The 72,089-nt window shown below is 26.4% G+C and overlaps 9 protein-coding genes across 9 annotated transcripts; 7 read left to right on the top strand and 2 right to left on the bottom strand.

Moving 5' to 3' along the window:
- Positions 1–15,161: 15,161 nt before the first annotated feature.
- LOC105368817 (ABC transporter G family member 20) lies at positions 15,162–35,333 on the top strand. The gene is made up of 13 exons (XM_011507948.1): positions 15,162–15,192; positions 26,667–26,892; positions 28,999–29,243; positions 29,475–29,500; positions 30,293–30,715; positions 31,297–31,386; positions 31,464–31,576; positions 31,881–32,266; positions 33,204–33,319; positions 33,408–33,478; positions 33,581–33,669; positions 33,764–33,940; positions 34,945–35,333. The coding sequence occupies exons 1-13, from the start codon at positions 15,183–15,185 to the stop codon at positions 35,244–35,246; spliced, it is 2,274 nt and encodes a 757-aa protein (XP_011506250.1). The 5' UTR covers positions 15,162–15,182; the 3' UTR covers positions 35,247–35,333.
- Positions 35,334–37,935: 2,602 nt separating this feature from the next.
- Positions 37,936–39,062, top strand: Csl4 (exosome component 1 Csl4). Its single transcript, XM_011507938.1, has 5 exons — positions 37,936–38,024; positions 38,119–38,234; positions 38,316–38,564; positions 38,720–38,801; positions 38,899–39,062. The coding sequence occupies exons 1-5, from the start codon at positions 37,997–37,999 to the stop codon at positions 39,015–39,017; spliced, it is 594 nt and encodes a 197-aa protein (XP_011506240.1). The 5' UTR covers positions 37,936–37,996; the 3' UTR covers positions 39,018–39,062.
- A 2,277-nt stretch (positions 39,063–41,339) lies between these two features.
- Positions 41,340–44,152, top strand: LOC105364602 (glutamate receptor U1-like). The gene is made up of 7 exons (XM_011502584.1): positions 41,340–41,775; positions 42,174–42,506; positions 42,621–42,786; positions 42,880–43,088; positions 43,170–43,259; positions 43,553–43,646; positions 44,145–44,152. Exons 1-7 carry the CDS (start codon positions 41,416–41,418, stop codon positions 44,150–44,152), a joined length of 1,260 nt encoding a protein of 419 aa, XP_011500886.1. The 5' UTR covers positions 41,340–41,415.
- A 1,646-nt stretch (positions 44,153–45,798) lies between these two features.
- On the bottom strand, positions 45,799–46,612 carry LOC105364590 (leucine-rich repeat flightless-interacting protein 2-like). Its single transcript, XM_011502573.1, has 2 exons — positions 46,571–46,612; positions 45,799–46,224 (listed from the first exon to the last, which is right to left on the bottom strand). The coding sequence occupies exons 1-2, from the start codon at positions 46,610–46,612 to the stop codon at positions 45,799–45,801; spliced, it is 468 nt and encodes a 155-aa protein (XP_011500875.1).
- Positions 46,613–51,818: 5,206 nt separating this feature from the next.
- LOC105364581 (uncharacterized) lies at positions 51,819–52,686 on the top strand. The gene is made up of 5 exons (XM_011502561.1): positions 51,819–51,833; positions 51,909–51,998; positions 52,089–52,249; positions 52,422–52,470; positions 52,507–52,686. The coding sequence occupies exons 1-5, from the start codon at positions 51,819–51,821 to the stop codon at positions 52,684–52,686; spliced, it is 495 nt and encodes a 164-aa protein (XP_011500863.1).
- A 1,362-nt stretch (positions 52,687–54,048) lies between these two features.
- Positions 54,049–58,739, top strand: LOC105364575 (uncharacterized). The gene is made up of 6 exons (XM_011502549.1): positions 54,049–54,139; positions 54,707–55,203; positions 55,868–56,194; positions 56,598–56,760; positions 57,476–57,684; positions 58,575–58,739. The coding sequence occupies exons 1-6, from the start codon at positions 54,049–54,051 to the stop codon at positions 58,737–58,739; spliced, it is 1,452 nt and encodes a 483-aa protein (XP_011500851.1).
- A 1,806-nt stretch (positions 58,740–60,545) lies between these two features.
- LOC105364566 (glutamate receptor 1-like) lies at positions 60,546–65,357 on the top strand. The gene is made up of 7 exons (XM_011502536.1): positions 60,546–60,914; positions 61,635–61,967; positions 62,268–62,412; positions 62,685–62,893; positions 63,544–63,794; positions 64,381–64,551; positions 65,333–65,357. The coding sequence occupies exons 1-7, from the start codon at positions 60,741–60,743 to the stop codon at positions 65,355–65,357; spliced, it is 1,308 nt and encodes a 435-aa protein (XP_011500838.1). The 5' UTR covers positions 60,546–60,740.
- On the top strand, positions 65,189–67,479 carry Spt3 (Transcription initiation protein Spt3). Its single transcript, XM_011507915.1, has 6 exons — positions 65,189–65,539; positions 65,623–65,841; positions 66,133–66,444; positions 66,519–66,706; positions 66,929–67,080; positions 67,218–67,479. The coding sequence occupies exons 1-5, from the start codon at positions 65,464–65,466 to the stop codon at positions 67,064–67,066; spliced, it is 933 nt and encodes a 310-aa protein (XP_011506217.1). The 5' UTR covers positions 65,189–65,463; the 3' UTR covers positions 67,067–67,080; positions 67,218–67,479.
- LOC105368797 (WD repeat-containing protein 91) lies at positions 67,299–71,389 on the bottom strand. The gene is made up of 8 exons (XM_011507927.1): positions 71,004–71,389; positions 70,044–70,308; positions 69,844–69,959; positions 69,576–69,763; positions 69,181–69,490; positions 68,716–68,837; positions 67,671–68,325; positions 67,299–67,456 (listed from the first exon to the last, which is right to left on the bottom strand). Exons 1-8 carry the CDS (start codon positions 71,121–71,123, stop codon positions 67,307–67,309), a joined length of 1,926 nt encoding a protein of 641 aa, XP_011506229.1. The 5' UTR covers positions 71,124–71,389; the 3' UTR covers positions 67,299–67,306.
- Positions 71,390–72,089: the final 700 nt, after the last annotated feature.

The following is a 72,089-nucleotide window of genomic DNA, read 5'->3' as shown; positions in this document are numbered from 1 at the left end:
TTAATGTGATTGTTAATAAATTAAATAATGCAAATATTATTTTCATTTCGAACAAAAAATAAAAAAAAAAAAAAAAAATAAAAAAAAATATAAAATTTACTTTCCATAGAAAATAGTGTAAATATTTAATCGAAATTTTATAATTTACTTATACAAATTACAATAATATAGAATGCAATAATATAGAATGACAAAAAACTTATAATAATTTATATCTTTATTATGATTTGTTAAACTAAATAACACGGTTTTGTTCGTTTTATATAATATTATTGAAAATTTAAAAAGTTAAAAAATTTTTCTATTATTTTTCTTAAATATATATACAATATTAGCGCATATGTAATTAGACTTTTAAAATTGTTTACACCTTTAAAAATATAAAAAAATTTATTTACAATATTCATTAAAAAAAAAAAAAAAAAAAAAAAAAAAAAAAAAAAAAAAAAATTAATAATTATTAATTATAAAAAGATTAAATCAGTTAAATTAAAAGATCAATCATAGATTTGAAATCCAATTAGCCGGATAATCAAAATGACTTTTTTTAAACAAAAACCTTTTCTTTTAATACGATTATTCATATTATATATTTTTGTTTCTTCCTAATTATTGAGAAATAAAAGTTAATTCATCGTTAAACTCTTTACTCGTAATATTGCCACGTGTTCATTAACATTTGATCTCCTTCAAACGAACGAAATATCGAATAAACAGAATTTACAATTTTTGCCACTAATTGATTAGTAAAAAAAATATTCAACTAAAACGTTAAAAACACTGGAAATTAAATCTGTCTTTTTATACGTTTTATTAACATTCAGAATAACAAATTATTAATATTATACATTTAAATTTACAATTATTGTTATATTTTACCGCGTTAAAAACAAAAATGAAAAACATCAATATTACTTGGAATTCGTATGCCTAAATAACACAAACCTGCCTATAAATAACTAACTTAAATAAATAATAAATAAATAAATAATCAAATATTAACCATACTATACTATTCGATTGTTTATGCTAAAATTTATATTGATAGGCATTTATTAATATATTATATATTATTTTCACATTTTTACATAAATTCTAACGTTTAAAGTTATAATTTCATCGCATTCATTTGAGATAGAAAATTAATTCTAATTTTTTTTTTTTTTTTTTTTTTTTAATTTCATAAGAAGTTACATCTACATGTATTTATTTAAATATCATGTACTGCAAAGTTGATCGGTGTTATTTTAATTCGAAATATAATAAATTTCTTTTTTGAAGTGCATATAATCAGACAATTATATGAGCAAATAATTTTCTTTTTGGAAATATACATAGATTTTAAAGATGATTTTTTCATATAGAAAAAGGCATACGTAGATAATTAACTATGCTCTTTCAATGTTGAATGATATGTATTTTATTAAAAAGTATGAAAGCGATTTAAAAAAAAAAAAAAAAAATAAATTATACTCACCTACGACGGGTGGTCAGATTAAAACAATCATAGTATAAGGAAATAATGCCGAGTAAGCAAGATACAAGATACAAGAAATGAGCGCCTAAGTGTGAAAAAAAGAAATTATTATATCTATTATGAGAACTTTCATATGTTAATAGTACAAATTTTTATAGTTCTCTGAGGTAGATTCTAGTTTCCATTTTTATCATTTCACCACAATCAAAATACTTACAATGCAATGTAAAAAAAAAAGGTAGAAATTCTTTGCCGATAAAAAATATTTATTACCGATTCGTTAAAACAAGTATTAGTTAAAATTATGAAAAATTATGTAAAATTATCTTAAACTGCCTAATTCGAGGCAAATATAATTTTTTTTTTTTTTTTTTTAGCAACTATTGTGTAAGCAGGCATTTTTTATTAAAAAAAACTATCAAGTTTACACATGAATCAAGCATGTTTGTTATATCGCAACTTTAGCAAACGTTTATGATGCTGCTTTTTTCTCATCCAAGGCAAAATAAACCATTGATGACTTAGATTAGCATATCGCTTTTTAAATTTGTTAGCTAATACTAAGTATGTCAACAAAAGGTAAAGGATGACTTAATAACTAGAAAATATACAATTGAATAAAATTAAATTGTAAATGTGAGAGAATAAAGAATTATTAAATTATAGTTATTTTATTCAAATTAATTCCATTCACATAATTATGCATATTTACATAATTATATTTCATTAGCCTAAAAAATATTGCCTTATTAATGTTTCAACTTAATTTTGTCTTTTAAATCAGTAGTTTACATACAATATAAAAATTAATTTACGTGGAAGATTTTTATTAAAAAGTCTTGATTATAAATATATCAAATTGATTATAAAGTAGCCTATTCGAGCTCCGTGTAATTCATAATACAAATTTCTACGGCATTTCGAATTTCTTTTAAAGGAATAAACGAAAAAAAAAAAAGAAAAAAAAAAAAAATTAAATTACGAAATCTAAAGTATTATTCTGAAAAATTCGAAATAGAAAAATATAATATCTTTTTAATCGTACAAAAATCTCTTATACGAAATGATAGGAAAGTAAAACTTTGTACAACTTTCTTTTTTCACGTGTGAAAAAATGAGGCATTTATTTAATTTTCATAGGCATGTGAATGCATAAGTACCCTCTAAAAAATTTATCCAACCGAGCATTATACTCCAAGAAATGCGATTATAAAATTAATTTATGCCTTAATTAGAAAAAATATTAGGTTCATTGAGCATATTATTTTGCTTCTTTTACTATCAGAAATCCAAGGAATTAATTAATGATCTTTTGTGTAAGAATGGAAAGCCATAAATTCGATTTACTATACAAATTTCCTTACAACAGTTTTCATTTTAATTTAATTTTTCTTTTCTTCCCTTTCATTAATTGAATTATTAAATTCCTATAATTAATTAAGTTATTAAAAGTATCATTATCAGGAATCAATGTATTAGATAAGTAAACTGTTATTGTAATTTATGTTATTTATGTTAGATGTCCGTTCTAATATTTTCATTAATTCTTTAACGATTAATGGTGTTTATAATCATTCGCTTGAGTATTCAATATTTATTATTATTTACTATAAATAATTAACGATTTTAAAGTAGGCTAAAACTACAAATAAATATTAGTTTTAATAGAAAATAAAGTTTTTATTTCATACAAGGAATTTCTAAATAATTCAAGCTTCTTTATCTTCATTTCGCACGAAGAAATATAACTAATAATACTATCTTATTAGATATATCCTTCGTAAGTTAAAAATTATAGAATAATTTTTCATATCAAACACGATATATGCGTATTATCGAGTCTTAAATTACTCTGCAGTTTCGTTAATTTTTATGATTAGTTTGAAAATCTTTTATTTTGGGAAAAATAAAATATCCGATCAACGTAATACGTTTTCATTTGTTACAGCCATAAAATATCAGCTTGAAAGTAATAATAATGTAAATATAAATATAATAAAAGATACAATTTAACATAATGCAATATCGATAATATTGTTAATAGGTTAATATAGTATTTTTAAACACTTGTAATGCATATAACCAACAGATTTATATATATATATATATTTTTTTTTTTTAATATATATTATAATAAATGTTTTATCATAAGTATTTGATATACATGGGAAAAATTTATAAAAATGAAAAACTTATTAATTCCTTGATTTTGTTTTATTACTACCGAGTGTTATTTATTATTATTTGCCTTTATCTAATTAAATTAAATCGCTAATTGAATTAATTATCAACAATGTAAAGAATTATCTTTAACGCTAATTACTAATATACGTAATGATTATTTATTTATTTATTTATTTATTTATTTATTCGTCAAATATGTGAAAAACTTGTTTGATATATCTTTCTAGTGATAATGTTATATATATATATATAAATATAAAATAAAACTATGTCTGATATAATATAATCGTAATTCAATTCTTTTTATATTGGATAAGAAGTCGTAATTGTTACTACGACTTTCATCAAATGATTATTTAAGCACATATTTCGCTACAAATTCCAAATTGAATATAAAATCATGGAATATATAATGTTTATAAATATAACGGTAAGAGTAAGATAAACATTGAATGTAAAATTACTTATTATTTAATTTAATATTTTTATTGGTAAAATAATCAATAAAACCATTTTTTAAAGATATTTTAAATCATAAAATAAAAATATTCGTTAAATTATTATGTTCGCCGTCGATCAGTCACCGTTTGCCTCGTGGTGCTACATAAGTCTAAATCCATCGGCAAAACCTTCAAAATAACTTTTTTTATTACACATCGCAAGAAAAACACTAAGTATAATAATACTACTCCACGCGACATAAGAATCAATGATTTGCGGTAATGCCATTACTGATACCTACACACTGTGCAATAACGTAATTTGTTATTTGTATTATTTTGCGACGTTTGGCCTGCTTTTCGCTCGCGGTCACTTTTTAGATTCGTTGTTATTATTAGTGTCATTCGAGAATAAGCGGCATTTAAATGTGGAAAAATAGGAATTTTTCTCACACTAAGTTAATTATGAGAAGGCGATTGCACTTAGAATTATTTACGACTACGAGCGAAATGTTTACGAATTTGCAAGTCAATGCTTGTGTGCGCGGTACAGTGTTACATGTGTTTTGAAGGCGATAATAAACATTTAAATATTAATTAAAAAAACTCTTATAATTGATGTGATTATCTTTTTTATGATTATATCATTATTAATATTGTTTTTATTATTATTGAATTAACTTTGATTTTTTTTTTTTTAAATAATCTTAATCGTAAGAAAAATATTTTTAATCTCTATATTTTAGATTTTATCTATTTCATTTTTTTTTCCTTCGTTTGTTTCGTTTTTTACAATGAAATATTTTATTCGAGTAATAAGGATGATTATTATTTTATAAAAAAATGTTAATTAACTATAAATCACGCGTTGTCTTGTTAACTTTTTCATATTCTTCGACAAAGCGTAAAAGAAATTAGTAGTAAAAAAGAAAATAAATCATTTATAGCTATTTCAGAAAATAATTTTTCGGCAAGACATAATAATTGTTATTTCAATATTGTCAATTAATTTTTTCTTATTTTTTTCGATCCATTTTTTTAATTTATTATTCCTATTAATATTTTAGTTTTCATTCGTTCATGATTTTTTTTAAAACCTCAAATGTCATATGCAACAATATTTTGCTTAATGCATGAAAAAAAAAAAATTAAAAATTTAATACATATGGTTATTAATATTATACAAAATAAACTACAATTTTCTTATTATATTATGTAATTATCAAACTATATCTTATCTTTAATTCCTAATTATAGTTTCATAAGATATCATAAGTAAAAATAAATCTACCCAACATATGAATGAATTGTTTTTAAATGTTTGTAAATTAATAAATGATAATGGTAAATTTTTAATAAAAATCAATGATTTAAAAAATGATTTAATAAAACAAAATAATAAAAGAAAAATTTACTTTACTAAGCTCGGCTTCGTCAATCGATTTCTTATAATTCCGTATTCTTTAGAATGAAATCATTTATATTGATATAATATTGTTTATTTAATTACGTTAAAACCACTGCTTTAATTAAACCGCATTGTATACAAGTTTCTAATTCGAAAATTTTAATATAAATTATTATTTGTAAACAGTCGATATGAACATTTTAAGTATATAAACTAATAAAATAATAACAATTAATTCATTTAAACGATATATTCCATTGTTTTTATTGATATAATCGAAATATAAAAATTCACTTTTAAATTTAATAAATCGCAGAAAATTATATAATAAAAATAAAAATATGGAAAATTTATGAAAGAAATCGACTGAGTTAATAGACACGCCATTAAAGTATAACAGCTATTAAAGTTTCATAAGATACAAAAAAAAAAAAAAAAAAAAAAAAAAAAAAAAAAAAAAAAAAAAAACTTGCATATTTTATATATCCCGATAATATATTTTATATTATATATAAGCAATATATTTTATTAGAAAGTTTTTTAATTATATACTTAATGAATAGCAAAGAGAGAAAAATGACGAGAATGTAGAATGGGGTTGAGTGAGCGATCTTTTAACAAAGTATAATATTTATCCTCTGATTTATGAATATTTTATAGAATATTTAAAAATTATTTTTAATAACAACAGACTTAAATTAGCATTTTAATTTTTCTATACTTGAAATTATAAATAATTACCTAATTTCTTGTTTTTGAAGTAATAAAAATATTCAATAAAAAAAAAAAGAAAAAAAGATTGATTATAATTTATAAATAATAAAATGGAAATATGAAAATATAAGTGCACGTAATGTGAATTTATGTATGTGTAATACGAACATTTAGGTGGAAATAGTTTTCCACCTATAGAAAGTACACTTACATGTTACACTTCATAGACTTAATTCACTAAGTATGCAAAAATACTAAAACATATATTATAGATTATTATTATGTATTATTGAGAAATAATTTATTTCCAAAGAGTTGCTTTTTATAAATAATTGTAAATGATAGAGATTTAATGTAAACTCACGCAGTCCCTCGCTGTCAAAATCAATTTTATGTAGTTTTTGTGGTTTATATTGCTTCCAGATAGACAGATTTTTTAAAGTCATGTTTACAATGAGAATAATTTCACACAATATATGCAGAATGTTTTTTGTTTTTTTTTTTTTTTTTTGTTTTTCTTTTCGTGCAACTTTATAAAATCTTCAATGATAATAACGAAATGTCCATGTATTATAATTAGATAATTTAAATAAATGCTTGTAGGTAAAATGAATTAGCAACTAAGTGTCGCTTTAGCCACATCATGCACAAACACGGGATGTCCAACTGCTCGTTCAAACGGCAATGAATTCTAGCCTGATTTGCGATTTTTTTATTTTTTGCCAATGTGGCTTGCCCAAAACGCTTTCTTTCACTGATGATTTTGCATTGCAATGGCTTTTGATTTATTTGAGTCGCGACAGAATTGAAGGCATAATTTCAATTCATTTCTGTCGCAATAATCTATTTTAACATTACAATATAATATTGTAAATATCTTTATATCTTCATAAATATAAATTTTTTTTTTTTTTTTTTTATCATTATATATTTACAATTTTTAGTTTTTAATTGCCCTACACATTTTAATAAAATAATCACTTCAACATTCAGTTCAATTATTTTCGTTATCATAAATGATATAGGAAAGTGTTTCAAGAACTTGTTGTAAATTTTTTATAATTTTATAAATCAGTTTAATCACGGTATACTATAATAGAATAAAATTTATCAACACTAAATATAGATTGTTTAAATACATTAAAATGATTTTGATCATTTTTAAATGTAAAAAATAGTTTTGAAGAAAATAGTTATAATTTAGAGAACATTGACCACGATTATAATTTCATTGTAAATGTAAATGTTTATAATTCATATGTAATTTTTTTTTTTTTTTTTTTTTTTCATGTTAAATGTGAAGATAAACTTGTCGTATACAGAGATGCTTGAGATTAGAAAGCAGCTTGTTGATTAATTAAGTTGATTATCCATTACATTTACTTAATTTACAGGCAATTATGATTGAAATAGAATTTAATATTATAACGTTTATTAAATTAGAATTTTTTACTTTAAAAAACATATAACATTTAATTTTAAGAACAATTATTTTGGAAGCTCGATTTTATGGTTAAACTAACTCGAAGAAATATTATCTCTTGAAAAAATGAAAAATCAATATTTATAAATTTAATTGATAGATTTTTCTTTAAAAAATATGTATTTGCATATTATGTTTTAATTAATATATTTAACTATAATATAAATCTTTTGAATTTCAAGTATAATGAATGATGTTTCATATATATATATATATATATATATATATATATATTCTTTTTCTTCGATATCTTCTCCTTTCTTTTTTCTGTCATTTCCTTTTTACAAATAACGTTTGACGGACAAATAATTTTACCCTATAATATTTGCATTAAGCGAGCCATTATGGCGAACGTATCAATATCACTTTGCTGTCGCCATTTACTTGACGCGATGCTATTCAATCTTTTTTATTTCACATTTTTACTATAAAATCCAATAATATTTTCAGATGTTTAGCCTATATATTCACACCAATAATAATTTTCTCTCTCGTTAAAGCACTGATATCACTACTGTAATATTTAAATGCAAATATTAAAGATATTTCGTTAAATATTTTTTTTTTTTTTTTTTTTTTTTTTTTTTTTTTTTTTATATACAGTAAATTATTTAGTGAAACACAAAGCTTACTGAAATCTTCCATACGCCGTTCATAATTTTATCACAATGTTGATAAATTAGCATTCATAGTATGTGTATTTCTATAAATTAATTTCATCTATATTTGTAAAGACAAAAGAAAACTTTATTCATTATAGTACTATTACTACATGATAATTAGCCTCGAATACGTTTTTAGGTATTTACCTAAATGGTGGTGTTTCCAACAGTGAACAATTAACTTCTCTTTTATGAAGAATTCAAGTTGCACATGCAACATGAGAATCTCGAATAATTAGTAAAATAAATCTAAATTTCTAAATAATAGTGAATTGAGTTTTCTAAAATAGCACATACAACAAATTGCACAATAAAAGATGCCACAAGTATTATAAATACTTAGATTATAATATAAAATTCGAATAAATTTGGAAAATTATTCGGATAAAGTAGGTACATTACCTAGTAGGAAAGTCTATACACATTGACAAATAATTGGCAGTAAATCAGATTTTGTCGATTAATTTAAGACTTATCTTTTACTTACGTACATAAACGGGTATAATGTATCATTTTCATAAAATATATTGTCTATATATATATATATATATATATATATATATTTAAAATACAATAATTTGCTCAATTTTTAACGATTAATAAAAATAAATTACGTAATTCATATACATTAATCAAAATGAAATTATTAATATATTATTGATATTGGAAATCAAATACCATTATTTAATTAAACATATACACCTGATTAGAAAAACAACGAAACAGTACTCCTATACATATAATGATGATAATACCATAAAAATAAAAATTAAATTGAATTACAAAAAAAATATAAAATATAAATGTCAATTTTTCTTAAATTATATATGTTCCAAATTGAAAAAGTATTCATAATATTATTTCAAAACATATTTATTATCTTTTTTACAATAGACAATAATTGTCAGTATATTTAAATTTGTTAGTGTTATGTTTGTATTGGGATATCATATCCATCTAATCATTACAATAGCCAACATTGATATATAATTACGCTAGTGAATAAAATCTTTCACATTTCATTAATATTTACAATCACAAAATTCATATTCTACATATATATATAATTTTTTTTTTATTACAAAGTAAGACGTATATTACACTTATTAATTACATTGAAATTTTACTATTAACATTATATTGAAAGCATGGGTGAAAAAATTGAAAAATTTTTTGTAAAATGATCTTATTTAAATATTAAAAATTAATATTTATCATTACTTATAACTCAAACGTAATTATTTTTTAACAATGGAATTCAGACGAAGCATTATTGCATCTTCGTGCATTCAAGTCATTGGCAAGAGAAGTACGTAGTTTACAGATCGGAGTTTGTTGAATACTTTAAATTAACCTATGAAAACCGGTCTTTTTATACTAGACATAAGAAAAAAAAAAATACAAAAAAAAGAGAGATACTTGAATAACAAGAGGCCCTTGGCACGATGGAGGAATTGCAAAAAATATAGGCCGAATTAAGGCTCTTGTTATTTTGATATTGAATACAGTTATTTTAGTAAACGTAGCGGTAAAATAAATTTTTCTCCTTCGTAACGAAAAAATGATTTTAAAATCAGAATGATAAAGCTTTAATTATTGAGCAATATACTTACATGTAAATTATAATATTATTAAGTAATATTTTATCTCGAAAGCTTGTATTATTAAAATTAAAATTTACTATAATAGATTTTATAGTGTTGTTAATCATCTATGGCGATTAAACTAATTAAAAAATGTAAGATCGCGTATGTTACTTTACGAATTTTTATATTATGAATCAACATCTTACTCTTTTATATATTATAAAAAATATCTTAATCATTTACAATGCAAAATACATTTTTCGGAATTTTTAATCTTATTCTGAAAATTAAAAATTAATATTTTACTTATCGTTAACCAATAAATTATCAAAGTTTTATCAAAGAATTATTATCTGTAAAATTACAAAAATAACTTTTTTTCTTTGTAAGAAAAAGCATATATTTTTATTCACGAGTGGATGAATTCTCTATTTTTTTTTTAAATATAAGATTGATAGATTATTTATGTAAGTTATACAAAAATAATAACAAAATTTTTTACATTTATCGAGCCACCTCTGTTTATGTAATAACTGAAAAAATTTTTATACGAAATTCTATAAAATGATTATATTATTACATACTAAGTATAAATATCAAAAACCTTTTAATAAATTTATTGTAATTTAAATATCTTGTACTTGCTGATACATGTTCAAATATAAAAACTAAAAGGTTTTCTATAATATATGATAAGTTCTGGCTCGTAATACATTATATTATCAATTCAATTAAATTAAAATGACTAAGTTTTATCAGAGATTTTGGATTTTCTAATAAACATAATATTCGACAATAAAATTTCTCCACATATAAAGTAATTGCTTCGTCAGAATTAAATATCAGATTAATATTTATGAAAAATCATTATATTATAACAAAAATCACTCATATATCCGTAGATTTTAAATATTAATATCGATTATAATTAACTCTGAGGCTTAAAATCAAACAAATTGTTTATAAATTTTCCCTTCTCATATACTTTCATCATACATATTATGGAATTATATTGCCAATATAACGCTATCCTGAATTTATTATTTCTACAGGTAATTATTATAGAGATCGGCTCTGGCTTTGCTAAACAAATATTGCGAATATAAATCATATTTTTACTATTTAATTTTGCATAAGTTGCGGGAATTTACAAGCCTATTAGATGTGAATTCATGCTATTTATCATGGAAAGTCAAGAGAAGATTTTAAAAGAAGAAAATCTTGAGCCATTAATTTTTTTCAACGTAAAAATTAAATAAATAAATTATAAAAGCTATTATAAACTGCTTCGAAAAGTTAAATTTTTTTTTTTATGGTTAATATTTGTTTGATTCCATGTTGGGTAAATTTTGAAAAATAAGAAAAATAAATATAATGATATAATAATTAACCTATCATTAGAAGCTTATTAAATATACTTTTATTTGTAAATTCAATAATAATAAATAATTTATATAATAATAAATATAAAACTAAGTGTGTAATAATTATTTATTTGATTTTTTTTCCTCTTATTATTATTTTACGTTATTTTTAAACCGTTTGTTCGCATTAAAATTGATATTTATTATAAAAATTATATGAAAATTATCCGCATTAGTTATATGCATTAAATTGTAGCATTAAAAAATTGAAGAAAAAATAGTTAGCAAAAAGTTAATAATTTGCAAATAATTTGTCAGAAATTGCATTAATAATTTTTTTTTCTTTTTCACCGATCGTTTAATAAATTAATTATTGTTATATACGCTTATCGCGTATGCGTTATTATAGTTCATTTGCTAGTTAATCGTTGAAAAAGGAAAGGAAGAAGGATTAATGTAAATACATAGATATTCTCAGAATATAAATAGAAATTCTTATATAAATGTGTATTTATGTGTATTCAAAAAATAGAATATAAATATTTTAGTTCAAGCTAATGAATAAAGTCGAAATATATAATAAATAATTGTCGGTTATTACTTGTAGTTTGTTTTTAGTTGTTTTAGACTAAAACGGCTAATTTTCTTCAACCAAATCATCAGTAATGCAAAGAAAATTTAGTAAAACAAACAAAAATGTATTTTATTTTTTCAGCACTTTGACTAATCGCATATTCTAATATAAATTAAATTGTGAAATCTACCTGGACGATTACAATCTATTGTAAATATAATTGTATGAATATTCTAATTCTTCTTCAAGTACTGCCGATGAATATATGAACGCGAAACAAGGAAAATAATAAAAAAGTAACATCATAAACATTATCGGTACGGTCAGGTTGCCTCTGGAATAATTATTATTTTACCAATTTTGCATAAAGTCATATATAAGTTGTTTGCGTGCTTTATTGATTAATATACGACGACCAGGTATCCTTGAATATCTTAGACCGTAAACTCTATGTGAGGATAACTGATGTCATGAAATGGTCATTAATACGCAGAATAATGAAAATTGCAACGCTGCCTCCCTGTGATTTTTTAGTTTCCCCTTTATTTTCGGATAGAAAATACTAGGAAACGCTCAATGTTTATAAATTCGAAAAATATATATGAAATATTTGGTCAAATAATTTAAATGACAACATTTTCATTTGATGACACGAAGTGAAGAAAAATGAAAGCAAGCATTTTAAGAATTTATTTCCAAGGTTTAAGTAAAAACGAGTTTATGAAAATCAACTTCATTGTTTCGGAAATACGTATTAATACTTAAATGCATAAAATAGAATAATTTTTGTAGAATAAAGAATTTTTAATACCTAATTTAATGTATTTTTTTTTTTTTTTTTTTTTTTTTTTTTTTTTTTTTGGTAACAATTAATTATAAGAATATAATTGTATTTTAATATTATCAAATAGCATTGTTTTTAATTGGAAATTACGTACGTTAGGCGAAATAAGAGCAACATAACTTTAACTTAAGGAACATTTAAGATCAAAATAAATTTTAATGAAAGCAGCAATAAGAATATAAGAAAGAAATCGAGTACTTGGTAATTTAAGAAATTTTACATTAAAAATCTTAATTCATTGATATTTAAATTTTCTTTTTCAATTTTCTTTAGAATCCTACTTTTCCTTATTATTCATCAATTACTTATTATTAATCTGTAATTTTACAGTTGCATTGAAGCTATGATTAATGAGTTAGTGATGCCATATATTGATATGTAATTATTGAGAAATCATTAATTAATCTTCTACATAATAATTATATACATCATTTAGTAAGTTTGGCTATTGTTTTAAGTTAATCTTTCATGTAACGTGAATTTTATAAATTATCCTCAACGGTCGATTTTTACACTAGAAAAGAGTTTTATTAATTATAAATAATTATAGTACTTATTTTAGGTACATTTATGAGCATATCGTGTATTATCATTTAGTAGGAAATTTGTTTTTTTTTTTCATAAAATATTCATGAATAAAAAATATTTATTTAAATTTACGCCCTATAATATGAATAAATTTTAAATAATCTTATCTCTATTGAATATTTATTATATTATTAGTATTATTTATCTAACTATTTTATTATTTATTCTTCAAGATATGATTTGATTGTTATTGCATCGATAGATTTATTTCTTGCATAAGCAATATATATATATATATATATATATATATATATATATATAAAAATATTAGAATATAAATAATCATCAAAGTAATTAAAATATTCAAAAACCTATGCACGAAACAAAAAAAGCAGAATGTTTTATATAAATATTTCTTTGATTTTTGTAGAAAATAAAAATTTATCTTTAATGTTTTTGACTATCACTAATCAGCTTATTTTACTTAAGAGTAACGATTGTTCAAATTAACAAAAAATGTAATCCAGAATTCGAAATTGTGCCTCAAACATGCTAATAGTAACATTGTGTTTTATAACCAGAGATTAGAGGTATAAAGAACTATAAAAAAAATTAGAAAAGGTTGTTCAACACCACGGATAAATTTCAAAACGTGTTACGCATGTAATGAAATTGGTCAATAAGCGAGCTAAAGAGCTGCAGAGATTGACGGTTCTCTCAGTTCCTCTTACTCGAGAATGAATTTAAGCGCTAAAAGAATGAACGAGTGGCGATTGCGGAAAAAGATATTGTGAAAAAAAGTCGGGGATCTTCTCGCATCCTTGAAAGAAGCTGACGGATCTTGAACTCCGAGGAAACTTTTATAATATCGCCAGATCCTCGGAATCCCGATGTTGAATCCCATTTTCACGTATGGACTGTCTTTTAAAAAATGCATTGCTTGACAGCTTGACAGAATAAATGAGAAACTTATCTTAGCGTACATTGTGAATAAAAGAGAGAAACAGAATTGATGGAGAAATGTTTATCGATTCATTATGCTTTTAAATTGATTTGTAGGAAATTAATAAATTGACTGAATTAATCGATCAAAAGCAAACCGAGACTCGCAAAATCTATAATCGAATTGCAAAAAACTCTTATAAACGTCGTCTCTTAACTGCATCTCAGATGTAAAAATGCAGTTAAAATTGCACACACGAGACAACGAAGTCGAATAAAAAATTGCATAATTACCGTAGCTTATTAGCGTAACGATAAATGAGAGATTCTTGTTTCCTTGATGGAAGCTGGCGGGAATCGAATCGAGCGGCCAGTCGAAAGGAGCCGCGGGCATATTTGCAAAAACATTCGATGGACCAAACTGGACTTCACAGGATTAAAAACGGGCGAGCCGAGCTGAGCCGAGGGGGCTTGATTCGTGGAAGCGAGGCCGAGGATACAGCAGGATGCCGAGCCCCAAGCCAAAGGGATAGCCAGGGCCCGGAAGTTCGGCCTCGTCTCCCCGTCACCGCGAATCGCCGCTCGACCGCGACGTCAGCGCTCTCTCGGCCCCCGCCAACGACCAACTCCTCCTCCTCCTCCTCGTAGGCTCGAGCCCGTCCGGCGACCCGTGCGGTTCTCCAGTTCTCGGTGGCTGCGCGCGCGAGCCACACGCACGCACGCACGCACGCACGCACGCACGAACGCACGCACGCACGCACGCACGCAGCCACGCAGATACGCAGACAGGCGGCCGGCCGGTCAAGCACTCGGCGAATGTGTCCTCGTGGTTCGGCCCTTCGGAGTTCGTGAGGTTTGGGAAGTGCGTCAAACAGCCCGCCGAGCTGTACGGGATAGTTCGCGCTCGAGTGGCTACTCAGATACGGAGAGAGAGAGAGAGAGAGAGACAGAGACAGAGAGTGAAGAAGAGAGAAGAATGATCGAAGGTATTTCGTCCGAGGGCATAATTGCGCCACTGGCTTTTTGGCTTAAGGTTTAAGGATAAGGATGACTCCCCGCTTCGACGTTTAAAAGGATCAGTGTACTCGACTGCTTTGTTTCCCTTTTGCCTTACGATTTCAGTATCAAGTGTCATTTTCCATCACACTCCGGCTCCCCATTTGGTCTTCTTACTCATTTTTTCACGCACAATTCATTCTTTGTACGTTGTCAGCCGTTTCTTTTGTTATCCGTTTATAAGTGCAGAATTGGAAAATTTTTTCAATGAAAATAAATTATTTTACCTGACTACGCGTCATACGCACTTCATCAAGTTTTTCATGCTGTAGTACGTGAAAATTATATTTCTTATGGAAATAAAGATTTTCGTGTGCTATGCGCTTTATTATAATGTCAAAACTTATCGATTCGAATTATTATTTTATATTATCATTTGCAAAATATACCGTGAAAAAATTAGGCACTCCGTGCATTCTAAAAGAAATAATTATGCAACTTGTCGATTGTATTATTTAACGTTAACTATTAATAATATCCGTTTCTTTTCCTTCGCTTTAAAGCAAGATTTTATTTTTCCTTACAGAAAATAAATCGCCTCTCCGAACACTTCGCATCTAATATGTGCATTTTCTAATTCTAGAGCTAAATTAAAATAAACAAATTTAAATATTTAGATTTGCAGTCACCAGTTTTCGAATTTAATTTTAAACAGGTATTAGCATTTGAAAGAATCGATTTTTATTTTTATTTTCACCTATTGGTTTTTTTCTTTTTTTCTTTCTTTTTTTTTCATAAAATTTCACAGTCGCCACATTGATAAAATATCTGACATGTTGTAAAATCAATGTGTAAGGAAAGATTTATCTTATGTTACATGTTAAACATTAAAAGTATCGTTTCGTGAGCAATTGGCGTTAAAGTGATGGTATTGATAAACGCTATCGCTATATTATTTATAATTCACCTTGACATTTTATATATTTATATAAATTTATATATTTCAATTTTGAGTAGTATTAAGTCATCGAAAGTTTAAATTCATTAATTCTATTAATTTAATTATACGCGTAACGTTAATTTTTAATAATAAACCACTCAAGTGGTAAATATTTATTTATTGGAAAAATTAAAGCGAATAGTTATTATTTTATTTATTGCAGCCAATGTCCTTCATTTAATGGAACGGGGAAGAACGATTTTTGTTTTTAATAACTCACAAATGACTACACCACCTTCTTCAAGTATAATTATAGTTATTTTCCTTTATCAGCTTTTCACTTTATCCAATTCTGAATGAATCATTAACATTTCATTGGATATTGGATAAAGGAAATGTTCCAAATAAATGCTTTGATCAAATTTCACAAGATATTATCACTCGTGTAAATATCTTACTTCATATGCTTAATTAACATCTATTCATTTTAAAAATGATTATATGGACAATAAACTAGTAAACTTTCGACTTCAAAATCTTCATCATTGTATATCTCAGGTAATATTGTTTTTTTTCATAAATAATTTTTAAATCAATTTATATAATATATATATATATATATATAATTATTGTATGAAAGTTGTATATAATTTTAAAAAATTAAAGATATAATGACAATAGACAATAAAAAATATATAACGTCAATTGGTTAATAAAATTGATCGAAATGATACACATTTTTAATTAATATATTACCTTTAGAGAAAGTAAATTCAAAATAAACTTTAAATAATTTATTTAGATAATTTACACAAATTTATTTATAATGGATTGTAAATTACTTTATTGTTAAAAACTTTCGTTGAAACGATTTTACCGCAGAGTAATTAATTGTACGTGGATAATTTAGATCATTCAAACATTTATAACATTAAAGCATCGTAACTCATCCATTTTTATAAATAATTAAATGTATAATAATGAGTTATATAAAATAATTAATACTAGAAAATTTTTGTGTACATATGACAAAACTTATTACAGTTTTGATCAAAATGGAAATACTCTGATTCAATTTATTTTTCACTCTCGCTTCACAATAATCAATAGGTATTTTTGTAATTTTTATTTTCGAAAACATACAATTGTACAAAAAAAGAAAAATTACGTTTTTTTTTTTTTAAAACTTCTTAAGTTTATTTAAAAATTAATTCACTGTGCGAAGTTTTTAAAATTAAATTTCAAGACAACGTTATTTATTATTTATGTTTCTAATTAAAAACTATTTTATAAATATTTCACAATTTAATAAGGAATTTTTTGTTAAATATAATAATTTTTTTCATACTTCTATTAATAAATAAAACATATATCTAAAAGTCAATATCATTCTGAAAATAAGAAGTCGGTAGTTGTAAATTTTCCACATATCAGTTGAAATTTCATGCTAATATTGAAGATTAAAAATTCATCGTCGTATTCCATCGTATTTCATTTATGGGAAAGAATTTTGTTCGAACAAGGAGAATTAAATGGAATTTATTGTACACATATATGATAAATCAACGAATCTAAGGAAAAGACTATTTTGAAATAAAAATTACAATTAAATTAACTCGTGTGACGCAGTCCTAATCGCACTCCACACAGGAGGCGTGGAGTTAAGGATTTTTCTTATTCATTCGAACATTATTTAGTTAAATATATTTGCTATGCCATTCACTCTTTGCAGAAATGATGAATTTAATACTCATTTCATAAATATCCTAATGGTAATTATTAAGTAATCCACTATATTAACAATAAGGAAAATAAATACCGATATATTAAATTTAAGACATTACAATACAGACGTTAAATGGTTTATTTTACATTAAATTAATTTACTATGGAATTTATGACTTTCCTAGATAGTATTGATATCTGAAATTTCTAAATTTAATAAAATATTGTAGTTAACTTGATCAATGCTTGAGTAACGATAGTTTTATTACGAATAATAATACGAATATTTCTATTACAGTAATAGCAGAGTTCGATTTTACCATACGTGAACTTCTTCCTCAATTAATATCTTCGTTATCCGTTATTTATGAAATTTGAAAATAGATTGAAATCTTTTATAGCCATTGCAAAATACAAATTTGAAAAAGCAAACTTTGTATAGCAATATAATTTGTAATTCCTAATTCGGTCAGTTAACTTAAGAACCTTGTTACTTTTCATTGCCTTATTACAAAATCGTAAACATCATATTTTCAAATGCCAGCATAACCTGACACACGAAGCGAAAGTAACAATATTAACATACATAAAAAAAATTGTGCACATAACGACAGGCTGTTGCAAATTGTCTGATTTCAATGTGCAAATTCGGCATTGCAATTCAGTAAACAATTTGACGGGTCAGAAAATCAGAGCCGAAACATGCGTATTTAACGAATTCACTCGCAGTGGAGAGTCGATTTCACAATCACAAGAGCGATCTTTTTAAAAAGATTAAACAGAAAAGGAATGAAAAATCTATAAGTCTTGGGAAATCAGTAGATTGTTGATAGCCTGTCGCACATCATTATACACATTTGCATGACGTTTTCGTATATTTATTTAACAAATATCAACAAACTTCAGTCGTTTCATTCATCCACGTATGGTTCAGCATTATTATAATGAATATCTCTGTATATGTTAAGTATTATTATATTACTACAATATAATACTAATTATACTGCATGGGTGATTAGAACACCCACTTGAAGGTTGGCTTAATAATTGCTTGGCTTAATAGCATTACAGATACAATTTTGGGGAAGGGAGGGATTTAATAAATAAATTTAAATAGTGCATTGTAATTCTAAGTATTAAGATGGTGATGTAATGGAATTAAGATAGTGAAATATATATATATATATATATATATATATATATATATATATTCATGGTATGCATGTCAGAATTGTAGAGATAGCTCGACTTATGTACATAGTTCGAACGAATATCAATGATTATAATGAGATTCGTGTCTACTTAAGTAAGCACTATTATTCAAATAAAAATTGCTCACAAATAACGTCATATATTGATGGAAATTGAATGTAACATTATACTATTAATGAAATACTATAGATACTGTAAGAAAAGCATATAAAATGTTCAAATTGAAGAATCATCGTTACCTTTAATAAAGAAACAGTAAAAGTGGTTAAAATTATTTTTAAAGCCATAAATAATTTATAATTAATAGTTTATAGATGTTACATCAATAATTTATGGGCATTTTTGCAGCTGTAAAAAAAAAAAAGTATTGTTTGCAAAAATTCTTTAATTTATTATGAAAATAAATAATAAAATGATTCGAACGACTTGCTTCGTTGTCCTGTAGAGAAGGAGGTTAATTCATTTTGAAACAGCAATTAAATTGTGCATTATGATTTTAATGCTCATTCATCAACGGGACAAAATGTCGAAAGAGTTGAAGAATTGATAATATTGAACTAGAATCCATTCAAACTGTATTATATTTGTCGTTCCTTTTTCTGAACACGCTAGCGCCTCAATTGTATTTATAAACAGATTCAATGAAAGTGAAAGTTTGAAATTATTATGAAAACATCATTGATAACACGATATCTTAACATTTTACAGTCATTGTTAATTCATGAAGATTTTAATTTAAAAATATCTACATACTATATTGAGTTAAAAAAATTTCATTTATGTATTATTGCATTTTACATATAAAACAAGTGATTCTTAAATGTCAATTGTAATACTGAGAAAATACTGAGAATTTAAGTCTATGGTATGAGTTTCTTAACAATTTGTATTCTCTAATATAAATTGCCTTCGTCAAATTAAATAAAATTACCAACTATGGATATTCCTGATAGTCGCCGATTAATGAAAGTCAGTCAATCATTATATAAGACTCGAAAGATTAACACCTAGCATAAACACTCGAATGAATTTGAAAATATTTCACTATTTCAATGTAAAATAAAGTCACTCTCGAGCTGCCATTGCACATATCGAATCGACATGTATGCGATTGGTAACGGACGAAGCTATTGGTGTGCTCGTGCGTGTGAGTCGAGTATAATTTACGAGAGGAAATATCCCTCGTGCCTAAGGCCCAACAGAAGGCCGCGAAGGGGTATGGGATTATGTAAACCTGAGAGAGAGAGAGAGAGAGAGAGAGAGTTCGTGCGAAGTATTTTCGGTCGATACCACATCATTCCGCTCAATTTGATAATCTACCTTAACTATATGGAAATATTACTTATCTTCTATTTTATTTATTTATTTATTTTTGATTAATGAATCATTTAAAGCTGCATTACGGCTGTTCCAAATTAAGAATCAATATTTAGTTCTATTTTATCATACTCATATTGTATTAGCGCTGATTTTGTATTAAAATAGTTTTTCTCTAATACATAAAACTTTTGCTCCGTTTACTATTTTCGTTAAACTCATCATACTCCATTAATAATAGTATTTATGGCTCCATAACTTTGATAATATCTTATCGATTAATATACAATTCAATCGATTCTACATTAATCAATTCTCTAATTATAAAAATAAACAAATATTCAGAGTACAAAATGCTTTTGCATTTCAAAGGATTGATGATTTCAGTTATAAATACAGAGATAATTCGAGGATAATAATATATTTTGTTATGACACATTAAACTTCATTCTTAATTTACGCTATCATAGATGAACAATAATTTGCAGATGTAAAAACTCTTTGTATTATCATTGAATTATAATCTAATCTATAATTAACGTTACATAAAAATATTATTTTTCATTTTTGTGATATTTTCACCGATAATCAATGACCTGCATAAAATGAAAGTGAAAAGAACAGGTTAGTCGGAAATATATCTGTGCATGTGTATAAAATCTATTATGCTCGTTTAGAACATAAAAAAATTTTAAATTTTCACTTAAAATTTTGCCACTAAAAATTGAATGAACGTAAATTTTATATCACGTAACAATCAATTTGATAATTGATGGTCTGAAAATGTACATAAACAATAAATATTTATAAGCAGCCGTATACATGGCGTTATCGTAAATAAAAATGTGTAATGTACATCATCGATTGTATTGATTTACATTTACATCAATTACACGTCTATGTGCGATTTGCGATTTACATTTTACATTGCGATAATATTTATATTAAAGAGACGATGGTGTAAAGGTTTTGAACGACACTATCTATATAAAATCATACAATATTTATCATTTATAACCATAATTATTTTTAATTTAATATCAGCCAGAATACCAACCCAATATCAACTGAATGCAAAAGTTATTGAAAAAAAAAAAAAAAAAAAAAAAAAACACATAATACCTGAATAATACCCTTGAATTACCTTTAACGATCTTTCTTTCGTTTGAATATTTAAGTATTATATAAAATATTCCATCGACATAATTAACAAATTAAATTGAATAAATATGCGATTATTTTAGCTAATCCATTATTTCGCACATTCTCAACTATATTTACAAATTCATTATTATTATTTATACTTCGTTCGCATAACTAACTCTCTTCCTTTTTGTAATAAATAACATTTATATACATAAATGACTATAAGTTTAGTTTAAAGAATGAATAAAAATTGCAAAATATATAGATCATGAAAATTAATTGGTCGCTCAAAGTACGTAAATGCAATGTACTGCATAATGAATCGATCTCCCTTTTCGCTCGATCATTAAGTGGAGTCGTCTGTAGGTGAGAGTGTTGGCAAGATCTCTCCACCTCGACTCTCCCAGTTCCCTTGATCACCTCGTTGCATCATGTAAAAAAAAAAAAAAAAAAAAAAAAAAAAAAAATACAAAATTCAAGATATTACCACATCGTCGGTATTGCAAGTAAAATTTTTTTCCTTCCTTAACAAGATTCGTGCGCGATGTTTATAATAGCAATTGCCGATAACCTTTGGTAACTTCGTTCCTTGTTTTCTATAATTCCCAAACGTAAAACTTACTTTTTAATTTAACAGGTGCACTTCAATTTTTACGTAAAAATTGCACTTTGGCTAATTTTGCAGATACAATTATGTCATTTAAACAGTTTATTACAAAATTTATCTCCTATATCTAAATTCTATTATATTGTAAACAAAGTTTAAGGAATGCAAGAATAAAACGTGAAAATACTATACTAAGAAAAATAATTGGTTCCTTACAATTCTTGTAAAGTTTTTTTTTTTTTTTTTTTTTTTATATATATATATAATTGGAGTTTGCAACATATTGAATTTTTAGGCATAATTTAACGTAAAAATTTACAATGTTATTAACAGTGTAGATTTAAAGATTTAGGCCCTCGCATAATTTATAATAATAATACCGTTTATATTTTGATAAAGTAGTAAAATAGTGATAATGTAGGATCGAAGTTAATTTAATATTAAATCGATAATACGCATATTTTATAAAAATTGTTATTTAGTGATTTATGAAAAAAAAAAAAAAAAGAAGATAAAAATACATTAACTTCTTTTGCCGACTGTATTTACAATTTCATAAAAATTAATCTCACGAGAGAATTTTGTTTTTTACTTTAAGAAAAATGATGATTCTTTTTATATTGTTTTTGTGTTCATCAAATTTCTATGACATAATTTTAAATACATAGCTCAATCGATATAAACAAGATATGGTAAAAAATTATTTTCATGCTTTTTGTTAGAATCATTATTATTTTGCAAGCATTTTTATTGTGAAAATATGATATTTTGTAAAGCAAGAATAAAAATCGAGTTTCTTAAAAATAAATATTCACGTTTATTCCTTAAAAAATTTATATTTTCAATGATTATTTTATATAATATGTTTTACAACTATATAGTTATATTATATTTTGTAATTCAGTATTTGAAAAATAGATTGTTAAAAATTGGTTGGTTTTCTTTTTTTTTTTTCCTTTTTTTTTATCTATTAATACAGCAAAATAATAAGTTTAAATTAATAATTGTATGTATAAATACGAAATTTTTACATGTCACATATATATATATATATATATATATATAGCGAAAATTAATATATTACTATTTTTTATTGGATTTGTATAATTTAATAACATTTAAACGTACAAACTTGCGATATAAATGTTTAGGTAGTTTTAATAACATTTATGGAAAGACCTATTTTATCTAAAATTACTAATAAGTTTAATTGACACGTGTTTATGTTCATGTTACATTATTGATTTTTATTCGAAATGCTTTTCTCAATCATTTGAACAATGTAAACGATTATCGGTAGTCCATTACATGCTAATCCATTATTGAATCCAGTACGATGAATTTTCAATATTTGCAAGATAAATATTTTTTAATATAAATTATTATCTTTAATCTAGGATATAGGATTCCATAATCGCATAGATTTTGATTGAATATGTTATCAGTCCCAAATTAATTCTTGAACATTACTATTAATAATAACGTATAATAAAAATTTTGTAACTATTTGAAAACTTTCACCGTATCTTTAATGACAGTATTAAGATCGTAAATATTGGATTAGAATTTCTTGTCGGTAAATATTTAATTTCTGATTTTTTTCTTAATTCAAACAAAACATAAAATTGCTAACAGAGTTGAAATAAATATATTTGTCTTATGTTAGAAATCTCATAGATTTTAAAGAAATTAATTTAGTTAATAAATATGGCAATGCATTGCCAATTGTAATTATTAACGTATTAATGAATTAAATGAGTTATTCAATGCCAAGTTTCTATTAATCACAATAAATATTATTTTATCCGTAATGTGTGTAACATTGTTAGTATGAAATTAATAAGTTGGAATTCATATAAATACGCGTAATACCAGCGAGTAGAAATGCACTTCGCGTTAATCTCTCTACTTACGTCAAAAATCTTAATTAATACTTATCGTAATGAAAAAAAAAAAAAAAAGAAAAAAGGAAAAAAAAAGGAAAAAAAGAAAAAAACTTACTTTACTTACCTTGAATTAATTTAGTGTATCTTATTGTATCTTACAGCGATCCTTTCATATTACAAAAACAATAGCCTATGCCTTCTGTAACGAGCATCTTCGTTTAATCTCCCCGTATCAATCATAAATGGGAATGATATTAGTATTAGAAAAAAATTATCGGCTACTCTATTAAAATACAGTAAACGGCGCTTGACAATCGTCATGTCGAACAATGCGTGAAAATGTCTTCTAATCGTCGGCCGAGTAATTAAGCGATTCCACGCGCCGATTACAAGGCATTTAACGATCGGTTCTCCACTACCTTTCTCATATTCGTTCTTATCGCACTTTTGTCCTATTAATAATTTCGATGCAGGTAATGCGAGGCGTCCCTTTCATCGACACGAAACGACGAGTATTTATTGCGACACGCTCCCGTCGCGCGTTACACTTCTCTTATGCGATGAATTTGATTGTCGACGCGCCTCTTGCGTAATCTATCCTAACGCGCGAGTTATGCGACTCCGACTACTCGCTCGTAAACGCCTAAAAGACGAGGACATTTTTTTTTTTTTTTTTATATCGCCTGTCCTTGTGTTATGCTTTTCTTTTCTTTTCCTTTCTTTTCTTTTACTTCGGTGACGTTTTTCACCAGCGACGCACCTTGGGACTCTCGCTAAATAGTGCCTCAATGCGCTCAGGACTCGTAACCCTTATGTTTATCGTACATTCTTCGCAATACTTGCACTACGATTTTTCAAGGATCGCGACAATCGAGGCGATATTGTCCCTTTGTATGGCTAAATATTCATTATTATTGGTAGGGGAATAGAAGTAAGCGGCAATGATAGATAAAATTAATTTTTATAAGACGGAATAAATATTTGATGCTGTTCATAATATTTTAATGTTTTCATAAACTTTGATACGATGATTGAGTACATTCTGATATGTAAAAGCAAATTATAAATAAAAAAGAATAATGAAGAATTGTAAATTAATGACATTTTATTTTATTATTTTTTTTTTTTTTTCACATAATAGTGTAAATAAGTGCAAGGTTTATTGGATTAAGTGAAAGACTCTTTTATGTTAAATTATAATAAAATTAAAATGAATATACAATTTAAAATTGTAAAACTTTTCACGCGCACGTGTTCTGAATTATATTATGCAAATATAAGAAATAAAATTTTGGCAGTAGATTTGAAGGAAATGCCATCGTCATAACTTGGTGTGCGACTCGAACATTTTATTCACGATATACTTATATGGATAGAAGGAAATTTAAATATGAAATACTATAATCGCTTTATATCACATATATTAAAAGAATAGAGAAAAAAAAAAAAGAAAAAAAGCCTACCCACGGATTATGCATAAGGTTATAATTACAAATTACAAAGTTGTGTACACGTGTAGTTACGATATTCATATCATAATTCATTAAATTAATCATATCCGAAGAATAATTTAATGACTATTATTAATGAAAAGTGCACTAGAGTGTGACTTTTTAATATTCAATAATAGAGAAAAAAATGGTATTATTGATTTTTGTTTTTTTTTTTTTGTTTTTTTTTTTTCAAGTTAATAAACAAAAAATTCTTACCACTAACTACATTAAAATACAAAACAATTGAAATGAAAGCAGATTATTTTAAAAAATTTAATAATCTATCGACAACTTTGATTGCACATTTAAGATTACGCATCGTTGGATCAAGGAGATATATATTCATATTTATTTAATGCTAGACGAGATTTAAATTTTATGAAATTAAAGCCGTCATTTAAATAATACTTGATTATCATGAAAATTTTATACATAATTTTTTAAATACGTGTATTAGAATGAAAAAGAAATGTTATGAACAATGTATGGTCAGATAGATTTTTATATATTTTATACTTGAAACAAGAGACAGGGAGCACAACTAACATTTATACACTGAGTTTCTAGACAAAAGCTATAAACTTTATTTTACAATTAATGACGCAAGCTATTCGTAACGAGGAAAATTTTTCAGTTGAAAAATATAACATTTTGGCTTTATTTAGTTGAAAACGGTAATCTTGATGGCTAATCCAATGTGCGCGTCAGATAGTCAGAACTTTATGAAAATGTTTATTCATTAATGATAATCGAGCGTATTTCTGAATTTAAAAAACTTTTATGTTCTAAGCAATGGTATTATTCATTACATTGGCTCATTTTTTTTTTTTTTTTAAGAAATAGCTATGTATCAGTAACGTTTAGGCATTCGAATGTAAGAGACAGAATTATTCATTGAACGCCATTCCTTAAGCTTATATAATTGCCTGTAGAGAGTGACGGAATGGTGAAATTTATGGTCTCCACACTCTCTCCATCCGATGGATGTAATAATTATGAAATAGAAATAGAAGCCTCAAAAATTAAATGTAATGCCAGAAAACGAAAGGGATGTAAATCTCTTTGAAATGACATTGCCCCGTAAATTGACAATATTCGCGAATTGTAAGCTTGCACGAGCTGACGTGATTTGTTACAGAAATGGAGCCAACAGAGAGCCCGGAGGTAGCAGCGGCCCCGGCCTCATCGGTAGCCTCCCTCGAGCTGAAGACGCGTCGGGCCCAATTCCAGACGCAGGCCTCGACGGTGGCGACGCGACGCAGACAGGCCGTCTGCGTGCGTCGGGCCTTCAAGAAATACGGCCCCAAGAGCAACCCCAACGTCATCCTCGACGGTCTTAATATGACGGTACCGAAGGGCACAATGTCAGTACTCGTATCCTATTATTAACTGTTATTCACTTAACAATAGTCATTGGCCGAGGAATTTAGACCGCAATAATGAATATTTATTAACCGCTGACTACCAGGTCGAGGTTGAGAGAGAGAGAGAGAGAGAGAGAGAGAGAGAGAGAGAGAGAGAGAGAGAGAGAAAGACGTTAAGGGAGCAAAAATGTAGCGCTTCGAGTGCTTGGATGGATAATGTAAAAGAAAGGATGCCTTAGACGCCTATTAAAATAGTAGTTTCCCTATTCCAGTTCAGCCTCAAATAGACAAACATCACTTCAATTATTTCCAAATCCTATTTATCTATATTATTGTTGAATAAAAAATACAAAATAAATAGCACGGTAAAGACGCTCTTATCCAACGTTCATTAACATTGTGTTCTTAATTTACTTATATTACATTTAATTGTAATAATTTCGAATTTTTATGTACATGTAAGGTCACGTTTGTCTATTATATTGATTAAATTCTTATAATGTTTGAACACGTCCAATGCAATGATGTAAGTTTGGTGACTTTAATAATTTGAATACATGACTAATCTCGTAAAGCATATGAATAAGAGAATCTTCGATAATATTTTCGGTTTGTATTAAAAAATCAAATCATTTTAATTTTTTTTTTTTTTTTTGCATAAAATCCAATTACTTCATCGATTATGTTTTTAAATATTTTTAAAGATTTTGTCTCTCTTCGGTGTTTATATTAAGCTAAGCAGCTATGCTCAAAATATCAAAATACCCGAGGAATTAAATGAAAAATCTCCATTCTATAGTATTACTCAACATAATCCAATCGATTAAAAAAGGAATGAAAAAAAGAATGAAAAAAAAGAAGAAAAATGAAGGTAAAATGAAGGAAAAATGAAGGATAGTTTAACAAGCAGTTAATTACAAATTTCAAAAATATTTTCAATTAAAATTGCACTTAATATAATTCTTAATTATTCCGATAAATTTTTCAATGTTGTATAATTCTAAATATCTATGAAGTATGTATTGAAAAGGGCTTATGAAAAAAAAAAACAACAAATAGACGTTAAAATTGTCAATAATTTGATTATAATATATTAGGAAGATGATTACTTATGATAAAAACGTATATGTAAGCTTTTCGTTGCATAGTGACACGTGCTTGGAGATTGAGATTTTTTTTTTCTTTTTTTTTCTTTTTTTTTTTTTTTTTTTAATTGCCACACGATTTATAGTATGGTCGGTGTGTGCTTTCCACCGCGGAAATAAATATATTTTTTACTGTCGACTTCTTGAGCATCGGCTGAGATATCAATACTGGTAGATCATATTTCAATGTGAATATTGAATATTTTTCAATATAACTTTCCGGATGACTCAATATGTAAATACATCTAATTATTCCGATGTTTATATGCGTTTCTGACTATTCATATAGATGATATCTAAATTTTCGGATTTTATTGAATTATGCGTAATGAAAAAATTACAAAAAAAACAAAAACAAAAAAAAATTAAGTTGACTTATCCTTCAAAGATACATTACAAATCAAATTTACAATAAAAAAAAAACAAAAAAAAACAAAAAAAAAACAAAAAGAAAACAAAAAGAAAACTAAACGATATTTCATGTAATACTTAAGACTACATTTATTTCATTTTGTAATACGTTTTTGCATAGGTAATTGTCGAAAAGTAAATTTTGGAGAATCTATTAGTAAAAGAATGCCTCTGAAGTCTATAGTTGAAAATTTTTATGTTTCATTCTGTTTAATTGTCATTTTGTACTATTAGTTTTAATCAATAAGTATATATTATATTGCAATGCGATAATATTCATAATGAATATAAATTGCAGGGATGTTGAAGATATTTATATTGATTATTATAGAATCAACAGACTATAATTTCGCGGTCGGTGGATCTATCGATTGTCAACTAAATTCTTCACTCGGTAAAACATATCGACTATAGATATTACCAAGATATTCATAAATTTAATATAGTGGCTAACGAATGGGTCGCTGTTGGTTTTTTTTTTTTTTTTTTTTTTTTTCATAAAACGGTTAAATCATAATTAGAAATAATTAATTGGCAAGCACATTTACAGATATGGACTATTGGGAGCGAGCGGTTGCGGCAAAACGACCTTATTGTCTTGCATAGTGGGTCGTCGTCGACTAAACTCCGGCGAAATCTGGGTCCTGGGTGGTAGACCCGGTTCAAAGGGCTCAGGAGTACCTGGACCCCGGGTCGGCTATATGCCCCAGGAAATCGCCCTCTACGGCGAGTTCTCCATACGCGAAACTTTTATATTCTTTGGCTGGTGCGCGGGCATGACAACGGATCGGATCAGTTCGACGATAAACGCGAATTCGTGCTGAAGGTGAGCGAATGATGTTGATGATATTTATGGTAATAAGTTGATTGGTCAGCCTCGCTATATATATATATATATATATATATATACGTTTTTCAATAAATAAGTATCATTGAAGATAAAATTTATCGAAGATCATGTTTTCTTTTAAGAAATAAATATTACAAGGAGTTTAATGAGCGTATTTGCGTCTTACGAAAGTTGAGAAATATTATTATTTTATTTGCTCAAAGTATCGAATATTCTCGAACGAAAAGTTTCTTAAATACAAGCTCAATATGAAGAATAAATTATTTGTATAAGCATGGCATTAAGGAGAAAAGCCGAGCTTAAATTTATTTATAAACTATTGAATCTTGCTAATACCAATACACAAAAATATATGCAATAAACATTATTCAGCAATTGATATAGTAAAACAATGAAAATTAATTACGAAAAATAAATGGTGGGGTTAATTTTTTAAGTCTGTCGCTCAAATTGACGCGCTATTAAACAAAGTTTCCATTACTTATCGAGTACTTTTTGAATTAAATAAACTCATTAATCAATGAATTAAGATAACCTTGAATCTTAAAAGTAAATAAAAGCCATTAAAATGCTCAAGGTATGCGCTATCTAATAATAATAATAATAATAATAATAATAATAATAATAATAATAATAATAATAATAATAATAATAATAATAATAGAGTTGTGTTATAGCTTATAGATAATGTAGTTTATTGTTATTTTATCAACAAGAGATTTTGTTTGAAATAAAAATGAACGCTCCTTTGTTGAATAAACTAAATTGTGATTAAATAGTAAGCCCATGGATGGGAGATAAAGCCTTGTTATGCAATCCATAATCCATGCATAAAACATCGTCAGTGCTGACATTTTAAGAAGTGGGCACACGGTAAAATTTCTGACCACTCGCGAACTCGCGAAATAATTTAATTTGGGCAATTAGCTTGAATATCGATGGTTGGGGAGTTTACAATGGTGATGGAATCGCATAATTCGGTGTGGTTGTAAAGTTTTTGCAGTTACCATCGGAGAACCGGTTTGTAAAGAATCTTTCTGGCGGTCAGCAACGTCGGGTTTCCCTGGCAGCCTCGCTCCTCGCCGACCCGGAGCTTTTGATTCTGGACGAGCCAACGGTCGGAGTCGACCCCGTGCTCCGGCAGAGCATCTGGGACCATCTCGTGCACATAACCAAGGATGGTAAGACGACCATAATCATTACAACGCATTACATCGAGGAAACGCGCCAGGCAGGGATAATTGGCCTCATGCGCAGCGGTCGCTTCCTTGCCGAGGAATCGCCCGTTAAATTGATGGAAATGCATAGGCTCGACACCCTCGAGGAAGTGTTCCTTAAGCTTAGCCGCAGACAAAATATGGGCCTGAGGAGAAGGAGTAGCATCCTGAGCAGCGTCACGGGTGTCCCACCGGAACCGGTAATACACCAACAAGAACTATTATCGAGCATTGGACTTAATTTTTCGCTCTCGGCGATATTATTATTCGTCCGTGTGCGTTCGGTGTCTCGTTTATTCGCTCTTACGATTATTTGCAACATTAATAATTTTCAACATACGATATTTTACAAATAATTGCAATCTATGTCATTTATAATAAATATTGTAAATTAGTCTACAAAGCACAAGTAGACATAAATTGTTCATTCATCTATTTTCAATATTAATATCATCCGATTGAAAAAAAAAGAAAAGAAAAGAAAGAAAAGAAAAAAATTAATTTGCCACATTCGAAATTTAATAGCAATCTTATCGTAAAACCTCTCTGTGTATTATCAATCGTTTAAAAATGAATGCTTATAATAAAGTTTATAAGAAATGTATCGGTGCATATATATATATATATATATATATACATATATCAAGTAATAGATTCGTAACGATAATATAAATCTTGAAATATAAAAATAAATCATCCTGTTGATTTATTAATATTATTGCAATTATTATTTAAGGTGGGCACTGTGAAAGTCACAATGAAAATAAGTGTTATTTTTTAGGATGCGGATGAAGAAATGAGCGGAGAGTTCGGTGATAATGTGAGCGTGTCTAGTCGACGAAGAAGTATTGCCGTGACATCGGACGATGACGTAAGATATTAAAATACACGATAAATCATATTACAATAAATCCTGCTCGAAAGATTCGATTATTTTGAATTTTTTAGGCGCTCGATTTGCCGCCGGAAGAGAAGGGATCGTATAAATTTCAAATGCTCAATCCAAAACACATGAAAGCCTTGATTTGGAAGAATTTCCTATGGATGTGGAGAAACGTTGGGTAGGCAGCATTAATTTTCATCTAAGAATTCTGATAGATTCGTATAAACACGTTTTCGATATTCCACTAGAAAGCCGATCGTTAACAATCTTAACTATTACGCGTGCAAACCCGTGCAAACTCGTGAAAACTCGTGAAAACTCGTGCAAACTCATGCAAAAATAACCTGAGAATTTGGGAGAGGAGATTGTAAGAGCGCGTGGACACTTCCCTTGGGAAAGCGTTAATCTAACGATAAAATAAAGATAAGAAATCGGGCTTGTGTGCCGATATTCTAAAAGCGTGTTTATTCATCGTCTTGCAGGATAATGCTCTTCATAATCGGCCTGCCCGTGGTGCAGATAATCCTGTTCTGCCTGTCGATCGGCAAGGATCCCACGGGCCTGCGTTTGGCCATCGTCAACAACGAGCTCAACTCAAGCGCCGATACTTGCGTGCCCTCCATAGGCTGCGATTTCACCATGTCCAGTTGTCGTTTCCTCAAAGAGCTGGAGAAGCGAAAGGTCGTTTACTTGCCTTACGACACGGTCGAGGAGGCGAGGCAGGCGGTGGTCAAGGGCTGGGCTTGGGGCGCCATCACTTTCCCCGGCAACTACTCGGCCTCGCTCAGGGAGAGAATCGACTATGGCAAGGACGCGGACGAGTTTAGCGTCATATACGCCGACATGGACGTCGTCTTGGATATGTCTAGTGAGTAGTGGTAGTTAGTTGTAGGGCCAGACCGTCTTTTCATCATTCGACTATGCGATTATCAATCCACCTACTGTATTCTCCACACGCACGCGCCATACCTCCTCCTCATCCCTCCCCTCCTCCTCCTCATAATCCACCTCCTCCCCTCCCCCCTCCCCCTCATCGTCCCTCCGCCGCGACATCACTCCCCCCTCTCTTACTCACCTACCCGCCACCTCAGCCCATCCCTACTCATTCGCACGAATCTTAATTATAATTTTAAACGCCAAATTAAGCGTTGAAATAGAGAAAGTTGAATTAGAGAGCTGAAGTATTTAAGACATTGGATAAATGGATACGGGCTAATCCCACCTGATTTAACGATAAATTAATTCTAAAATAGCTTTGACTTAATTTTTTTTTTTTTATTCTTTATCGTAGTAGCAAGCGAATTGACATTTATTTAAAATTAACGTATTACATTATCTGGAGGCAAATTTACATTGCGTTATTTCTTCCGAAAAATACTAAAACTAATGAATTACGATATATGATCGTTTGTTTGAAAAGAAATAATTAGGCTTAATTTTGTGAAAACTTGTTGTTTCTTTATACTTTTAAATACGATATATGTTTAAATAAAAATAAATGTTTATACGAATGTATTATGTTTTGAAGCACAGCTTGACTATGCATTGATGATATAATATTGCCATTATGAATTATCATTATTGCAGCACAAAATATTAACAAAAATATATTTCAAATTGTTATAAAACTTCGTTTTTCTTTTAATAATTGAATTTTTTATTATTATCCATTCTATAAAATGCTAAGTGAATACACCGTGAAAAACTGTACGACAGTTTTCTGCTATCTGGAAATAAATTTTATTCCCTTATTAGATCGTGTAAGTTAATCGAGAGATAAATGCACACATTTTATTGTCATTCAGATCAACAAATTGGCCAGTTGCTGCAAAGAGATCTTTATTACTCGTTCGAAGACTTTGCGCGTGAGCTCACATCAGCCTGTAATTATAGTGCAAAATTAACTGAAATTCCTGTCTCAGTGAGTATATACTTTTATTGGATAATCACGCCAATTTAACAATGGAAAGTTTACCATTATTAAAGATATGGTTACTTCGCTTGCGTAGTTCCAGAAACCTATATATGGACCTCTGGAGCCCAATTTCACGGATTTTGCCGCTCCCGGAGTTATTTTAACGTGCGTAAAACAATTTATGATCCGCGTAGGAATTTGTAAAATTAAACGTTAAATATATATATATATATATATATATCTGACATACAAATATATAAATTTTAGAATTATTTTCTTCCTGTCGGTCGCCCTAACATCGGGTGCCATGTTGTTGGAAAGAAACGAGGGATTACTCGAAAGGAGCTTAGTCGTCGGTAAGTGAATCGTAACAATAACTATTCATTTTCTTCTTTATATATAAGGATGTAGAAGGAAACGTTCTTTGTTGAATATTTGTTGAACCATTAGGTGTCACCGGTCCCGAAATCTTATTCGGCCAAGTCGTCACGCAGTTCCTCGTTATGACGGGACAAACAGTTATGGTTCTCGTTGTGGCATTTGCCGTTTTTAAAATTACATGCGAGGGGGATGTCGCTATGGTTACTGCACTTACAATTCTTACGGGTTTCTGCGGCATGTGTTTCGGTAAGTGTATTCCCGATCTTGTAACCGAACATTTGTTTTTCATGTCCTTCACGATTTTGCCCTGGATGCATTGAGCCAATAGTCAGTGAAATAAATTCATCTCACGCTCTTATCATTTGTGTCTTAAACATACGATCACAAGCATCAACAACCTTAACCATCTAACGAACATCTCAGATATTAAGATTATTGGTCATTCTTGTTTTCCCGAATATTATAATATTCCCATTATAACTAATAAATCTTCTAAAATTTGAGCAATTATAAATAATCATAGTTAAGAATAAAAAAACAGTAACAATTTGCGAAATATTTTTTTTTTTTTTTTTTTTTTTTTTTTTTTTTTACGAAATTTGTGTCTTCTGATAATAAAATGAAGGCATAATCTCGTCACAAATTCAATAATTAAGCTCCTCATTTTAACACACATGAAATATTGTGAGCGCGCTATTGTTGCCCACACATATAACCGCTATGATCGCTTCTATTGAATTTCTAAAGGTGTAAAGATGTGATTAATCAGCATTCTTCGCGTACTTTGGCATCTTATCGCAAAACTTTGGTGTCCAATTTTTAATCACCAGTCAAGTTTAATCAGCAATAGGATTGCTAAACTTCTCACGCGTTACGGAGCATCGAAGGATAAGACAGCATCAATTAGCGTAGCTCTCGATCGGTATTATTGCAATTTTCTCTTCTAGAATAACAAGTTGAATTTATTCGTACTTTATTACTCTCTCATCAATTAATTGGAATGGAGTTTCACTCCAAGCGAAGTGAAAGTATGTCCGTTTCATTAGTGCGAATTCCAGCGGTGCACGCTTTCAGCCCGGGCAAAAAACAAAAGCGAATCATACCTCCATAACCGCACTCTCCCATGATCGCGTAAAGCCGATAACAACCTAATAAGCTACGTGCTCCGTCTTGGTAATCGATCTCCGTCGATCGACACCACCTCCACATTCGCCAAAAATCCCTAATAATTATTAATGACGTTGAAACAGGTTTCGTGGTGGCGTGCTCGTGCGAAAACGAGCGAAGCGCGACGTACATGGCAATGGGCTCGTTCCTGCCCATCGTCATGCTCTGCGGCATTATCTGGCCGATCGAGGGTATGCACCCGATACTCCGGTACATCAGCTTCCTGCTCCCATTGACCAAGAGCACCGAGTCCTTCCGGGCGATGCTGGCCCGGGGCTGGACAATAGCCAACCCAGTCGTGTACGACGGCTTCATCGCCACCTTCGTCTGGATCATCGTCTTCCTGACCCTCGCCATACTGCTCATTAAGTTCAAGAAAGGCTGAGATGACCGTAACGAACGTCGAAAAACTTTCTATCCTTTAAGGATTATCGCGTGTGATTTATTTCTTTAATTCTAATTTTAACTTTTTCCTATTGTTTTTTCTTTTTCTTTTTCTTTTTCTTTTTCCTTTTCTTTTTCCTTTTCCTTTTCCTTTTCTTTTTCTTTTTCCTTTTCTTTTTCCTTTTCTTTTTCCTTTTCTTTTTCTTTTTCCTTTTCTTTTTCCTTTTCTTTTTCCTTTTCTTTTTCTCTTTTATTGAATTGACGCACTCTTACTCTTTCTTCTTATGGATTTGAGAAAAATGTATGTTCGAGATCGAGGATTCCGGCGCGTGACGTGTGAATGCGAGCGTGAGGTCATCGTTCCATACCTCCATACTTTGAACGTGATGTTTTTTAATTTGGAATTTATTATTTTCTTTTAATTCGGTATTAAATTTGTTTTTACCGTTAACAATTGCGGATAACAATAACGATTGCTGAACTTTCATATACGTTTTATCCTACACAATTATAGAATGGATACAAATCAATTGTAGCAAAAATGGCAAAGTTTACTCGACGTTAGTCAGATCGTAATAATATAAATTACGTACTGATGAATTTAAGAAATTTTATCGATATAATTATCTCAATTGTTATTACGGACGGCTTTGCCTAAGCTACATTCTCCAATAATATAATTTCCAGAAATATTTCTAATAATGAAAAAAAAAAAAGTAAAAAAATAACTCAGTCAACTCAATACAATTATTTTAAACGTTGTACTAAATTCTTATAATTGTCCTCTTTTAAATATATCGATTAATATGCGCAATAACTGTGTTGATGGTTTCCTATTTATTATTAAATTACATGATTATAATACGGTCTATTCGTCTTGCCATGTGTAATATTTAAAGTGATGCGTTTATTAAATAGTGTTAGTTTCTTTGTCAATTTAATTTATAAACGATTATATATATATATATATTTTTTATTCGACAATTAAAGAAGAAAAATCTAAATTTCACATTAAAAAGAGATGTCAAAGATTAAAATAAGTCGAATTCGATTTTTATGAAGGAAAAGGATTTGTATATTTTACTTAAAAGTTGATCTCTTTTAATAATAAGATCGAGTTTAACAGCGAATTTCAATTTAAAAATTTTCTTCTATTTGCTAAGTGAAATATTTAACTTAAATAAATATTCTTCTTAAATAAAACTAGACAATTTAAATATTTTATTTATAGAGCAATCGAATCTTCTTTGTAAACTTGCTGACGTTTTCATTACAATATTCTGTATCATTTTTCTCACTATTTTACGATTTAATGAAATACCATCATGTTATTTGAATTACAATACAAAATATAAACAATGATTTTATTTGTTTTTATGTCCAATTAGCTGGTATGAAGATGGTGCTATTTTTCTGTAAAAAGTCACAATATCGATGAGAAAATTAAAATAAATCCCGTGCTTTTAGTATAGTATAGGTATTCGAATGTAATGTATGTAGCATATTTATTCAATAATTTTTGTATAATTATTTAGATCGTGTCTTTATTGTTGCAATTAAAAATCAAAAGCCTATTTTATATATCATACAAATTGTACAGCGTAGAATTAAGTTTATAATAAAATACCAAAATGGATGAACGAAAAGAATTAAGTATGTGTAAAAAAAAAAAAAAAAAAAACCTGTATGAGTTACATTTATTCCACGGGGCTTACTAGAATTATTACAATTTCTTTGGGTTCTGGATTTACATTGACTAGTTTTAAATGTCTTGCACTTAATGATTAAAAGTCAAAATGTTTTAATGTATAAAAAATTAAGTGTGACTTTTCATCAATTTGTTTTTTTTTTTAATTTTATAAAGAGACGGTCTCCGCTTTATAATAAATGAATAGCGTTAGAACAGTATTTGTAATGTTATGATAAATCACTTTTGTACAGTCTTATTGAATTGCTTCTGGAGACTAATATAATTCTTAATAAAGCATACAAAAAAAAAAAAAACAAAACAAAAAAGAATTATATAAATTATAACTTTACCACCAACCTTATCCTCTTTTAAGTCGCTTTTAAAATTCGTTTCGTAATTTTTTAAAATACTTTAAAGCGTTTAGACATAAGATAATACATGGGGTTATGAAAAATATATTTTACACAATTCAATGTGAAATAATTTGAAGTTAATTAATTCGAAGATAAGAAATTATGAATTATATGAATTATTAACAACAGTTGTATTCAATATTATTGACAATGAGAAATAATAATTACAAATAAATGCACATTTAATATCGTGGGATATACAATTTTACTTTTATAATAAATAATCTTCTTTTTGGCTTGATTTATCTACGCATGACGCTGAAGTACCTAAAGTTAACTCGACTTAAATTTTGAAATATTTAATCTCCTATATAATAATGAGCTTAGAATATGAATTAATAATTATACAAATTATACATATTATTAATTATATTCTATATATTTTCTAAAAAAAAAAAATTTTATATATATTTCAAAATTTTTAAATCACGCGCTTTAATACTTGCAGGTTAACCAACGTAAATAATGAATTCTTCCAACACAACAACATGTCCGAATCGATAACATGGAGCACTAAATTTTCGTTCAATTTTTGTATTTTTTACCCAAGTTTGATTTAATATTTTATGTGTTTTGTTTGAATGCTAATATATACGTAAATGTACATATGACAATTATATATTTCACAATCACGCAAAATTCAAAATAATGGACGGAGATCTTATTTGTATTCCAGGTAAGGCATAAATAGGCATTTCAAAGTAAAATTGATAAAGCGCTATTTCAATTTAAAACTGTAATTTTATTTCTATCAATCAATCAATTTACAGGGCAAAGATTATGTATCTCAGATAAAGTAAATGTTCCAGGACAAGGAACTTATGAAAAATTAGGCTACATTTATGCAAAATTCGCAGGAGTAGTTAAAGTATTGAAGCACGATGATGTAAAATATAATTACTTCGCTCTATTTCCAAATATCATTATTGAGCATCACAATTTTAGCTACAATTTTTCCATTTTTCAGACATGCTCAATTTCAGTTCATGGCATGATAGATCAAAGTATAGTACCTGCTCCTGGAGATATAGTTACTGCAATGGTAACGATTGTTAATCAACGATTTTGTAAATGCACAATAAAATGTATAGGTGACATAGTTTTAAGCCGACCATATAGGGGGATTCTTCGAAAAGAAGAAGTAAAAGCAGTGGGTAAAGATGCAACAGAAATGTACAAATCTTTTCGACCTGGTGACATAATTCTTGCAAGAGTTGTATCCTTAATACCTATTAATAGTATATTTCTTAGTTTTGCTTTTAAACTATGTATTATGCCAAATAATAACCAGTTTTTTTTTTTTATGATTTTATGCCAATTATATCCGATAATGTTAATTGTATTATTTTCTTAACATCGTAATCTATGTAGTTACCAATGACCGAAGCACATACGTATCAACTTAGCACAGCAGAAAATGAATTAGGAGTTGTTATTGCGCACAGCGAAGAGGGTAAGCTATATTTATTTATTTATTTATTTATTTATTTTTATATCTCCAAGTCGAATTCATAATAATTTTCAATTTAAATTTATATTAATTTTTGTAGGAATTGCCATGGTGCCAGTAAGTTGGACAGAGATGCAGTGTCCAAAAACTTTAATAAAGGAATTGCGAAAAGTGGCTAAAATTGTACCAGAAGAGGTTGCTCTTTTAGATTCAGCATAATTTTAATACATAAACATCGGTACCTACTGATAATTAACTATACTTGAAATTAAATTGTGTATTATATAACTTCACTTCAATAAGGCAAATAGAATATAAAATGTCTATAAAATATTTTTTACGTTAGACAATATTATTCATTAAACAATTTGTCATTAATAATATTGACTTACAAAAATTGAATTAATTACAAATGGAAATTTGCTTGTTTGGCATGATTTTATAATACTAATAATTAATAAATAATAAGGTTAATTAGATTTACATCAAATCTAAATAAATTAATTACGTAGAGAATATTGAATCATAGTAATTTCTTAACCTATAAAATATATTAGCTCATTCCAATGAAGAAAAACATTGAAAATTCAAGAGAATGATGTATGCACAAAGAAATCTAAATACATTGTATTAAAATCCGACTTTTAAGATGTTATTATTTATTCATTGAGTTTCCAAATACATGTAATATAAATAATTAAAAATAATATACCTTCAATGAAATTGAAATTTAATTTAGATTTCAGATGTAATGAGCGATTTCTGATCTATAATTAACAGTTTGTGAATATTTTATAAATAATATTGTAAATATATTGTAAATAAATACAATTATTCTTATTTAATTATTTTCATTCTATATTTAAATATGTTTTCGATAAAACAGAATTTTGTTTTAAATCTTAAATAAAATGATAAGGAAATTATAAAGTTAAAAATTTATTCGGTCTTTTTATTATTGAACATATTCATTTATTTAAATTTCAGGACTAATCATATTGTAAACACATGTACGTATGATTATTTACGAATACTATATATAATATCTAGTCTTTTCAATTTTCAAATAATAATAAATAATTTTTATGATCTTAAATTTAAAATTTGTTACGAGAGGTTAATGCTAATGAATGTGATATGCTTGATTCAGTGAAAATATAAAATACAACTGAATAGGACAAAATCATATTTTCCAATAGTGAAAGTCTTTCGATGTAAGATATACGAATTATATTGATATAAGTTCCATATCGTTCTTAAGTAAACATTATTTAGAAAGTAAGTTTGCTTTGTAATACGTTTTTTTAACGATGTTTTTCTGTGAAGGTAGCAATTATTTTCATTATATGTATATATATGTATATATATATGTATATATATGTGTATATATATATATATATATATATATATATATATATATATATACATATGTACACAAATGTATATCATGTCATGTCATAAAATTTATTGAAATAATCTCACGAAATATTCAATTACTACTATGCTAATAAAGTATAAAAATATTTCTCAATATAAGTGATTTTTTATAGTATAAAATATAAAATTTTATGTACATAATATTGTATCGTTTGGCATTATGAATAATTGAATACAGGCCCTAATTATATAAAATTATATTCAGTTTCATTGTGTTGATAATAAATATTAAAATTGACATACGAGTAAGAGTATTTTGTTTTCGTTTGTTTATTGAGTTAATAGATGAAAGCGCTACATTTTCCTTACATGAATAAAAAATTAGTAATTTTTTTTTTTTTTTTTTTTTTGTTTTTTTGTTTTTCGTTTTTTATATTATCACATTATCAATTGAAAGTATACTGAATTATTCAAATTTACTACAGCCGGTTTGATATAATCTATCATATTTAATGATGAATGTCGCTATTAAGATTAACTTTGATAGAGGCACTCAAAGTTCTCAAACTACCGATGGGCGTATATCGTAAAGCAAAAATTTTTTGTAGTAGTATTTCTCTTTCATCGCTGTATAAACTATAAAATTGAGCTTCTGTAGTTTTAAAGTAATTACATAATGCATAAAATAACTTCATTATATTTCATAATCTATTATATAAGATTTTCTTCATTAGCTTTGAAGCATATCGATCATATGGATTTAGTAACTGATTTAAAATACTTTTATAATGCTACTGGCGTATTTTTTATTGATAATAAGTATAAAGAAAGTAAGATTAAATAAATTTCATGTATATATTTTACGTTGACTAATTTGACAATGTTGAATTATTTTGTAATTTGCAATAGAGCTTAAGCAGCTAATTGTCGTAACGCTTACCTATTTTTTTTTTTTTTTTAATTTACACAAAGCCTTACAGATTACTTAACAATTATACTTAACTATTAACAGATTAATAAGTATTTTCTGTAAGATAAAATAAATTTTTATAATTAACCATATGAGTCCCAATAGCTAAAATTGCTATTTAAATTTACAGATATATATTTCTCAACATTGTTATTAAAGAAAATAAAGACATTATCTCGTAAGGAAGTCTACGTACAAGTCTTACAATATTCAGACTTGACGGAAAATTATAATAGCACCTTCTTCAAGTTGCCAAGGCAGCTATTTATTATGCCGATTGAAAACGAACAGAATCTCAGGAATTTTGAAATGTTTACGAAACTTCACGCATTATCACTTCACGTATGGTTCGTCATCTTTTGGGGACCCATGAAACGAGCATTACATAATTTTTGCGAAAAGCCGGATAAAAATCGTTTCCATTTGAATTTTGATACACTGCTTCTGGTAAAATGTTACAATAATTCGCATATTCATGAGTGGTATACCGTGAATAATAATAAAGAGGTTCAGATGACCGACCTTATGGAATGGCAACCCGGATCTAATTTGGTTATAAAGTCCTATCAAAACTTATACAGACGTCGTCACGATGTTGCTGGTAGTCTTTTGAGAGTATCGTCGGTAAAGGTATAAGAATTACATTCTTACGTATTAATAAGACTTTATGTAAATGTTATTTTACCACAATGTAATTCATACGCATATGTTACATGAAAAAAATTATTGTTTTTAATATGATATTTCATTAATTTAAGATTTATCTATATCGTAAATTGACTTTATGAGAAATGGCAATCTAATATGGTAATGAGCAACTTTTCTATTTTCTACGTCAACTTGTAAAATAAAGTATGAATTTTTATCACATGATATATTATAATTTTTTTTTTTTTTTTTTGTTTTGTTTTTTTTTGTTTTTTGTTTTCGATTGTTAAACGCTATTGGAATGGCATATAAATTCTAATTGCACAGGAAGTTGGAAGTTGAAAAATTGCTGTAAAATTATATTATTTCTTATTCATTAGGAGCATCCAACTTCATTAGTTCATAGAATGAATGGAGAAAATCATACGATGTTTACGAAAATTATAATAGAATTGGCGTCGCACATGAATTTTACCCTAAACTTTTCGTGGATCGATGATTTTTATGGCATTTGGAATGAAACTGAGTCTAAATGGACAGGAATATTAGGAAGACTTCAATCTCAACAAATCGATTTGGCTGCTTCAGAGATGATTATGACAAAAGAAAGAGTGGCCAATTTTGATTTTACATGTCCGTTAATCTTAACGAGAGCTAAACTCTTTATTAAGCAGCCTCGACCTTCCGAAGTTCAGTGGAAAACTTATTTAAAGGTTCTTTTTCTTTTTTTCTTTTTCTTTTTTTATCATTATTCATTCATTCGTTCGTTCGTTCACGATATATTTCAATGTTTAATAAGATTTGAGTTAATATTATATTCGCACTAGGCCTTCGACCACAAAACTTGGATATCACTTATAATTTTAATAATATTGTCAGGAACAATCGTAACATATATGAAAATAAAAATTAGCAAAGTAGATTGCCTGAAAAATTATTTAGTAGAAAATTATTTATATATTTGGGGCATTTATTGTCAGCAAGGATTATCAGGTTACATTAAATAAATAATCTCCTTAATTGACTCGATATATTAAATCGATTCATATAAAAATCCAAGTGCTTAATATAATTTCTATGTTTTAGAATTTCCTTGTCCATCATCATTAAGAATAGCCTTCATGTCCATAATTTGTTCTGGTATTGTTTTCTCGGCTCTTTATTCAGCTTGTATAACCAGTTATTTGGCCATTTTCACTCCCAACGTACCATTCCGTTCTTTGCCAAAATATACTAAAGACGGCACATACAAGCTAATTGTTCTTCGAAATAGTGCCGAACACGAAATGTTTCGAGTATGTTTGATTATTTAATAGAACATCATAACTGAAAGAATTATTAATTATTAAAATTTATGAAAATGTTATCGAGTGTAGATTTCGCAGGATTTTATACTGAAAAAAATGAATAAATTTATGAAAGAAGAGAAGGATTTACCTATAAATGATGTAGATGCGTTTGAGCAGGTAATACGATACAAAAATTACAAATTACATTTATTGATCATCGCACGTTTACTTAAACATTTTATTAAAATTTTATTACTTATATATATATATAATTGCACTTATAATATATAAGACATTAATTGAAAGAGTTTTTTTTTTTATGTCAAACATTATCCATCGTAAACGTTTAAACATATAATTTCACTAGTGATTTGCCTATTCTCAGATATTAAGAAACTTTTTCAAATATTTTCTGAAATAATTACTATATTAATGAATAAATGTATATGTGTGATACATTTTTTGTACAGATCTGTCAAGAACGAGTAGCACTTTATTCGAATAGCGCAATGAAAAATAAAGTAGATAATTTTATTCCTTGTAAACTGTATGGCGTAAAGACAGGCAGAGTCGATCATTTAGCATTTGCTTTATCTAAAAATAATCCATTTACAGACTTTATTAATTACAAGTAAGAATATAATTTATTCCTATTCCTAATTATATTACTTATAACTATTTATTATTACTTTTATTTATAATTATAAATATTTATGGTATTAACATTCTTAGTTTGTTTGTCTATATAAAACGATGGAAATAGTCTACAAAATTTCCCAGAAACTTAAATATATAATGTAATTTTTTTAATTAGTTTTATGCTAATTTTTTTCCCAAGCACGATCAATTTAAAATCATATAATCCATAAAGAACTTATGTATTATTCAAAGTATTGTATTCATTTACGTATAAATTTATAAATACCTTTGATCGTGTAAAAATATAGTGTTTGATAGTTTTTTTTTTTTTTTTTTTTTTTTTTTTTTTTTTTTTAATAATTTTTGATTATAAATATGTACAAACAATTATAAATATTTATGTAAATTAACATTGTTTTCTAGTATTCTAAGATTTCAAAGTAATGGCATTATGCAACGTACAAGAAAGATATATTATGACAAAAAGATTGAGCCAGTACAAGATTATAATTCCATTGAATTTAGAGGAATAGCTCCGTTGTTGGTTATATTAGCTTTTGGAGTATTTTTAAGCTGTTTATTACTATTCATTGAAAGAGTACATTACAAGAAAATGAAAGAGAGTATTTAAAACAATATTGCGATGCGTGAATGAAAATGTAAAAATAATTCGATAGAAATGTACAGAAAATGTTCTTAACATTTTACACGACAATTAAAGAAACAGTCTTAGACTAATAATTCAGCTTTCATAGTCCATATTGTAAAAATAAAATTGTACATTAATGAAAATTAGAGTGTAATGCATATATTTTTAAATATTTGTATGTTTATATGTTTTATAATGTTCATATAATAAAATCTTGTTTTGTATTTAAATAGATCGTATTTATGTATAAGATTATCTATAAACACAATTAAACGAATATATCTTATTTGATATTTGTTGTACACACTATTTTTTTATACAATATTGTATTATAAACAAAAATCATTAAACTTAGTTTATATATAACGAATTTAATTTATTTACGGTTACCTTTTTATACATTATAAAAAATTAATTGATTATAATGTTTAAATTTTATGAGATGTATACAAGTCATATTTTTAAACAGTTGATTAATTTATACAATTATTTAATTTTTTTCTTCGTTAAGTTCATTCAACGACTGTAGAAAAATGTCAATATATTGTATAAGCAGCTAATAAAAATATTAAAAACCAAATAAACAATTATATTTATCAATAGTAGTTGAGAATTTTTTAAATAAATACAAATTTATAAAATAATATATGTTTCTTGTAATCTTTATTACAGATTCTCATATATATTCATTATTAAATAGAGTTAAAGCTTTCAGCTATCAATTTAATATTTTGACACTGAAAATTAATAACAATTAATTGATTCCGTTGCGAGATAAGTATAATTATTAGTTTTCAACAATTGTTACATTATTAATACATGCATTATTAAGTAATGTGGTATGTACATTTTATCGTGAGCTTAAATGTATGTTACGTCACGTTACATGAAAGAATTGCCGATCTATCTAAGTTAGGCATTATTTTTGTTATCTATATGAATGTAATATATTGGAAAATTATGAAATAAAATCTATCTACAAGAGAAAATGTCTTACAAATGAATCATTATGTAATTATTATTGTCTTACGAGCTGTATTTTACTCAACAATACTTTCATCGTATAATTTGTGCATTTGTTTCTCATGCTTATTTTATAATATAAACATACACGTGACAGTAACAGGTAGAATATATATATATATATATATATATATATATATATATATATATATATATATAAAGCATTTATTTATCTGAAGGTATTTGGTGATTTTAAAAAATAAACCTGAATTACAATTTTATTCTATTTTATATATTACAAAGAGTAATTTCAACATTTTAACAAAAAGATTTTAAACGTTTTATGTAAGCATATGGCATTACAATTTTAATAGTTAATTTAGGAAATATTTAATTGAACGATTCTATCTTTCTAAAAATTATATTTGAATAGTTGAATATATAATGTCAAGTTAGTATTTAAGTTTACTTAATATCGGTTTTTTTTTCTTCAATCTTACGAATATCCTCTACCAATTCTTTAATTTTCGTTTGCCATATTTCCTGTTGCTGTTTTATAACATTCTCAGTTTTTTTCTTCAATTGCTCGTACTTTTCATTTATATTCTTTAGAGTTTTCAAGCTCTGATCTTTCAATTCCTCAAGACGACTTTCCCAGACATTTTTTTCATTATCTAAAGTTTTATTACTATCTTGTATTTCATTATATTTCTCTTGTAATTCTGAAAATTTTTCTTTGCCCATTTCAATTGCCTGTAAGGTTCGACGTTTGATTTCATTCAACGTATCATCGAAACTGTTCTTGCTTTGCTCATAATAACGTTGAAAAGCCTGCTGCAAGTCTTTCCACCATCCATCAACATTTTCTTTTTTGATAAAATTTGAGTTATCCTACGTAATTATATAACAATTTAATAATAAATAAAATAAATAATAATTTAATATATATTTATCTCTAATTTTGATGAAAAAGAACAACTATTTAATTATATTATTTTATATTATAACATTAAACTATTTACTATTAATATACATAGGATATAACGAAATATTCAATTAGCAATAACTATTTAAATAAATATAAAGTAAATGAGAATTTATTCTCTGAAAAAAAAATTAATATACATTTATGCTAAGACAAGTGACTTTTTCATACTATGAAATAATTAATGGAACTAAAAATAAATGGATAATTCCTTTTATTGATATAAAATTAAATTCTACGTACCGAAATTACCTGTGTACTCAAAAGAATGATGATAAAAATATTGGTGAACATGATTCGAATTTGTGATACTCGAATCAAATTTTGAAAATCTCCGTCCTTTAGTAGATATCTGAATAAAAATAAATAAATTGAATTATTTTTATTTTATTATAAAAAGTACAGAGTATTTAACACGAAAAATATCTTCAATTACATTATAAAATATGTGAGGCACAGATTTTATTATAGTTTAATATAACAAATATTTAATAATTTATTAAAGGCAGTTCTACATAGAATGTAAAAAAAAATAAATAAATCAGAATACAAGTTTCGAATTTTTAATTCTATATATAAATTTTAATTTGATTTATATAATACATTGAATGAAGAAAATATTAAATGAGCGTATATTTAATTTAATTATTATTAACAAATATTACAAACGATATATTTCCGACTTACCGAATTTCAAATATCAAATAATAACCTTAAAAACAAACTGTGTATAATAATATTATCACCCTATACATATATATATATATATATATATATATATATATATGAGATTTCACTACTTTTCAAAATTTCTTATTTACAAAGGTTCCTTGAAGATTTTATACGTTTATAAAGTCATTTCTGAGAAAATATTCAAATAATAAATGGTACTTGAAGCATTAAATACAACTTTGTATTTAATGGTAATATTTATAAAATTTATTGAATTTGCATCTACAAAGGAATTCCAATTAGAAAGATAATAAATAAGATATATTATAATAATTTGGTATATGCTAAAATGTAATGAGATTTACTAAATAAAACTAATTTTAGGTGCGTTAAATAGTTTTTTAATAAATATTATTAAGTAGAGGTTTTTCTTTTTAAATGATAATTAAATGTCAAATATAATATAAGTAATTTAACATTAAATTTAAGTATATCAAATTATAAGCATATTAATTTAATAAGAATTTGAAGGTCACTTGGAAATATGCAATAAATATATTTATCAGAAATTGTTTTGAAATTTTGGTAAGATCGAAACTAAAAAATTCTATCTACTAAATTTGCTTATCCATATAATAATAATGAATAAATTAAATATACTTTTCAACAAACAAAAACATTTATATTTCATAAGATTGAAGTATATTCTAACTGTTTAAATTGATTTTTAATTTTTTTTTTAAATAACATACGTAATGTATGAGATGCAATAATATTCAATTTTGTATAAATGAAAAGAGATTTTAAATTATAGTATTCCATTAATGGATTCTTTGTATAATGACATTTATCGTAAAGGTTGTTGAATAATTTTCTAATATGGTATTACCGTAAATCGTAAAGTGAAAAATACAGGACATAAGCAAAGTATATATTTATTCATATTAACTGGAAAAAAATTCAAAATATATTATTTAACTGTCGCCAAAGTTTGCAAATAAAACGTATTCTAAGAAACCTATAATTTGATTGATTATATATTAAACTTCTATTATCTATTCTTAGTTTTATACTTAATGCATTTTTTATGTAAAATTTCTCGGGCCACGGTAAATGGCATAAGAGCAGACTATTATTAAAATTCATAAATATATATATATATATATATATATATATTTATAATTAATTACCGAATAATCATTGAAATATAAAAAAAGAAAAAAGAAAAAAGAAATATTTATTATTCATACACGTTACATTACTTTCGAATCATTTTAGCAAATATTCTATCATACAGATATCGTTGACATCTGTAAGAATAAAGTTATTTTTAAGCTCACAAATATTTGCTCAATCATATTATTTATTGAATAATTATTTTATTAAACAATAAAAATGAGGTTGTCAAAATATTTTATATTTTCATTAATATTCGCAATTGTATATGCTTATTCGGAATTTTCAATGTTCCTTGAAATAGCCTTAAATTTTCAAAATGTGTTTGCGCTTCGAAGTGCATTATTTGTTATTGATACAGATAATGTTAAATATGGTTGGTATTGATATATTTCCTTATTATTATTATTCTGAAAAAAAAAACAATTTTAAATCTCTTAATTTGAATACTTATTAAAATAATCAATTTAATAAAGTTGAAACTATACTTGTGCATAGTAATTTTTTTTTTTCTTTTTTTTTTAACTTTTTAAACACGCAGCCGATGAGATTAAATGTTTCAACGATTATTTTAAAAATTCCATATTTTAAACATTATACATAATTTGATGAAAAACTTTAAATATAAATATACATTTATATTCTCATATACATTATTATACCACTGTATTTTAATAAAAATGATTATATATTTTATAGATACCAATGTTACATCCATTTTAGTACCATTAAAATTCTATTCAAATAACAATAAACTTTCAATGTCGACAAATTTAAAAAATTTAGTAAAGGCCATGAATTTTTATGACACATCTATGAAGCCCTTTTTAATTGTATTCCTCAAATCCTTCGAAGACTTCACATATTTGATAAATATCACAAAACAACGCAAAACATACAATTATTGGTGGCTTATAATATTTTCAATGGCATTAGATGACAGTCTTATGAATATATGTCTATATCCTCAAGAAAACTATTTAAATGTATTTTACAACACCAAACTATTCGTTTTATGCAATAAAAATAATGCACCAATTATATATGAATGGTATTCTTTGCATCCAGGTAAAATAGAAGTTCTAGAATTAGCAACTTGGAGTAGAGGCAAACGATTGGTACTTTCAAATTCTAAAAATATATTCAATCGTCGAAAATCATTAAAGGGTATCAGCTTACGCGTTACTGATTTAAAAGTAAGTAACAACATTATATTGTAGTACAGCGACGAGTTACATAGAAAAATTAAAAAAAAAAAATAAATAAATAAATAAATAAATAAAAATTTACAGTATCTATGTCGTCATGTATTTAATCGTCATGTATTAATTAATTAATAAATAATTTTTAATAATATTATTAATGCGAAAAATCAAGTTTATAAGAAAACTTTTACTTCTTAAAAATACTTTAACTTATTATTAAATTTAATTATTATCACCCCATTTACTTCAATTATTTTATAAATTTTTTTAGACATGCTGATTAAATATATTGTTTTCTTTCTTCAACTCGATATAATTTTTACTTAGTATTAAATTACATAAAAAAAAAAAAAAAATTTAATTTAAAGCTATAAAGTTTAAGTATTTTTATTTCAAATTATCGTTTAAATATTTTTTTGTAATAATTGAGGATATATAATTAATTTTAATAAGATAAGGTAAAAAAACAATAACATAAACAAAAACATAATTAGAGTAGTGATATTATTTACTATTTGCCTTGTAATAATAAAGAGAAAACTCATCTCTTTATTTTACATCAATGAACTTTTCATATTTCATATTAATAGAAAATATTAATTTATAAAAATATAATCTACATCTTCAGATTTTATACATATTTTATTTCTTAATTTTAAAGATGCGTTCTTATAAGATTATAGTTTAACGGGTTTAAAAATTTTTTATAAATTTTTTCCCAAATTTTAGTCTACTCTTCTATTGTCTGTGTTATCCATTAATTTTCGATCAATTGTACTCGTAATATTGTGAAAATCTTCTACATTATCTTTATTATCAGTTTGTACATTTTTTATGTCTTACATGAAAATCTTTACTTAACGTATATACTGTAATTAATAGAATTTAACGCATTATATTACAATTAAATTTAAGATGTTTCAACTATATAATTATTAATTATGTATAAAACTCCATATAAGTTTTATTGTTAATTAAATTAGAAATACTCGGCAAATTTATCATCCAATATAAGTATCGGTGGATTATTCCAAGATGTATTAGAATTAATTGCGGTTAACACTAATTTTACAATAAACTATCAAAAATTAGAAAAAGTTTATGGCATTTATAATGCGACTACAAAGCAATGGAATGGATTATTAGGAAAAGTAATGAGAAATGAAACCGACGTTGCAATAGGCGAAATTGCTCAAACGATTGAAAGATCGACTTTTGTAGATTTTTCTCTACCAATTATTCCATCATATTTAAATTATTATTTTAAAAAATCAAATAATAGTCAGAATCTTCAATGGTCAATGTATTATAAGGTAATATATCTATATTGTGCTCTAAATTCATTTTATTTAATTTTAATGAAGAAAATGACATAAAAAGAGTTTTGATATTAAGAGTTAAAACTGTCATATTTCTACAAATATGTTAAATATTTGAGTTTGTAGTTTTTCATTATAACTAGTAGATTTTATTTTAATTTTTTACATTTTCTAATATTATGTCTAATGGCATATAATAAGCAAATTTTTGTTTCAATATTTTTCAGCCATTTAGTCTACAAGCCGGAATTTCTCTGATATTTATACTGATTATGGGATCTTTAACACTGGCATACATTAAATTTAATGAAAATAAATTAAATAATATTGACAAAAATAATGTAAACAATATTAATAGTTTTTGGAAAACCATTCGAGAATATTATTTAGATAGCTGGGCAATATTCTGTAACATGCAATTAATTGGTATTATTGACAAATAAATCGAATAATTAACATAATAAATATTTAATGAACTTAAAGGAGAGTTTTAAATTATTTTTTATTTTAATACTAGAGATGTAATTTTCTATGACTTCTTTTTAACAAAACCTTTTCTTGAGAATAAAGTAGTTACGTACAAATATGGAAGACATTTTTTCATATTATTAAAAACCACAAAAATGAATAACATTTTATAATATAAGAATTAAAATCTAAAATCTAGTAACTCTTTAATTAAATGTAAATTGAAGTGATATTAAAAAAAAAAAAAAAAAACAATTCTGTATCTAATTAATTTTACAATGTAAGCACTATTAATCATGTAAAAGGTTGCGAGTTATGACTTTAAATAAATACTACGCTCTATTTAATGTTAATTATAAATTGAATATTAGATTGTAAAATGCTTTTCTTTAAAAAAAAAAAAAAAAAAAAAAAAAAAAAAAAAAAAAAAAAAAAAAAAATTTCTAATGAATTTTATATAAGCTAGGTACTACAAGTACTTCACCACTACAAATAGCATATACAGCTTTGTATATATTATCTTTTATCATTTATGCAATATACGCTGCCGTTCTTATGAGTCATTCAACAATTTTCAAACCCAAAATGATATTCAATTCACTAGATGAATTTATTAATGACGGTTCATATAAAATAACAGTAGTTAAACATACAAGCTATATGAACAATTTATACGTATGTATATTAGTGCAACAAACATTTGAGATTGATGATAAAAAGAAACGTAAATAAAAAAACGTTACATTTCAGAATGAAAAAAATTATTTATCAAGAAAATTAAAAAGCTTCGTTCTTGATTATAACGAATTAAAATCCACTGTCGGTGGTGCTATCGATCAGGTAATTTACAAATATTTTATATAATAATATTAAAATTCGTAATTTTACATTCTTTCTTTCTTTTTTTTTTTTTTTTTTTTTTTTTATCAGGTATGCTCAGGTGAGAAGGTAATATTTTTAATGGATGATTGGGGCGTTAGAACCAGTATGCCTTCTAATTGCGAATTAGTAGCATTTGATCAAGAACATTTAGTCAATATGGCGTTTACTTTTATGAAAAATAGCCCTTACTCGTCATTATTTAATTATTAGTGAGTATGAATAAATTTCATAACGTCATTTTTCTTTATATGTAAATATTTATAAATGGCTGCTCTCACGATTTGTACAAATTCTTTTTTTTTTTTAAACTAACAATTATTATAAATGTATAAAATAAAGTTCTAATAGTAATTAACAATAAAATAATATTATTGATTTCAGCTTACAAAAATTTAGAGATTATGGCATTCTTCATGTTCTTAGAACACGTTATGAAACAAAATTTGAATCCATTGCATTAAATTATGAATCCGTTAATTTAATAACTAGTATCCCTATATTTTTAATTTTATTATTTGGAATATTACTCTCCTTATTGATTTTAATTTGTGAAAAGATTCACTTTCACATATATTCTATGTATACTATACGACATCACGAATTTTCAAAATCAAAAACAAACTATTGGAAACCGTTGATTCGATGAGTAAAATAAATATTTTAAAATAAATTTAAGTGTCTTATGTCTGGCTATTCTATACTATTTTAGAAGAATATAATATTGCAGGTACAAATATAAAATAAACTATTAATATAAAATAATAAACTAAAGTTACTATAAAATAAAAATTAATATAACTAATACTATGATAAAACTTTTTTGAACTATATAAATGTCAATATATTTATTTTAAATGATAGCAAATACATAAAATGCAATAATAAAAATAAATAAAAATTATTATTTTAATAAAGATATTAATTATTAATATGTTATCTTTAATCACAATGTCTTCTTATTGACAGAAAAGATTTGATTTATCACCAAATATATTTTATCAGATTGTACAATGTAATAGATCAATATAAATTATTCATTCAAATTGTAAATCTTCTTCTTTACATAAATAAAGTGAAGTGAAAAGGAACTCGCGATTATTAAGTAAAATTTATGTAATAATTACTAATTATCAATATGCAATGATAAATAATTAGAATGGCTACTACATAAAATTACAAATTTATTTGTATGTATGCGATAATATATTGTTATATATATATATATATATATATATATATATATATATATTAAGCGTAAGCCGGAATAAATAAATAGTACACATGTTAAAGTGGTACTTTAATAACGTAGATATAGTGGAGCGATAAACGGAAATTTATATAGTACTTATATATATATATATGTGTGTGTGTGTGTGTGTGTGTGTGTGTGTGTGTGCGCATATATATATACATATATATATATATATATATATGTACCCTATTTTAGTCATCTAGTCGGCAATAAAATAACAAAAAAAAGGAAATGGGGTTTCATTCTCGTCAATCGTTCAACCAGTAATTAGAAAATGATGAGCACATTACAAATAAGAATATTGTCATGATCGTATACTCGATAAAATAACAAAATATTAAGGAACATAAAAAAATAACGTTTATTCGCGATTGCCTCTAAGTGTACACTTCCTCTATGTAGCCACTTGCTCTAAATATATTTTGTTTTGTCTTGTGTGGGTGAGCGGATGCGTGTGTAGTTGTGAGGTGCGTGGATAGCTGCGTACACGAGCGCATATGCTTTATGTACTTCTGTATGTGTATACACACGCGCGCGCATACACAAGCATACACACGTGTGTATATATATATATATATATATTGAAGTTGAATCTAACAATTGTATTTATGAAATATGTTCAAGTAAAATATTTAGTGTAGTTAGAAATACCAGCTGAACGCAAATGATTCGTTTCCTTTAAGGATGCTGTTGGTCTTTAGCTTAATAATTTCAATAACATTGTGTGCAAGTAAGGAAAATACTCGACAAAATTCAATGGCCTTGCAGTATGTGCATCTTGCTTCAGATGTTCAAAAATCCAATAGAGCATCTAGTGTATTTATTGTAAATGTCGGAGAGCATCTAAGTAAATAAAAACCTTCATTTATATAGTCTTGATATTATGGTATTTTATTATTAATCAAATTTCCTTTAATTTACTTTATTTAAAGCTTTGTTAATTTACTTTATTAATGTGTTATTAATCTTTTATATTATTGTTGTTCTATATTATTGTATTAAGATTATTTTAATAATTATTTTATTATTTAAATTACGAATTAATTATTACATGTATTATTGCCGTGAAGTTTATAATCGGCAAAAGCACATACTGATGTCAATAATTAGCAATGACGTTACATCTTTTCTGATAATTTTTAATTATTTTGATTATTTTTCACTATTTCTAATATTTACGGCCGTTCTTTATCATAGACACACAAATGTAATGAAATATACTTAAATACGAGTATAATTAATATAGTTAAAATAAAATGTAGATTAACTTGATAATTTGATTATTAGTTTGTCGACAGTTTATTTTTTTATCAAACTTTTATGATAATATTCATATGAGATCGTATCCAGTTCGACGCTTCTTTAAAGCTTAAAGTAACTAGAAAGTGTAACTTTTAAATAATATCGATTTTAGATGGACCTGAATCAACACTAATGACAAAGATGACTAAGGAATTTTCGCGCAAATATATTTTATCAAGAAATTTAAATATAATAAAAATTCATGAAGAAATAGAATACTACAAGGGGAAGGCTGTACAGCCTCTGTTTGTCGTAATGTTCAGGACATTAAATGATGTGCATCAATTTGCCGCCATGACTAAGACCTACAATATGGCTCTGCACGAGTGGCTCTTGATTTTTATGGACTCGCCAGACGCTGGCTTGAATGAATTCTGTCATAATCCTCACAAAAATCTGTTCAATCTCGGCGTGAGCACGAAAATGTTGGTCAAGTGTTACAACGATCCGATATTAAGGGAGTGGTACTCCATCAACAAGAAGACGATCGATATATTCGATTATGCAACGTGGAGCTTTGGAAAAGGCATGAGAAAGCTGTCGAACTTAACTTTCTTCAAAAGGAGAAATAATTTGAAAGGAATTACTTTAAAAGTTGCCGCAGTTAAAGTAATAATTATTCTAATTGTATTTAAGCATAATATAAATATCTATTTTATAGAGAATTTTCTTCAATAATTTAAAAATTTTTTTATATATAACAAATTATTAGAAAAGAAAATAATAATAATAGATAAATTCAATGAAACGATCCTTTAAATTCGTAAGTAAATATTTTAAGTTTTTGAAATATGAGCAGAAGAGTTTTCAAATTTTTATCGAAATCGGGAAGAACTAGTCGTAGAGTTAATTCATTCGAGAATCTAAAATTTTACAATTTCAATTCTTAGCAAAAGTTTATTACTACGTATTATATATAATCATTGGAAGGAAACAGCGGAGTTCCTTTAGGAACTTATTTCATTTGTATTTTAAAATTGCAATAATGAAAATATTTTTTTAATAGCCTCGGCTGTGATTCAATCGATTTATTAATCGTTGTTAAAATACATATTATCACCCTATATAATATCGTTCATTATCAGCCATTCGTTAACACTTTTATCCACGTATTACTGCCTCTACAGTCAATTCTATCCGTGTAATAAACTCCCCGTTCGTTAGCTCGATGTACTAAGAGCTAAACCGAGCAAAAACAAAAACAAAACAAAAAAAAACAAAAACAAAAACAAAACAAAAAAAAACAAACAAAAAAATCGCTTACTGAACGCAGGACTCGACAACGCAATTGGGCAGAGGTAGTACAATGGGCGGCTACTTCGGCGTCGTAATTACGGAACTCTCCAAGATAATGAACTTCACGATCGATTTCACGTCGGTCGAGGATTCGTACGGCAGCTGGAACGAAACGAAGCACGAATGGACTGGCGTCATCCGACGATTGGTATCGCGCGAGATCGATATTGGAATCGGCGAATTCACTATGAATCAGCAGCGAGCGGCCGTCATCGATTATTCGGTCGCACTTATGCGCTCCACTTCCAATATTTACATCAAACGTCCCCGTATGTCGAATATCGGCTGGTCGACGTACGTTAAGGTGCACCTACAAATTTCCTATAGCTTTCTCGATGTCTCTGTTATTCTCAATGTGCTTGATTGAATAAAGAGTTGGCTTGGCTGGCCAGTTGTTCTATTACGAGCTGGTGAAATGTCGTCCAATGTTATAAGAAAATATGCGCAATATAGACATTTTTTTTTTATGGAAATTAATTTCGATTTAAGTGTATTATATGACTAATTAGGAAGAGCGCCAAGTTTCAGAGCCAAGTTCCATTGCTTTTATAATCTCGTATTAATCATAATGTTATTGTTATTGTTTTAATTAATTGATATAATTATTATTATCGTTATTAGGAAAATCTCGCTGTTACTCTTTCCAGCAAATATTTTATCTCCCAACACAATAATGCTTCTCAATTAAGAATTTTCAATCTTTTCAGGCTTTTCATTTAGATATATGGATAATAATATTGACAACTTTATTATTCATTCCAATATTATTGGCTATGATGTGGAAAGTTGTAAGAAATTACGACATCACGTATTACATAGTAGAAGAGTATCTTCGAGTTTGGGGTATCTATTGTCAAAAACCACTTCCAGGTAATTAAATATTAATTAAAATTAAATATAGATTGTGAAATTACAATTAGTTAATAACATCTCGACACGAAATACTTTATTATTTTTATAAATTTTTATACCTCCATTCAAAGTAAAATATCTGTAGTAAATTATTAAATTTGTACACGTTTATTGTCAAATTTTTAATAAATAATAATAATTCTTAATAATTGTGTATGTCATTTTTATACAAACGTGAAATTAAATATACATAAATCGTCGTTTGACGCCATTTATATCAGAAATATATGAGAAAGCGTGTTTGTTCATTAATTTACTTATTTATTCAATCATATTTGAATATTGAAGTGCTAATGTTCATGTTAATGCAATAATAAAATAGAGATAATTATTATTTTAATGAAAAATCATTGTTTTTTTTTTTTTTTTTTTTTTTTTTTTTTTTTAATAATTTTATAATTCCGATCGGTATACTTAAATGTAACTTTATACATAAACATTATTACATCGATGAATAATTAATTAACAAATAGTTCAATACGAATGTAAACATTTATCACTGCTGTCATTTTGATGGACGTATAAAGTTATCTAATTCACAATTAGATCAATATGTTGAAATGAGTATTTACTTTGGTGCTAAATAATAAGAATAATATAGTGCAAGAAAAATTACTGTGAAAAGGCAGGCAAATAGTTGATTAATTAATTGATCGTGCCTATGTAAATTTAGATTTACCATCGGCTCTCTCATTACGAATAGCTTACATATCGATTTTTATGTCATCTATGGTTCTTTTTGCCGTCTATTCGGCTTATCTCACGAGCTATCAAACAGTTTTTAAACCTAGTATACCCTTTAATACTTTTGAAGGATTTGTCGCAGATGGAACGTATAAACTTATAATATTTCGATATAGCTCCAACTATGATCTCTTTAAGGTACATTCTTACATCTATTTTAATATTGCTTGAATAATTGAAAATCTTCTTTTTATTTGCAATTTTTTACTTAAGATATCTAGCGTATTTTTAAACAAATTTCAAATAGAATAGAATATTTGTAGAAAAATTATACATCACATAATATTATATATATTGATGTGCAAATAAAATTCATTAAATTTAATAAGAATTACTTACAAAATTATGAAATATTAGATGATGATGATGATGATAAGGGTCGATCGAAATGGTTAATGCAATTTTTTAACTTGTAGAGCTCAAAAATATCTATTTATTCTAAAATGGGAAAACTCCTAAAAGCCGATGATGAATTGCCTACAGATATATTATCAGCAATAAAACAAGTAAGCCTTTATATTATCAAATAATTATACGATGTACAGTGTATAATTTTAAATGATACTTAAGATTTATTTATCTTGTAAGATTTATTTATAACTTGTTTTAATAAAACAAAAAAACAAAAAAAAAAACAAAAAAAATAATATATATATAAATAAAACTGATAATATGATTTAAAAAGAGTTAATAAAAATTCTTTGTATTTTATTATAAACAAATATTTCAACTTGTACATATTATCGGGATAGCCGATTACAGGAGATGACAAAATATACAGAAAATGTGTACATAAAAGATGAATGTTTCAATTAAAGAATAATACTGTTGTATAAGAGCATTTATCGACCCGACACACACACACACACACACACACACACACACACACACACACACACACACACACACACATATATATACATACATACATACATACATACATACACACACACACATACACACATACACACATACACACATACATATATATATATATATAATGTATCTATATGTTATGTATTATTTAGGTTTGTTATGAAAAAGTTGTACTTTACACAAATCAGTTAATCCTTGAAAAAGCCACCGCTTATGCACCGTGTGAATTAATGCCATTAACAGCTGGTAGACTAGACAGCATTGCATTAGCTGTTGCAAAGCAAAGCCCATACACAGAATTTATCAACTACCAGTAAGAAAAACATATTATTATATGTATAAATAATTATAAGAAACAATAGATATTTAGACGTAATTTAGACAGGGGCAATGAATATGTAAATTCATACTTAAAACGTGATCATGAATACGGAAAAGCATTCTTCACATTTCATAATCTGTTTATTATAATTATTTGACTGATATTCTACAATCGTTGCCTTTCTAAGTTATACTTTATGAATTGATTGAAATATTAATAAAATATACATTCATGCACTTCAATGTGTCTTTCGAACTTGAATATTAAATATAAAATAAATATAATAGATATTCATTTTTAAATTTTACATTAGTAGCAAATAAATGATTTTCTCTTTAATTTATACAAAAATTTTAATAAATATTTAAAATTACTGCCTTGTTACGACCGACTTTGGTAAAATATTTTGTTGACTCTGATATTATTTTTTAAATATATTTGTATCAAGAGCATTAATCATTTCAAGATTATTTTAAATATAACGAAAAAACTTGATCGTTATTCGAATTAAATGGATCAAATGGATTTAAAAGATTATCGTAACTTTATTGTAATAATTTGAATCGACAAAATTAATTTATTCTATATGATGGATATATTAGTTGATTGCACTCAAATTATTCACTCAATTAAAAATTACATACATTAAATTATGCAATGGAATAATCGATTTGATATGGCTCTTGATATTGTTGGTCGTACAGAGATTATTGTTCATGCTTTAATATCAACTAAATTTAATGGCAAATTTTACATATTGTATAGTATCGTAAAACTTTTCAGTTTGAAAAAGTTGCGAGCTAATGGAATATTGCAATGCTTAAAGCGAAGATATTATAAGAAATTCAACTCGGTAGATTCTAGATATTTACCCGTTGCTTTTTGGGATATCTTACCGATTTTAGAAATCTTATGTTTAGGTATCGGCTTGGCTCTACAATTGCTCCTTATAGAGTACATTTTTTCTAGTAACTTGAGCTAAGCGCGATATCACACAATAGAGAACAACAAACCATTGGATTCGCAGCAGATAATAATTAGGCGAAAAAAAAAAGAAAAAAAAAATTTATATTAAAACTATTTATTAGTATTTCTTTTTTTTTTTTTTAAGTATTTTAGTGTACTTCAAGATCTGTAAATATTGTAAATAAATATATAATATTTTAATCTCTAAAGCATATCTACAGATTTTAATCAATGTATAGTATAATGTTATTATGGCTGATTTATTTTTTAGTCATTAATTTAGGATATAATGAAATAAATGCAAAAATGAATTCGCAACTTGAAAATTATGTATATGTTGCCTCGGATGTCAAAAATTATTTTCAAGCCTCCAGCATTCTTAATGTGTATAATGATAAAAATTCAGGTAAGAGTATTGTCGATTATTTACACATTAATCAAAACTTAAATAAAAATTTTTATCTTAATAATTAATTTACTTCGTGTAATAATAGCACACCTTTCACAATCTATCATAAACTATTGTTCGCCATGTTTTATAATCATTAAACATATCAGATTATATATTTTACAAATGAATAAAAACACACATAATCTTAATACTAAGATATAAAATACTATTATATAGATAATTTAATTAGAAGTAAAAAAATTTGTGCTTTAAAATTTGCTTTTATCTTTACACATAAATTTAAAGTAAACAATGAAAAAGTAATACGCCACAATGTATTTCATTAAAGCATTATATTTTGTATTATTCTATACTATTTTTACATGCCAATGAATTGTGCTCGTTAAAACATTGACATAACATTGTTAATTGTTACCAGACACTGCAACCATAAGGACGTTATTTCAACTATCTCGAGAATTTTCCAAAAGCAATATTTTCACTCTGACTTTGAAATTAAGCGAACTTACAAAATATTTCAATCACAATAAATATCAGACGTCATTACCCTTATACACTATCAGCTTGAATTCTCAAAAAGATTTTAATGATTTTGCCGATTTTGCTAAAAATTTCAGTATGTCTTTAAATTTATGGCTAGTTTTTTTCGGCGAATCGGATGATTTATTACAATTTTGTTATGCACCCCATAAGAATTTGTTTAACATTGCCTTCAACACAAAAATGTTGATAAAATGTGAAAATGATCATATTATTAAAGAGTGGTACTCGCTATTTAAGGACGAAGTGAAAGTAAATGAAATTGCATTATGGACAAATGAAAATAGATTTATAAAAATAAACAATCAATCTATATGGAAGAATCGAAGCTCTTTAGAGGGTTTACGACTTCGAATCGCAACAGTAAAGGTAAAGTTCATAAATATAATTCTTAATATAATTATTAATATAATACAATTGATAAGATTATTATTAAATTATAACACTATTCATATTCAGATTAAATAGCATTTTAATGATATATTCAAAGCTATTATTCATAAATTATAGTTTTAATCCATTAAAATTTATTTTGGGAAACATTTATTTTGGGATATAAAAAATTTCGAAATTAGCTCACGTACACACATCTGTTGCAATCCACAATGCAAGATCCACAGTTATTCTCTTTTATTAAAAAAACTATTAACAAAAAAATTCCCATTAAATATATATATATATATATATATATATATATATATATATATTAATTTCTTTATTTATATCTTAAAAGAATTGTTATTGTTTATTAATACAGTTGTATAGATTATGTTGTCGTTTACAATAATAAAGCAATATATTTTTAAGAATGAAATATAATAATTATCATGGACTTTTGGAATTTGAATATTTTACGCTTTGAAACAAAAACATATATATATATATATATATATCTTATTGAAAAATAATTGTAACTAATATGTAATAATATAAATATTTTCATTTAAAATAACTTAAATTTGGTATTTATAGCGCGACGACTACATGAATTCAGATTTTAAAAATACTTCATTAAGTGGATTATTTGGAAGTGTTCTACAAGAATTGTCGAATGTAATGAACTTTACGGTTGATTTAGTTACGTCCGAACAGATGTTTGGACACTATTATGCTGATAGTAAAAATTGGTCAGGTGTAATGGGGCGATTGGTATCGAAAGAAATCGATATCGGTGTGGCCGAATTCAGCCGCAATAAACGTCGACTGGAAGTTGTTGACTTCTCGGTGCCACTTTCAATAACGCGTTTTAATATGTATTTGAAACGTCCTAATATGACTGCTATAATGTGGTCCTCGTATGTACAGGTAATCGATTATAATATCTCATAATGGCTTGCTTAACACTTACCTATATTACTATTATTTTTATAATAACATGCTTACTACTTGCGTATTATAAATATTATTACAATATATAAGATTAATAATTAATTAATATTAAGACAGAGATTAGTTTTTTAATTATGAACAAAAATACGAGGAACAAATAATACATAGTGTTTTGTATTTGAAAGCTCAATTTATAAATTTATTTCATATTTAATCTTTACTTTCTTATTTTGTGTATTAAAAATTTGTTATATATAGATATTTAATACAAGAATATGGGCGACAAATATATTTCTCATGACATTCTGCTCACTTGTAATTGCAATAATGATGTCTAAACTGGGTAAAAAAAATGTTATTGCACTTATTTCTGAGAACTGTTTCCATATTTGGGGAATGCAATGCCAGCAAGGACTTCCAGGTAAAGAAATATGCATGAAACTTATGAGTATTAAATCCGTTAATAAATTTGTAATTTATTTGTTCTTATAAACTATTTTTAAATTTATTTTATTTTATTTTTAACGAATGCAATACAAATGCAATCTGTAATTTTATTAATAAGTTCGATTTAATGATTCGATAATACCGAATCAATATTTTGACTAAAAAATATATATAATATATAAAAAATATTAAATTTCATACCAAAAAGTTGCATTTTTTTAGTATCTAAAATTACTTTTTAATTAGAGTTTCCCTCAGCAACATCGTTAAAATTAGCATTTGCATCGTTATTTATCTCATCTATAGTCATTCATATTACTTATTCTGCAACATTAACCAGCTTTATCACTGTCTTTGAGCCAAGTTTACCATTTACCACCGAACAAGAATTTTTATTACATTCTTCCTACAATTTAACTGTATTTCGAGGAAGTATTTATCACGATTCAATTCAGGTACCAAGATATTTATTAATTTTTTTTTTATTTTAAATTACATTCACAACATCTACATATATTATTATGTGTAATCTAATATATTTACATTATTAACAATTATCTATATGCGTTATTTCCAATAGAATTCAGGTGAATTATACATAAAACGTCAAAGTAAATAATAACACAAAAATTTTCATAAATTATTACAATATTTCATACTAGATATTCTTCACGATCTATTTTAATTAATTAAACTTTCACAAAAAATGCATTATTCGTTGCAATAATAATCTATTCGTTAATATTATTCACAGTTTTTTTTTATTTTTTTTTTTTTTTTTTTTTTTTTTTTTTTTTTTTTGCCTATAAAATTAAAAGGCTAGCTCATTATTTAAATTATTCAAATGCTTCATAAAGTTCTTATTAAGTAATAAGAAAATATCAAAATAGTTAGAAAAATGTGATTATAAAAGTTGGCTATCAACAAAGTTCTTTCTAATTGTAAATAATTAACAAAAAAAAAAAAAAAAAAAAAAAAAAAAAAAAAAAATCATATACACGGGTCATAATTAATAACAATGATTTTTATTTAATTTAATTTAAGAATACTTTAATTATTTTTATAATCATGAAATTAATTTTTAAATATCGCATATTTATCAAAGCAATCCAAGCATCCTATTGTAAAACTAATGAAAAAACGACTAGTGAATTCAAAAGACCTTCCAACTACTATGATTGAAGCACTTCATCAAGTTTGTACACAGAAAGTTGTGCTTTACATGAATGAAATATTTGTGAACAAGAATAATCCGAGAAATCCTTGTCCATTAATGTCCATTGATATGGGGCGTCCAGATAGTCAATCATTTGCATTGATTAAAAATAGTCCGTATAAAAAAATTATAAATTTTTAGTAAGTAATCATGCAAAAACTATTGGCAATGCCTATTACAAAATATTTTAAGTTAAAATAAATTTAAATTTGATCGATGTATTTCAAAATAAATACTATTTTCAGAAGTTTCACTGAAGACATATAATAATTAGTTAATGTTTATTTTAACGTGTAGATTAGTTGAAAAAAAAAAAAAAAGATAATTGAAAAACACCGGTTTAATCGTTCGTATTTTATTGGATTTTCAAAATTTTAATTAAATTTTATCAATTCTTTTATTATTTTTTTTGTTTTTATTTTTTTTTTTTTGTATAACAATTTTTTTTTTCTTTTCTTTTTTGTTTTTATAGCATAAAATCTTTTTAAATTAGTGATTTTAATCGTTACTTCATTCATACATTCAATCTTAAACATATAAAAGCAATTTTGACAACTTCATAATCAATTTATAATAATTATTTTTTACCTTTTATTTATAAATATTTTTAATACATATATGTATACATTATTTAAAATTAAGTATAAAAATCATGAAAATTGAATAGTTAATTAACAAATATATATATATATATATATATATTTTATTTTTTTTTTATTCTTTCAGTATTGAAAATTTTCGGGCCTTCGGTATTTTGAAAGTCCTTCGTAATAGATATCAACAACATTCAATAATATTGAATTCAAAATATTGGCCCGTCAGTTTTTGGAGCATCGTACCTATTTTGATAATTTTTATAAGTGGCGTTGGTTTTGCAATACTTATGTTAATATGCGAGTATATACACTTTTTTATAAAGACAAAGAAGAAATAAATAGAATATAATAAATGTTTGCATGAATTATAAAATAATTGTGTCTGCCTTTGTACTGTAAATAATTATATTGTAACAATTAACATAAATATTGTACACAAATATTTATCACGAATAAAATAATTCTATCATTATTAATTACCATAGGTGTTCCTTTATACATTTTTTATACAACTAAGGTATTATAATTAATTATATTTAAACATAAAATGCCAAAATTATCAAAAAACATTTAAAAACATATTCATCCTTTTTTTAATTTAAGTCATTAAGATAAAGAAAATAGCGTGAATTTTATGAATATTTTCTAAGGTAAATGTATATAATGGAATGTTGAAAATTTAATCGATAAATTAGATGAAAAATCTTAAACCGTTTTATATAGGCGATAAAGGCCCAAATTAATTGGATTTCACTTTCGCAGTCAATAATACATCATCCATCACTACAAACTATGGTGAATTATCAAATTATATTACACGATTTAAGCATATTGGAACTTTTTTTTATATTTATTTTAACTAAAAAGAAAAATAATAATTAACAGTGGCGTTAAGATTATAATAATAATTAGCAATCAAATCAATGTTAATGGCTTAGTACAAAGACAATTCATAGATAGATTGATAATTTCTTAATAAGTTAGCAGTGATTGTAGGTCGTTGCTAGTAATGGTTAGAGAAATTATTAATTTAAATATTTAATCGTGTGCGATAAACTCTGTGAATGGATTAGAAATTTTAGCAACGGTAGCCAGTGCGACACCTAAGTCGTTAGCATTGTTAATGTCGCCATGATACATCGTTCCGCTTTGTAGTAATTGAATGTAATAGGACACTTAATAGTATTGTATGATATTAATAGAATAAGACATCATGTCAGAAGCAACATTTGTAAAACCAGTCGTTGACAATAATGATTATAAAAACGAACCTGTTAACTATACGGCTGGTATGTTTTTGAAATTTTATATAAACCTGTACTTAGGTTAGAAATATTAACAAATATTGTAAAATGTAAAATATTTCTTTCAGAAATTAGACAGATGATGCATGGCTTTGGAGATCATTCAGAACCTTTATTGGAAACGGCAAAAATTATCGAAGATGTTGTATTAAATCAAATGAGAGCAATTATTCATAAAGCTTGTGAAGTTGCTGATTTGAGAGAAAGCCAGTCTGTGACTGCGGAAGATTTCTTATTTCTGTTGCGAAAAGACCGGATTAAGTTACAGCGACTTGTTAATTATCTAAGTAAGATCCTAAAAATTCTTGAATGCAAAATATAATGCAAAAATATTTAAATATATTTAATTAAAATGAAAGTACTTGTAAATGCTTTGTTTTCAAATATGGATGATATTAATTTTATTAACAACGTATTTATACTTTTATTATAGATTTTGAATAAATTCTATGCATAACTTCCTTATTATAATTTTTCTTGTAATTGACTATTAATTAATCGAAACTGAATGTGGAATGTAATATAAAAATAAGACAATTTATTAAGAACAAACTTTTTTTCTAATTATTCTTTTTTAGAATTGAAGGAGTTTAAAGCATCGATATGTAAACCACTGGAATCAGATTCTGTAGACAGTTTAACAGATCCTAATAAATCAGATGAAATTTCAAAATTACCATTTATAAAGTTTTTAAAATACATAGACAATACTGGTGAATTGTTAAATGATAAATCTTTAATCGATCACGTTAAGCGTAAAAGATGCATTAGAGCAGAGTTATTAACAAGAAAAATGGATGAAACAAGATATCTAGAATTCAGCAAAGCCAGATGCGTTTCTTTTGCAAATAAGAATAGACACAAATTTAGTGACTGGATTGGTTCGAGTGGTAGGTTTTAAAAGCTTTTACAACAAGATTTCCATCTTCCCATCTACATTCTGATAATTATAATTTGTTTGTAGGAGATTTCACAATAGCAAAATCTGGTTACACAGTCTTAGGTTATTTAGCGTACGAAACTGTTGCTCAAATCGTTGATCTTGCATTTTTAGTACGACAAGATCAGAATAAAATTCATGGAGATGCAATAGATAGACTGCGATGTAGTTATCCTAATCCTATTACATACAAGCCATATCAATACACAAAAGTAATATTTATATTTATATATTTAATGATAAACACAATGAAACAATTTACACATATGTTCGTTAACTTTTAGCATTCTGAGAAATAATTATCTTACATGTTGAATTTTTTTTGAAAAGCAAAATATGCTTTTTAAGCGATTATTTTGAATGCTACTTAAACGGTTATTTATAATTCGAATTTATAATTTCTTGAATACATGAGAGGTACAATCTATTTACAGCCTGTAATGACAAAACCAATAACTCCATCAGAAGTTAGCGAAGCCTTACGTCGCTACTGGTCACCTCAACTAGAAATGACAGGACCTTTTCACCGCTGGTCATTAAGAAAGCCACACATGAAGTTTCTTGCTTGTTAAATGTTGTATTTGAGGTAAATTTTTAAAATTTTATTTCTTATACTTTTACGCGTATTAAAATTGCGTGGAAAGAAGAATAATAAAAATACAATGGAATTTGTATTTAAATTAAATCTTTATTTTATCTATTTGACATATTTGCACTTTACAGCTCCCTTGTATATACAAGAACATTGGCTCATCTTTTCGTATTAAATTTATACATTATGAATTTATACAAATGCTGATTCTATTTCTATATCATGGTGAAAGTAATGTGGAAACTCGAGCTTTACCCTCTGCACCACCAGTAATACAAGTGCCAGATTGATTAGCAGTTGACCAATCGCAGCACAGTGTCCCTTTGTGTCCACCTAATTCTAAAATTTTTGCTTGAGGACTCGGTGGCATCTGTTGAAATATTTAATCGTTATTGTTTACATATAATTATTATTTAATAGTCTTAATAAAATTAAATATTTATAAAGCATAATAACTGGATAACAATGTTAATTATATTTCCACGTGATTGTAAATTTATTCATTAGGTATTTTCTGTTGAAGTGATTACAATCCTATAGAAGTAAAATAAAACTTAAGAAATGGAAATTTCAGCATTGCGTACCTTGTAAATATTACCCCCGTTTTGCGTACAAAGCAGCATGTGCGTGCCACTCTGATCAAATGTAAAAAGCTTTCCATGAACGGCATTTTTCTCTATCTTAATCTTCGTTTCCCAAACAATCTTGCCAGTCTGGCTCAAGCTCCTTTGGCACAGCTTTCCGTCTTCGCTCAACGCACAAATATTCGTAAAATCATTTGTAAGCTCGATGTCGATAACTGGACTCGAGTGACAACTCAAGTTATCAATTATCTCGTTTCTCCTCAAATCGTGTATGAGAACATTGCCATTAGACAGTCCAGTTACCAATAACTGTCCGTTATGGTTGAAACTCGAGCAGAGCGCGGTGAGGTTTTTCTCCAGTGGCAGGGTTCGTTCGATTTTTTTAGTCTTAATATTATAGAGCAGAAGTTTGCCTTCGCCCGAGTCCGAAACCGAGCAGACGAAACTCGAGTCGTTCGGATTACAAACGAGGGAGACGATACGCGACCCTTCGTGCTGAATCTCCCAAATTGTTTTGCAATCGCGCGTGTCGTGTAGTTGAATCGCGCCGTTATTGTCACCATGAATGAAGTAACGTTCGTTCTTGGATATCCAGTCGAGGGCTGTCACAGCTTTGTTTGAATTTGCAGTTGAGGATGTAAAAGTAGCCACGGTTCTAAAATGATAAGATCTTTGATTAAAAAGCAAAGTTTTACATTATTACCAGAATAAGCGATACTCGTTACACATCATTAGATTGTTTAAAATTGATATGTAAAATTGAATAATGTTCGTGAAGTATCAACAACACCGTAATGAAAGGATAACTTTGAATAATAAAACAAATTATAATGTCTATTTTCAGCAGAGTTCTATTAAAGTTAAATTTGTACAGAACTTGTCAGGAGGAATAAACAAAAAATTGATGAAAAAATTGATGAGAAATTGATGAGAAATTACTTGATCGCAAACACTTGGATAGAAATATTAATTAAATGAATTATAATAATTATAATTACAAATTACTTTTAATAATATAGATAATAATATAGAATGGCGTGCTCACTTTGGTGATGGAATTGGTGTCCAAATTTTTATAACGCCATCTGCATCTCCGGTTGCAACATAAGAACCACTAGCATTACTTTTACATTGAATAATGGACGTTTTGTGTTCAATATATTCTTCCTAAAAAATATAATTTAAGCTAAATTTTAATTTCTTCTGGATCTTTCAAAGGGCACACCAAATATTCTAGAAATCTGCTAACATCTAATCTAATAAACTAAAATAAATAAATGCACTTAGAGTGAGAATACAGAAATGTAATTAAATGCAAGGACTTTTCATCTCATCTTTATCAACTTTTAGATTTCTATTAAAAGTAAATTAATTTTACACTTTTATTTATTGCAAATTATAGCTCGTCTGAATAATAATTCGTAAAAATGCTCAGAACATAATTGTAAGCATAAAAGTATTAAAGTGAGGATGATTAAATTTTACGATGTAAAAGACTCATTGTAATTACTTGACTGAGGAGGATGTAACTTCCGTCTAATTTATCTTTGGGCTTAGAATTTCTGCCAGCGTCGACAGAAGAATCTCTTTTCCTAGATAATCTTGAGTCACAGCTTGTACTTCTTTTGGCTACAGCCTCGGATTTACTCAAAGATGGAATTCTTCCTTTCGTACTTGCTCTCTTCGTTATGTTTATATCCGTTTCAGAATGTTTCTTAATACTACCGGTGGCTTTTCTACTTAAAATTGGACTCGATCCACCACCAATATTTCTAATAAGATTTCTTATAGTCTTAGGATTATCTACTACAGGAGACTCTCTAAAAAACAATAATAAATGCTATAATTTTATACAATCGATATTACAATTATAAATGTGCAAACTACTTCTTAAATAATACACACTGAGCAATTAAATAAAAATCATCCATTAATAATGTTTCTGGAGGCGATGATCCAGCATTTACATCTAAAATAGAATCAATTTTTACCCTCTCGCTTAGCCTTTGTCTTAATCTCTCATTTTCTTCTTGTAATCTTCTTATTTTATTAGTATCCTCGTCGATCATTAAAAGTGTTGGCATTGGCATACACTATAAACAATAATAATAAAATTTAACTTACGTGTCAATTTAATGGTATAAAATTTTATATTTGAATATATTTTATATACTTGGAAGATGGTCGCTAAAAAATTGTGTAGAGAAACCAATAATGTATCTTGCCAATGACGACTAAAATAAACTGAAAATGTTAGATTCTCTTCGGGATTTTTTATATAAGGAAGTGCTAGAAATAATTAATATTTCTATATAACATTTTCTAATTAAAAGCATAAATTAAAAAAAATATAATAAAAATAATTAATCCTACCAAACCATTCTCGCCATTCGGAATGTCCTTGTAATTCTGGAGTCATTTTTATAAAAAATTCTTGAACTTTATCAGGCTTATTATTAACAATTGCATTAACAATGTACATTTTCAGAACAGAATTCTCTAATTTTCGAATACTGGGTACAAAGTAGCTCTCCAATCTAGAAAATAATCTAAGATCCAAATGTCCCCATAATTCACGTAACGAAGCCAGATCGTACGCATGTATATACTGCATAAATTGATCTACAATTTTATCTACCTAAATAACAAAATAAATAACGCTCGAATATTAAAATAAGAATGTATAATGATGATATTAGTTTAATGAATAGACTAAAAATCTCACTGTTACAACATTTCCTAATTATAACATTGATATCAAATTGCATTATCAAATATTAAATATATTTGTATATTAAAAATGCGCAATAAGCATAATTTTTTAATATTATTTATCTCAATTTCTCTATTATTTATCTCAAAATCTCTATTCAATTCTCGTTGATTAGATAATTTGATAAAAAAATTAAAAAAAAAATTTGATATCGTTAATCGATAGAAATAATTAAAATGTCAATATTTTAATAAAAATACAAGGTTATAAAAGATCAACGAATTTGTTGATTGATTGATTTAATAATTAATTGATCTTTATTATGATACTATAAATTATAAGTAGTAATCATCAATGTCTTAATACTTATTTTACATATACTTGTAAAAGAAAATTATCCCAAAATCTGATGAAAGCATTAATAATGAAATTTAAGAAATTATTGAATTAAAAAAGTAAAAAGGAGCACTCAATCGCATAAGTAAAATTTAAAAATTTCTGTTTATAGTGTTAACAAAGGAGGAACGTAAAGATTAATTAAAAATGTTGTGAGGGAACAAGCAAAGGATAAATAAACGGCCATCAAAACAAACACGTATCCCGTGTTCACTCTGTCTCACCCGGAAGCCTTTCTCCTTCTCGGCTTTGAGATCGCAGTCAAATGCCCTAAGGGTTTGGCTAAAGCCCCGAAAGAGCAGATATTCTTTAACGAGCTCGTCGACATACTGGACATGCGACATCACTCTATCCGATCTCTTCTCAGCTCTCTCGAATCTCAAAAGTACGAACGTCCCAACAATTATTTTGACAGCGCGTGGCGCGTGTTGTTAGTCGACCAACATATTTCAATTAACAGACTAGCCAAGACGTGGCAACGTCGCGGCAATAATTTTTCTCTTATTCCTGGCTTAGAGTGGCGGACCAATACTCATGCAATACGGCGATGCTGCAACTTCTAGTGATAATGAATTTGGCGCTTATTTTTCAATGATCGCGTGAAAGTATTGGCCGGTTGAATATAGTAATGCTTTGATAAGTGCGGATAATTTATAAATACAATGATTAATTAAAACATAATTGTATTTTATATTTTACATCAAACATTGTATTTAGTATTGTATTGTTAATCAGGCTTACGTAAATAGATATAAATTTTATTAATTTGAACATTATATTAAATATTTATATGCCTATTATCTAAATTTTGATATAGATAATTAGTAAAATGAATTTAAGCACAAGTTATCAATGATAAATAATTAGTGTAAAAAAAAAAATAATAAAGAGAGAGAGAGAGAGAGAAAGAGAGAGAGAGAGAGAGAGAGAGAGAGAGAGAGAACAAATTTTTTACAATTGTTTATTAACAAGAAACATATGACAAGTAAATGATAATTATAATCACAACGATATATAATTATCATAATAAATGTACTAACTATTACTAGGTACCATACAATTTGTCGCATTTTTATGTACATTCCACCTGATGCATGAAAAATATTTCTTTGTAATTATGGATTGATTAGACTATTATTGTATTTAAATTCGCTCATTGTTTGTATTTATTTTCCATTTATATTAGAAGTATTCTTATAGCATTTGATACTCATGCATTAACATAGACATTAGTGTTTTGATATTTAATTATTAATTATATTTTCATCCGTAATTACTATATGTTTAATTATCAAATAATTCATATTTAA

The sequence above is a fragment of the Ceratosolen solmsi genome, unplaced genomic scaffold (genome assembly GCF_000503995.2).
Source record: "Ceratosolen solmsi marchali unplaced genomic scaffold, CerSol_1.0 scaffold10, whole genome shotgun sequence".
Taxonomy (NCBI): Eukaryota; Metazoa; Arthropoda; class Insecta; order Hymenoptera; family Agaonidae; genus Ceratosolen; species Ceratosolen solmsi.
The sequence above is the reverse complement of the archived record's forward strand: the minus strand, read 5'-3'. Positions and strand labels throughout refer to the sequence as shown.

Coding starts and splice junctions, on each gene's coding strand:
- LOC105368817 (XM_011507948.1), top strand. Junction 30,716..31,296: donor CGGGTGTCCCACCGGAACCG/GTAATACACCAA, acceptor GTTATTTTTTAG/GATGCGGATGAAGAAATGAG. Junction 33,479..33,580: donor GCTCCCGGAGTTATTTTAAC/GTGCGTAAAACA, acceptor TATAAATTTTAG/AATTATTTTCTTCCTGTCGG.
- Csl4 (XM_011507938.1), top strand. CDS start 37,997: ATGGACGGAGATCTTATTTGTATTCCAG. Junction 38,025..38,118: donor AGATCTTATTTGTATTCCAG/GTAAGGCATAAA, acceptor ATCAATTTACAG/GGCAAAGATTATGTATCTCA. Junction 38,565..38,719: donor ACATAATTCTTGCAAGAGTT/GTATCCTTAATA, acceptor TAATCTATGTAG/TTACCAATGACCGAAGCACA.
- LOC105364602 (XM_011502584.1), top strand. CDS start 41,416: ATGCCGATTGAAAACGAACAGAATCTCAGGAATTTTGAAATGTTTACG. Junction 41,776..42,173: donor TGAGAGTATCGTCGGTAAAG/GTATAAGAATTA, acceptor CTTATTCATTAG/GAGCATCCAACTTCATTAGT. Junction 43,260..43,552: donor ATGTAGATGCGTTTGAGCAG/GTAATACGATAC, acceptor TTTTTTGTACAG/ATCTGTCAAGAACGAGTAGC.
- LOC105364590 (XM_011502573.1), bottom strand. CDS start 46,612: ATGTTCACCAATATTTTTATCATCATTCTTTTGAGTACACAG. Junction 46,225..46,570: donor TCATTCTTTTGAGTACACAG/GTAATTTCGGTA, acceptor ATAATTACGTAG/GATAACTCAAATTTTATCAA.
- LOC105364581 (XM_011502561.1), top strand. Junction 51,999..52,088: donor TCGGTGGTGCTATCGATCAG/GTAATTTACAAA, acceptor TTTTTTTATCAG/GTATGCTCAGGTGAGAAGGT. Junction 52,471..52,506: donor TTCATGTTCTTAGAACACGT/TATGAAACAAAA, acceptor GCATTAAATTAT/GAATCCGTTAATTTAATAAC.
- LOC105364575 (XM_011502549.1), top strand. CDS start 54,049: ATGGCCTTGCAGTATGTGCATCTTGCTTCAGATGTTCAAAAATCCAAT. Junction 56,761..57,475: donor TTGTCAAAAACCACTTCCAG/GTAATTAAATAT, acceptor ATGTAAATTTAG/ATTTACCATCGGCTCTCTCA. Junction 57,685..58,574: donor CCAACTATGATCTCTTTAAG/GTACATTCTTAC, acceptor TGTATTATTTAG/GTTTGTTATGAAAAAGTTGT.
- LOC105364566 (XM_011502536.1), top strand. CDS start 60,741: ATGTCTTTAAATTTATGGCTAGTTTTTTTCGGCGAATCGGATGATTTA. Junction 60,915..61,634: donor TATTTAAGGACGAAGTGAAA/GTAAATGAAATT, acceptor TGGTATTTATAG/CGCGACGACTACATGAATTC. Junction 63,795..64,380: donor AAAAAAATTATAAATTTTTA/GTAAGTAATCAT, acceptor TTATTCTTTCAG/TATTGAAAATTTTCGGGCCT.
- Spt3 (XM_011507915.1), top strand. CDS start 65,464: ATGTCAGAAGCAACATTTGTAAAACCAGTCGTTGACAATAATGATTAT. Junction 65,540..65,622: donor ACCTGTTAACTATACGGCTG/GTATGTTTTTGA, acceptor TATTTCTTTCAG/AAATTAGACAGATGATGCAT. Junction 66,707..66,928: donor AGCCATATCAATACACAAAA/GTAATATTTATA, acceptor ATCTATTTACAG/CCTGTAATGACAAAACCAAT.
- LOC105368797 (XM_011507927.1), bottom strand. CDS start 71,123: ATGTCGCATGTCCAGTATGTCGACGAGCTCGTTAAAGAATATCTGCTC. Junction 69,491..69,575: donor GATTTTTATTTAATTGCTCA/GTGTGTATTATT, acceptor ATTGTTTTTTAG/AGAGTCTCCTGTAGTAGATA. Junction 68,838..69,180: donor GTTACATCCTCCTCAGTCAA/GTAATTACAATG, acceptor TATATTTTTTAG/GAAGAATATATTGAACACAA.